Source organism: Rhinatrema bivittatum, chromosome 4 (assembly GCF_901001135.1).
Source record: "Rhinatrema bivittatum chromosome 4, aRhiBiv1.1, whole genome shotgun sequence".
In the NCBI taxonomy this organism is placed as follows: domain Eukaryota; kingdom Metazoa; phylum Chordata; class Amphibia; order Gymnophiona; family Rhinatrematidae; genus Rhinatrema; species Rhinatrema bivittatum.
Window position 1 is genome coordinate 22,748,291 of NC_042618.1, and position 72,089 is coordinate 22,820,379.

At 43.6% G+C, this 72,089-nt stretch overlaps 1 protein-coding gene and 1 long non-coding RNA gene across 11 annotated transcripts in view; both read right to left on the reverse strand.

Moving 5' to 3' along the window:
- SPC25 (SPC25 component of NDC80 kinetochore complex) overlaps positions 1-1,636 on the reverse strand; it is a 21,888-nt gene extending 20,252 nt beyond the window's left edge. Inside the window, exon 1 of one of the 5 annotated variants that reach the window (XM_029597845.1) lies at positions 1,582-1,636. Coding sequence is in view for 2 of the 5 variants with exons in the window: in XM_029597842.1 (XP_029453702.1) it covers positions 464-519 (56 nt within the window). In the remaining 3 variants the exon portion in view is untranslated. The other 4 variants (XM_029597846.1, XM_029597842.1, XM_029597843.1 and 1 more) reach the window with 4 other exon arrangements.
- Positions 1,637-11,224: 9,588 nt separating this feature from the next.
- Positions 11,225-56,136, reverse strand: LOC115089670. Of its 6 annotated transcripts, none has more exons than XR_003856199.1 (7): positions 55,980-56,136; positions 55,675-55,733; positions 41,929-42,020; positions 39,531-39,643; positions 20,801-20,859; positions 12,612-12,670; positions 11,225-11,869 (listed from the first exon to the last, which is right to left on the reverse strand). It is a non-coding gene; the product is annotated as an uncharacterized LOC115089670 (long non-coding RNA). The 6 variants fall into 6 exon arrangements; XR_003856197.1 differs by having other exon boundaries at positions 41,908-42,020; positions 55,980-56,135; XR_003856198.1 differs by having other exon boundaries at positions 39,552-39,643; positions 55,980-56,127.
- Positions 56,137-72,089: the final 15,953 nt, after the last annotated feature.

Sequence of the window (72,089 nt, forward strand, 5' to 3'; positions counted from 1 at the left end):
CTCTAAATCAGGTATAGGGGCTACATGCAAAACGAAAGGAGCAATATGGTGTTGTCCTTTGGTCTGCAGGCAAATGCAAACATGTTCTAACTGAAAGCATTATTATTAACCATCTAGACATATAAATGGATCAAATGCTGAGTGCCATTGCCAGTACAGTAAAGTGACAGTATGCAGGGGTTTGGCTCCCGAGAACCGCTTAACAGACCTCAGAGCCAAAAGGCGTGTGGCTATCGGCTTCAACAGGAGAGGTGCCAGCAGCACCAAACATTAACTTACAGCAGTATGCAGAAACATCACGCAAGTGGCTCCAGGCTTACCCGACAGGTTTCCTATCAGTCCTGGGTTTACCCCATTGCATGCAGGGACTTGTAGTCTTACTTTCCCAGGCCTCAAGGAATAATAATAATATCCACAAGAAGCAGGACCACAATAAACTACGGGCAAGAAAGAGGCCAGTTACCTCATTAGGCCTGCTGCTGCTGCTTGAGAGTTATAAGCTCTTCGGGGGAGGTGCATGTAAGCAGACGGTTTGCCTTGTGCAGTGCTGCGAACCCGGGCGGCTCTTAAAAAAAAAAAAAAAAAGTCCGTGCCGAGGAGGCCAGGCCTCCGAGCGCAATCCACCCGGGCAGTAGCCTGGCTCCGAGCGCAATCCACCCGTTACTCCTGGCCAGGCCTCCGAGCGCAATCCACCCGGGCAGTAGCCTGGCTCCGAGCGCAATCCACCCGTTACTCCTGGCCAGGCCTCCGAGCGCAATCCACCCGGGCAGTAGCCTGGCTCCGAGCGCTCCTTCACTCTGCTACGGCGCCTCTCCCCCACCCGTCAAGGCGATAATGCCACTCCCCGCCAACACGGCCGCCGCCACCGTTTATCCGCCCGCCTCGCAATTTGAATTTCGGCTCCGAGCAGTCGCAGCTCAGGCATCACGCGGCAGCGCCTATCTGCGCGATCGCTCGCCGAGTCACGGAGCTGGAGGAGGAGCCATCGGTCAGATAGGCGCTCTCGCTCTCGCCTGACGCTGGCCGGGGAGCAAGGCTGCTGCTGCTGCTGACACGCCTAATAAACTAGCTGACGTCTGAGATAACTATTAGCATAAAAGTGGGTTATCATTTGTAATTTTTATAGCCATAAATGTCAGCTTTGCAAAACAAATTGCGAGAGTTAAACTCAACACGTTATTCCCCCCCCAAAAAAGAAAATCCTGAGCTCACCTTCACCCGTTCTTCCTCAGTCGCAGTTCATGCACACAACCCTCTTTCTATCTCCTCCCCAGCCTCTAATCTGGCCCATCCATACATTTTCCCTCTTCCCCAATTCAGGGCCGGATTTAGGCATAGCAACACACATCATCATCTTAAATCTGGCCCTGCTCCAACCCCTTCCTGTCATATTCTAGTCCCCTCTTCCCCTCCAGTTTGTTCCCTCTCCTCTTCTTCCTGACTATTCCTACTTAAGTTACATAGAAACGACAGCAGAAGAGCAAACGGCCCATCCATTCTGCCCAGCAAGCTTTCACACTTATTTTTTCTCATACTTATGTTACTCTTGGCCCTTATAAGTAACTTTTTGGTTCTAGTTACCTTCCACCCCCACCATTGATGTAGAGAGCAGTGCTGGAGCTGCATCTAAGTGAAGTATCTAGCTGAGGCCTGGATTTATCAAAATGCAGTAAGTACTGCATGCGATTGCAAAAGGGGCGTGGTTTATGCAAAAATTCAGTTTATCACAATTTGCACTAAGTTAGTGCACATTGCGATAACATTATCAGAATTTGCGATAGGTGTCAGACCTAGCTTGATGGACTCTCTACCTGGGTAACATCAAGCTAGGTGGAGAGAACATTGCCCAAATCTCATCTTGGAGTGAGTTTCCTCACTCCGAAGGTCATCAAATCTTCACAAGAGACCACTGTTCTGTTTGTATGTGTAGAATGTCAAGGTGGCCCCTAACCCCCTACACTCATACCTAAACCCCACCTCGAGTTACTAGGTGGGCCTACCTAGGGGAATGACATTATGGCCAGTGTCTCTCTCTCTCTCTCTCTCTCAAATAGGCCTTATGTTTTCACATGCGTTAAGGGCCTATCGCATTTTGATAAATGACCCCCTTAATTGGTTAAGGGTAGTAGCCACCACAAAAAGCAAGTTACTCCCACACTTATTTGTTTACCCAGACTATGTAATTCAGTCCTTGTTGGTTGTTGTCTGAATATAAATCCTCTTTTCTTCATTCCCCTCTGTTGAAGCAGAGAGCTATGCTGGATATGCATTGAAAGTGAAGTATTAGGCTTATTTGGTTTGGGGTAGTAACCACCGCAACAAGTAAGCTACTCCCCTGCTTTTTTGTGAATGCAAATCCTTTTTTTCCACATTTCTTCTTGCCGTTGAAGCATAGAGCAATGTTCGAGTCGCATTAACCATGTGTATGTTTATTGAATAAGGGTATTAATCTCCAGGTAGTAGCTGCCATTCCTGCAAGCCACCCCCATGCCTCTTCTCTTCATTCACATCCTCTAGACTTTATGGATCCACAGTGTTTATCCCATGCCCCTTTGAAATCCTTCACAGTTTTGGTCTTCACCACTTCCTCCGGAAGTGCATTCCAGGCATCCACCACCCTCTCTGTGAAGAAATACTTCCTGACATTGGTTCTGAGTCTTCCTCCCTGGAGCTTCAAAGCGTGACCCCTGGTTCTTCCCCCCTCCCTTTCCCTGCTCCCCGTGATCTCATCCTTCAGCCTTTCACAGGATGCTAGGTTCCCCTATTTTTGATTCCCCCTCCCTCATAGGCTTGGATTATCAACCTGCACTGCCCTTCAAGAACTCCAGCATATTTTCTTTCTGGGGCTGCTCCTTCTTCCCTATATTCATAGATTCCACTGCAGCAGTTCCATGGCTGTAAGATTCATACAAGCCCCTACCAGCACCTGCATACGCATCTCCCCCTGAGGAGGCTGCAACTGCATGCAGTGCTTCCTCCTTTTGGCTCCCAAACCCTAGGAAGCACGTGCTGAGCTGGATATGTGCCAGCGGACATGGATATGGGAGCATTTATTTTCACCAGCCTGTTGCATACCAGTCTACATCCTTGAGGTAGCTCCAATGAGCAGGGAGTGAGTGATCTACCCAAAGAACCACATCAAGAGCTGGGAGGGTAGCCACAGAGCCATGCCAGGAGCAAAAGGAGCCAGGATTGTGTAAGCCAAGCCAGGCAACCTGTGCACCACCTTAAACTGTGTTCTACCATCACTTCTTGTTTGTAACATGCGACTCCCACCAGGCCTCGCCACTATCACGTCTTATGGGATAAAACAGGGGGAATGTTTTTTGTTTTTTTAATTTTTGTGAATAGCATTTCTTTTGATTCTCCCTCAATCTGAACCCCAATAACAATTCCTTTCAATATTGGGAATGCTCAAGTATCTACAGACCTGGCACTTATGTCTATAATGTTGCTAGATTTATACAGCACACTATAGATAAACATGGGAGGCAGTCCTGTGCTTGGTGGGGCTTTTTAATTTCCAACTATATTATTAATTATAGTCTATCCTGTAAATGCAGTGTGATTCCATATGCTTTGAAAGGCAGAATATAAATCAAATAAATAAAAATATGGACCTGCAATGATGCCACTCTTGGAATGTGGTATAAGAATATAAGAATTGCCATACTGGGTCAGATCAAGGGTCCATCAAGCCCAGTATCCTGTTTCCAACAGTGGCCAATCCAAGTCACAAGTACCCGGCCAGTACTCAAACATTAAATGCATTTCAAGCTACTACCGCTTATTAATTAATAGCACTTTATGAATTTTTCCTCTAGGAAATTATCCAAACTTTTTTTAAACCCAGTTACACTAACTGCTGTAACCACATCCTCGAAGATCTTAACTATGTGCTGAGTGAAAAAGAATTTTCTTTGATTTGTTTTAAATGAGCTACTTGCTAACTTCATGGAGTGCCCCTTACTCCTATCATCTGAGACAGTAAAAAACCAATTTACATTAACTTTCAAGTCCTTTCATGATTTTGTAGACCTCTATCATATCCCCCTGCCTTAGCCTTACCTCATAGGACAGCCATTCTATGCCACTTATTTTGGTCACCCATCTCTGCACTTTCTCCAGTGAAACTCTCTCTTTTTTGAGATGTGGCGACCAGAACTGCACACAGTATTCAAGATGTAGTCTCACCATCGACCGACAGAGAGGCATTCTGACATCCATTATTTTATTTATCATTCCCATCTTAATAATTCCTAACATTGCTTTTTTGATCGCCACAGCACACTTAGCCGACAGTTTCAATGTATTATCCACTATGATGCCTAGATCTCTTTCCTGGGTGGTAACTCCTTAGATGGAACCTAACATTGTGTAACTACAGCAAGGGTTATTTTTCCCTATATGCATCACTTTGCACTTGTCCACATTAAATTTCACCTGCCATTTGGAAGCCCAGTCTTCCAGTCTCTGTTGGGCAGAATCTTCAACAACCGAGGAAGTACGCCTCGTTCCTCACACAAGTCTCATACATACTTCAAACTCTAAAGTAAGCTAAAGAAGTGGAAAACTTCCACGCTTGAAGCAAGGTGGAAAACAAAATCCATACTTCAGCAACCGAGCCCTTTCAAGGGCCATACCATAAGACAAAATCAAGCCTGATCTTTGTGAAGAACAGGTCTCTGTCACAGCAGGTCCCTGTGGATCATAAACCGGAAGGAGACTTCACCAGTGTATACCACGGCCTCCCAGGCCAACCTGGAGCCACCAGAAGCACCAATCCCATGTGACTTTTGATCTTTCGAATCACTTTGCCCAACATGGGCCACAGGGAAAAGGCATACAGAAGTTTGCCTTCCGGCCACTCCTGCCTTTGCATTGAGCGATATTGCCAGAAATCTAAAAACTAGAACCCAGAGGGCCACTATGATCTGGCACACCTCATCTGACATCTCCCAGTCTCTCAATTCAGACTCTGCCTGCTAAGAAAATCAGCTTTTACACTGTCCTTTCCCGGCATCTGTAAAATAGAGATCTCCTGAAGAAATACCTTCACCCAGTCCCTGAGCTGGTCTATGTCCTGCGACACTTGCTGGCCTTTAGCGTTTCCCTTGGCAATTGACATAAACCACTGTCATCCTATAGTCTGACCTTACTCGGTCCACTTGATCCTGCAAGCGGTCGATGAACTGCAAGCATACCAGTCAATGATTTAGATTTATATTCCACTTTTTTCAGCACTTCAAAGTGGATTACATTCAGGTACTGCACATTATCATCTCCTGACAGTGAACCCCTTAATCTCAGAGGCTCAAATCCGTCATATCCAGCAGTCTGGATCCTATCATCATAAGAAATTGCCATACTGGGTCAGACCAAGGTTCCATCAGGCCCAGCATCCTGTCTCCAACAGTGGCCAATCCAGGCTACAAGTACCTGGCAAGTACCCAAAAACTAAGTCTATCCCATTCTACGATTGCCAGTAATAGCAGTGGCTATTTTCTAAGTCAACTTGATTAATAGCAGGTAATGGACTTCTCCTCCAAGAACTTATCCAAACCTTTTTTAAACCCAGCTACACTATCTACAAATTCCAGAGTTTAATTGTGCGTTGAGTGAAAAAGAATTATCTCCAATAAGTTTTAAATGTGCTACATGCTAACTTCATGGAGCGCCCCCTAGTCCTATTATCCGAAAGAGTAAATAACTGATTCACATTTACCATTCTAGACCTCTCATGATTTTAAAGACCTCTAACATATCCCCCCTCAGCCGTCTCTTCTCCAAGCTGAAAAGTCCTAACCTCTTCAGCCTTTCCTAATAGGGGAGCAGTTCCATCCCCTTTATCATTTTGGTTGCCCTTCTCTGTACCTTCTCCATCGCAACTATATCTTTCTTGTGATGCGGCGACCAGAATTGTACACATTATTCAAGGTGCGGGCTCACCATGGAGCGATACAGAGGCATTATGATATCCTCCGTTTTATTCACCATTCCCTTCCTAATAATTCCTAACATTGTTTGCTTTTTTGATCTGTAGGGAATGCTCTACCTTAGATCATCTGCTTTCAGCCACTACTGCAATTGGATGCAAAAGGCCGCTCAACCCACCAAAATTGCTGTGATGCCCTATCCCCTCACGGAGGCAGAGGCAAACATTGGATCGGCCCACCAAAGCTCGGAGACCAGAATAGAAAAGAGGGTGAGAGGAATCCGAAACATTATCTCTCTCTCATTTCCTTCTACTTCTCTTTCATTTTTTAAATCCTTACTTAAATTCAGCCTGTCTCAGCTGAGTAGAGTCGGTCTCTGGCTGTGGGGGGAGAGGGCTAATGCCTTCACCACCACACTTGGCTTCCTGCATCCGCTGGCCTTTCAGCTGTTCTCTCCAGCTAAGTCCACGCCGGAAAACAGACTACTGGACCAAGGCACTCGACTGAGGGAAGGATCATGAGATATCACCTCAGGAGAACGCGACTGAGGGAGGGATCATAAGGTATCACCTCAGGAGAAACTGTATGTACACAATCTCCCTTCCTCTTTTTTTTTTTTTTTTTTAACAAACAATCCCCTGTAGGGAAATGCACGCCCACCATCTGCTGGAGATGGAGAATACTGGCGGGCTGATGTCAGAGCAGGGGTATATATACCGTGACGTCAGCTTTGCTCCATCTCCATCTGCTGGTAGAAGTGCATAATCCACTGGTGTGGATTAACCTGTCTGAATGCTAAGAAAGGATGTCTCTGCCGACACACTGCGACTCCTAGTTTTCCCCTGTTGATTTACAAATGCCACAGAAGTGACGTTGATCAAGAGGACCCGCATGGCCCTCCCCTAGATCAGTGGGAGGAAATGGAGAAGCACCAGGTTAATAGCCCTGGTTTCCAGTTAGTTGTTGGACCAAAGGCCTTCTCCGGAGACAAACTCTCCTGGGCCACCTGATCCTGACAATGAGCTCCCCAGTCCATGATGCTTGCATCCATCTTGACCAAAATCCAGGACGGCGTGACCAGACTAACTCCTCTCAACACATTTGAGGGAACCATCCACCAGCGAAGTGACTGATATACTGACTGACTCAAAAGCAGTCAAACTCTGGAAACTTTATATTCCACTGAGATTTGTGAATCAGTGAAATACAAATTATTAAATAAGAACATAAGAAATTGCCATGCTAGGTCAGACCAAGGGTCCCATCAAGCCCAGCATCCTGTTTCCAACAGAGGCCAAAACCAGGCCACAAGAACCTGGCAATTATCCAAACACTAAGAAGATCCCATGCTACTGATGCAATTAATAGCAGGGGCCATTCCCTAAGTCAACTTGATTAATAGTCGTTAATGGACTTCTCCTCCAAGAACTTATCCAAACCTTTTTTAAACCCAGCTACACTAACTGCACTAACCACATCCTCTGGCAATATTCAAAGATATAATAAACAAATGAAAGACCAGAATACCTCTATTCCCGCCACAAATATTCAAAGGACATTGATGATTTTTTTAGTCTTAATAAATGACCTCATATAGGCAATTTTGAACGAAGCCTTAATATAAGTGAGTGTGCTGAATAGCAAGTAGTTTGTATTTCACTACCACTCAATGTATAATCATTGGTCATTCAAAGGTTTTTTTTTAATCTTTTTTGTATGTGTCAGTTCACCTTAGTGAGATTCATGAGTCCTTCAATGAATTCTTGGATCTATAAATATATTAGTAGTATTTTGCAATTTTATCATCGCTACTTAGCTTGTTAAAGTGAAGAAACTGCTCGACTCTGTGCCATGAGGTTAGTGAAATACAAACTACTTGCTATTCAGCACACTCACTTATATTAAGGGTTCGTTCAAAATTGCCTATATGAGGTCATTTATTAAGACTAAAAAAATCATCAATGTCCTTTGAATATTTATGGAGGGAATAGAGGTATTCTGGTCTTTCATTTGTTTATTGCTTTTAGTTGACTGAATCCTCGCAACAAAAAAGTTAGAGAAGTTTTGCTACCTGTAATATTCAAAGATATACAGTTATCTAAGTTAACTGGATAACTTAGAAGGGATATTCAGCATAACCAGATATGTTCTAATTAGCCAGATAAGTTACATCCAGATAACTTTAGACATGCTATTGATCAGGTCTAACTTGTTTAACTTTACCAGGATAAGGCTTAAGATAACTGGATAACTTGCTCTGCTTCAATCTGCCAACAGCCCACTCCCAAGATATCTGGCTAAGTGGTGGCTGCTGAACATAGCCAGAGATTCAGCAGCCGCCACTTAGCTGCCAAGTCCCTATTTATCTATCTAGCAAGTAGCGTTAGAAATTGGCCTCCAAGAAATTCGTTTGAAATAATTCATTTCATCTATCAAGGTCCCGCAGTAAAAAAAATCCCACATTTATTTTAATGCAAACAAAAAGAATCTGTGAGCATTAGAAGCCTTTTTAGTGTTACTGCTCCATGTTTTGCAACATGAGACAAACCCAAGTCTACTTCAATTGTCTCAATCTCTTTTGGGAAGACAATTAGTATTCTCTCAGCCTTGCTAATGTATAAGTCTGAGCTGCACAAGACAGTAGAAGTTCTAATTGTTTTAATGTCTATTAGTGCAATAAAAAAACCCGCAAACCTCAGCTATTTAAGTATACTACCAACTACTTTCTAGTCATAGCTTTGTCACTAACTGGCAATCCATGTGTGGTACAGCATCTGTTGAGCATAAATTACAGCATATGGGTAATTTACAGGTATTGGTCATATATGAATCATACAATATATACCTTTTTTCTATTTCCAACAATATTTATTCCTTTATTACAAACATATCATTAAAAACATTTACATAATTTCACATCCACTCATACCACCAATAACAATATAATACAATAATACTTATTGCACATATCCCTTACAGTCTAAAAATACAATGTTCATTTCTTGTAAACACTCACATGTCTTGTCACTTTCCTACTACTGTACAAAATGTATCTTGTTTTTCTAAATTGACCCTGTTTTTCAAAGCCCCCCCCCCAAATATTTCCTTGTACTTCTCAAAAACTCCTGGCAAGAGACTCCTGTTTCACCCGATGGTTTCCTCAGGGGATCACTATATAACTATTATTTTTTCTTTACACTTTCAGGGAACATCCAACTTCACTTCTTAATTGAACTGTCAGTCTTCACCAACCTATTCTTTGCAATATAAACATAATCACTATTATACCCCTTCAAAACATTTTACAAACTCATATTTATTCATACTTATATTGATGTTCATTTTTCAAACACACAATTGACCTAGTCACCACTATTTATAATATTGCTACATCACGTTTCCAATATTTTTTCCAAAGCGAACATGACTATATAAGAAATCATCACACTCCCCTCTTTTAACTTCTGTTATCTTTTATATACATCCATTTCAGCTCCTCCATTGCATGTTTTTAACTAACACCAGTTCACCGCCTGTATTCTTCCATCACCAAACCACGGTTCCGTCGACCATAATAGTTCTTCAAACCAACACCATAACTACTCAAAATATTTGCACAACCACATGTATCATCAATAAACACATTCTTCTGTCAACTACTTGCTCTTTTCTTTAAAAATTTCATACTAACCTTGATGATTTTAGCACAAACTTCCACCAAAGCCCAACTGCTTTACCTTTCCACAATGCCGCGACTGCGCATTCAATACTTCCTTTCTCTTTATAAATCTCGTTTAAATGCCCTTTTCACAATTTTCCGCTTATATCCCTGGGCTAAAAATCTCTGAGTTAATTCGTGTGCTTTAATTTTAAATTCATTAATGGTGGTACATAAGCGCCGAAGGCGCAAAAATTGACTGACTGGGATGTTTTCTTTCAGTTGCTTAGGATGAAAACTAGAGAATTCTAATGTAGTGATCCTATCTGTAAATCATCGTATGTAATTTACCTGAATTCTTATATACATACATGTCCAAAAAAGACATTCGCTGTTGACTTATTGAATTCAAATTTTAAATTTTCATCCAACGAATTAATCCATTCCTTACGTTCTTCCAATCTTTTCTGTGTGCCAGTGAATATGAAAAAAATGTAGTCTATAAACCTCTTCCATTTTATTATCTCACCCCAAATCGTGATGGATATATCAATTTATTCTCAAATGCTGCCACATATAGGCAAGGCTACTGATGGGGCCATAGATGACCCCATCAGAATCTCCTTGATCTGATGATAATATTTCCCTTCAAACTGAAAAAAACCTTTCTTTAATACTATAGCAGACAACTGATTCAACAGACATTTGTTTCTTATCCAACATCTCTGTTCTATTCAACACTTCCTGCCCAATTCCTATAGCCTAATTCTGTGGTATGTTTATATAAAGCGAATAAATATCAGCAGTAACCAGCCACCAGTCTTTTTCAATCCCTTCCAATTGATCTAACATCTTTATGAAATCTACTGAATCCTTAACATATGAATCAATCTGTTGTACACTGGATTGCAATAAATGATCTACATATTTAGAAATGGGCTCAAAAAGAGAACCTATTCCGGAGACAATGGGTCTTCCTGGTGGAGATAAATTCTTATGTATTTTAAGTACTATATAGAATGCTGGGTTTACTAGAAAATTTTCATAAAGGTAATCACCCAACTTCCCTGAGGAAACCATCGGGTGAAACAGGAGTCTCTTCTTGGGAGTTTTTGAGAAGTACAAGGAAATATTTGGGGGGGGGGGGGGGGAACTTTGAAAAAAGGGTAAATTTAGAAAAACAAGATAAATTTTGTACAGTAGTAGGAAAGTTTTTGACAAGACTTGTGAGTGTTTACAAGAACTGAATATTGTATTTTTAGACTGTAAGGAATATGTGCGATAAGTATTATTGTATTGTTATTGGTGGATGAATGTGGTATGAGTGGATGTGAAATTATGTAAATGTTTTTAATGATATGTTTATAATAAAGGAATAAATATTGTTGGAAATAGAAACAGGTATACCTTGTATGATGATACAACATCTGTTGAACCATTTTCCATTCAAATTCTTCCTTTGCTTTTGCGCTATGATTTTTTGTATCTGAATCTTATGACACAATGCAGCTGAGTTCTGCTGCTAAGTCTGGTTGATAGCTGCTGCCCGATAACAATTTTATAGAAGCACAGCCACCCATAGCCATGCAATACAAAGCTCCAAGGATAATGACAGTGAGAGAGAAGTGTGTGCGTTTTTTAAAATTTTTTTATTAGCATTGGAAAAAAAAGACCATGACAACGTGGGATTGAGAAAAATGCAAACCAAAGAAAGATATTGTATTTCAGTTTGGTAAATGTATATCTATGTCTAATCTAGCTCTATCTATGTAATGCTAATCTTCTTCTACCTATAGTATATTTAATACAAACAAGTAGACAAACGATCATAGTTTGCAAAAACAATCATTTTCTAATATCTCTAGCAGCTAAAAACATGGGTTCTGTCATAACATTTTTACGCTATCAAAGGAAAATTACTACTACAATGAAGTAAAACACATACATTTTTACTTTCTATGTAGACAAAAGCTGCAAGGGTTTCTTATCCGATGAATACATCACCCACATTGGTCATGTTATAAAACAATCCACTGGGCTCTGAAATCATCCGATTTCCTTTAGAAATAGCAAGCCTGCGCAATATGACCTCTGCTCGTTAGGCACAATGAAACGGTAAGCCACTGCGCTCCGCCCAGAAAGTTATTTCCTTGCTCAGTGCTGAACAAGTGTTTATAAGCCATTTCTCTCTTGGTTCTGCTCCCATGGTCGCTTGCTGGTTGTACTGGTGAGTAGGGGAAATGCACTCCATTTTCTGCAGTCCTCCGAGAGGTTTCTGTGGATCAAACATGGGGAAATGTTCAAGAGAAAAACCTCATTTCTGCTCAGTGCTATAAGAAAATTCTGTTCACATACTGGAGTTCATGTGTAAGGAGCCAGTAGCGTAGTGGTTACGGTACAACGATTAGAATCAGAGCTATGAATCCTGCAATCTCAAATTTAAATACCATAAAAACATGGCGGCAGAAAAAGAGTGTACGGCCCATCCAGTCTGCTCATCTGTCCCAATTAATTTAGCATTTATCCAAGGCTTTCTTGAATTCAGTTAATGCTTTTGTCTCCTACCACCTCCACTGGGAGGCTGTTCTTTGCATCCACCGCCTTTCTCTGTAAAGAAATATTTCCTAAGATTACTCCCAAGTCTTCCCCCTTTCAACCTCATCTCATGACCCCTTTTGTTCTATAGCCTCCTTTCCTAATTCAATCTTCTTTAACTGAAAGGTAAACTCTTTGTGGCATGACCCTTTGTATCTGGCATAGCACTATATATACTAATAGTGCTACCTAAATAATACATTATAAATCAACTATACCAAATCTGATCCAACTCACAAAACTAGAAGGAGCTTCCAAAGAAGTTAACAGGTTAAAGATCCTTCGGAGAATCCCCACTGAATCATGGGTTATTAACCACTCAAGGAAGACATGAAAGCTGAACTGGGAATCTCAGTAACTAGGTGCTCTCTCTACATCACAAGTCAACACATTCATTTTCCCAAGCAGCTCAAGGTACTCACCAGCACTAACATTCCGTTTCTCATGCTAAAAACAATTCTCCGACAAGGTCCCCATGTCCCTGCAAAAGGAAAAATACAAGAGACATTCTCAGAATGTCTTCAATATGCAAATAAATAGGAAATTAAAAAAGAAAATTTGGGCTACATTTCGATTGTAATACTGGGAAGTAAAAAAAAAAAAAACAACCCAAAAAACAAACTTAAACCTCCTCCCCGCCCATGACTAAGGCACTAAGGCTGAACAATAATGGGTCTGCATGCTACCATGCTCTCATGTACATACCTCAGAGAAAGGAGGACCCAATGCTTACAAAAAATCTGTAAGGAACACGTTGGGCAATCTGCAGCCTGTCGTCTGTCCTAAGACGCCGAGCGGCCACACAAGGGGCCCTGCTGCAAAGCACTACAGCAGGAAGCTGTCAAAGCGACTTAACGCACAAATTCCAAGCGCCGTACGCCGAAGGATCACGCCTTGAACTGCAGCACAAATCGTCCGACAGATACAACTTTGCTGTATCGTTTCAAGAGCAGCGTTGGTTAAGCTGTCTGAGGCAGCAGTACTGGCGTATTCCAGTTTGTGCTGTAAACCATAACTTTTTCCACATGCCATTTGAAGAGCTATTTATAGAAATACTTCCAAAATTTACTGGCTATTCTACTTCATCTATGGAAAATAAAGATACTAATACTACTAACTGAATTTAAAAGCAATCTCAAATATTGGCTATATTGAAATGTATAATGCAAAACATGCACACAAAACATGCACACCTGATAATTTTTTTTTCCTCTACAAAAGGCAGGCCAATCTACACAAGTGGGTTATGTACCTCTACCAGCAGATGGAGACGGAGTAAATCAGACCCGCTGCCCTGACATCAGCCTGCCAGTATTCTCTGGAAAAACCAAACTGTGGACAAACTGATCTTGAACATGACTATTAACAGACAACCACTCATGCTTCCAACCAAATGGAAAATTGAGCTCAGCTAAAAGAATTAACATGCACAAAACTTAGGGGCTGGTTATTTCACTTACCAGCCCTTCAAACGAACAGATAGAAATAACACTCTTCATCATCCATATAAAGGAACGAACTAAAAGAAAGTAGGCAGCCCAGGGCAGGTTATGGATTGGCCTGCCTTCCCCTTAGGGGAAAGGAAATCATCAGGTAAGCAGTAATTTCTCCTTCCTCTGCATTTAGGCAGGCCCAATCCACATCAGTGGGATGTATCAAAGCTACTCCTGAAAAGGGCGCGATCCTGTCAACACCGCATGTGTGAAGGCCAGATCCTCTTGGGCCCGAATGTCAAAGAGGTAATACTTGGAGAAAGTATGTAAGGAAGACCATGTCACTGCTTGGCAAATCTCGACAGGAGGCTCCGCCCACGATACCGCCTGAGCCCTAGTGGAATGTGCCCTAACCTGTCTAGGCAATGGGACATCAGCATCTACATAGGTGAGCGTGATGACTTCTTTTACTCAACGGGCTATAGTTGCCCGCGTCGCCGGTTCATCCTGTTTACATCCACCATGGAGCACAAACAGTCGATCAGACTTCCTGAAAGATTTAGTAATCTTCAAATACCTCATTAGATGCTGCTTGTCATCCAAGACATACAACAGACGATAATCATGCTCATCTCTATCCCTGTCCAGCATAGGTAGGGAAATAGACTGATTCAAATGAAACTCCAAAACCACTTTTGGCAAAAAGGAAGGTACAGTTCTAAGCTGTAACGCCCCCGGAACCACTAGTAGAAACAGCTCAGGGCAAAAAGAGCTTGCAGCTTGGAAACTCATGGTGCTGAAAAAATTACTATGAGAAAAACTGTTTTCAAGGTGAGCAGCTGAAAAGAGAGAATACGCAGTGGCTGAAAAGCAGGACATGCCAAAAAACTCAAGACCAGATTCAGGTCGCAAAAAGGCACCAGAAGCTGCAAGGGAGGACATAGATGCTTAACTCACTTCAAAAACCTGGACACATCTGGATGAGAAGACAATGTTCCACCACTGACATATCCCTATAATGAGCAAGAGCTGCTATCTGCATCTTCAGAGTGTTAAGGGCCAAGTCTTCAAGCACTCCTTCTTGTAAAAATTCCAGTATCATTGGAACATAAGAACATGCCATACTGGGTCAGATCAAGGGTCCATCAAGCCCAGCATCCTATTTCCAACAGTGGCCAATCCAGGCCATAAGAACCTGGCAAGTACTCAAAAACTAAGTCTATTCCATGTTACTGTTGCTAGTAATAGTAGTGGCTATTTTCTAAGTCAACTTAATTAATAGCAGGTAATGGACTTCTCCTCAAAGAACTTATCCAATCCTTTTTTAAACACAGTTATACTAACTGCACTAACCACATCCTCTGGCAACAAATTCCAGAGTTTAATTGCACGTTGAGTAAAAAAGAACTTTCTCCAATTAGTTTTAAATGTGCCACATGCTAACTTCATGGAGTGCCCCCTAGTCTTTCTACTATCCAAAAGAGTAAATAACTGATTCACATCTACCCGTTCTAGACCTCTCATGATTTTAAACAGCTCTATCATATCCCCCCCTCAGCCGTCTTCTCCAGGCTGAAAAGTCCTAACCTCTTTAGTCTTTCCTCATAGGGGAGCTGTTCCATTCCACTTATCATTTTGGTAGCCCTTCTCTGTACCTTCTCCATCGCAATTATATCTTTTTTGAGATGCGGCGACCAGAATTGTACACAGTATTCAAGGTGCGGTCTCACCATGGAGCGAGATACAGAGGCATTATGATATTTTCCGTTTTATTAACCATTCCCTTTCTAATAATTCCCAACATTCTGTTTGCTTTTTTGACTGCCGGAGCACACTGAACTGACGATTTCAATGTGTTATCCACTATGACGCCTAGATCTCTTTCTTGGGTTATTGCAACTAATATGGAACCTAACATTGTGTAACTTTAGCATGGGCTATTTTTCTCTATATGCATCACCTTGCACTTATCCACATTAAATTTCATCTGCCATTTTGATGCCCAATTTTCCGGTCTCACAAGGTCTTCCTGCAATTTATCACAATCTGCTTGTGATTTAACTACTCTGAACAATTTTGTATCATCTGCAAATTTGATTATCTCACTCGTATTTCTTTCCAGATCATTTATAAATATATTGAAAAGTAAGGGTCCCAATACAGATCCCTGAGGCACTCCACTGCCCACTCCCTTCCACTGAGAAAATTGTCCATTTAATCCTTCTCTGTTTCCTGTCTTTTAGCCAGGTTGCAATCCATGAAAGGACATCGCCACCTATCCCATGACTTTTTACTTTTCCTAGAAACCTCTCATGAGGAGCTTTGTCAAACGCCTTCTGAAAATCCAATTATACTACATCTACCGGTTCACCTTTATCCACATGTTTATTAACTCCTTCAAAAAAGTTAAGCAGATTTGTGAGGCAAGACTTGCCGTGGGTAAAGACATGCTGATTTTGTTCCATTAAACCATGTCTTTCTATATGTTCTGTGATTTTGATATTTAGAACACGTTCCACTATTTTTCCTGGCACTGAAGTCAGGCTAACCGGTCTGTAGTTTCCCGGATCGCCCCTGGAGCCCTTTTTAAATATTGGGGTTACATTAGCTATCCTCCAGTCTTCAGGTACAATGGATGATTTTAATGATAGGTTACAAATTTTTACCAATAGGTCTGAAATTTCATTTTTTAGTTCCTTCAGAACTCTGGGGTGTATACCATCCGGTCCAGGTGATTTACTACTCTTCAGTTTGTCAATCAGGTCTACCACATCTTCTAGGTTCACCGTGATTTGATTCAGTCCATCTGAATCATTACCCATGAAAGCCTTCTCCAGTACGGGTACCTCCCCAACATCCTCTTCAGTAAACACCGAAGCAAAGAAATCATTTAATCTTTCCGTGATGCCTTATCTTCTCTAAGTGCTCCTTTAACCCTTCGATCACCTAATGATCCAACTGACTCCCTCACACGCTTTCTGCTTCGGATATATTTAAAAAAGTTTTTACTTTGAGTTTTTGCCTCTACGGCCAACTTCTTTTCAAATTCTCTCTTAGCCTGTCTTATCAATGTCTTACATTTAACTTGCCAGCGTTTATGCATTATCCTATTTTCTTCTGTTGGATCCTTCTTCCAATTTTTGAATGAAGATCTTTTGGCTAAAATAGCTTCTTTCACCTCCCCCTTTAACCATGCCGGTAATCATTTTGCCTTCTTTCCACCTTTCTTAATGTGTGGAATACATCTGGACTGTGCTTCTAGAATGGTATTCTTTTTAACAATGACCACGCCTCTTGCACACTTTTTACTTTTGTAGCTGCTCCTTTCAGTTTTTTCCTAACAATGGAATTTCAACTCTGAGAGGCTGAGCACTACACTGCTCACACCAGCTCTCAAAAACTTTCCAAACTCTAACATAAGCTATAAATGAAGAATATTTCCTGCCCAAAGCAAAGTGGAAATCACCGATGAAGAATAACCACACTTCAGCAACCGAGCCCTCTCAAGGGCCAATCCATAAGACAAAATCAACCCAGAACTTCTTGCACTATGGGCCCCTGATGCAACAGATCCTCCCTGAGTGGCAATCTGAAAGGACTGTACACCAGTAGTCTCTGAAGATCAGCATACTATGGCCTCTAGGGCCAATCTAGAGCCACAAGAAGGATAGTTTCATTTTGACTCGCAATCTAACGAATGACCCTGCCTATCAACAGCCTTGGTGGGAAGGTATACAACATCCCACTCCACAGCCACACCTGAACAAGAGCATCAATTATCTATTGCTCTTGGATTCCTTCTGCAACTGAAAACCATGGTACCTTCGCGTTGTTGGAGGTCACCAGCAATACAGATATGGACGACCCCAGAACGTCACTGAGTTGAAAGGCTTTGCCCACCAATTCCCCCTCTCCTGGGTCCAAGGCCTGCCCGCTGAGGAATTCAGCCCAACATTGTCTTTTTCGGCAGTGTGGGAGGTGGATATGTCCTGGAGATGTTCTGCACACACCATGAGCGCATCTATCTCCACCAACACCTGTTGGCTTCTGGTTCCGCCTTGATGATTGATGTAGGCCACCGTCGTGGCATTGTCCAACATTATCCTCAACGATTGAGCTTCCAAGTCGCTCAGCGAACCACAAGCATGCCAGACGAACCACACTTGCTTCTGACTGATGGTCCACTGCCGCTCCTTGGTACTCCAGCAATCTTGCGCCACCAACTCTTGACAGTGAGCCCCCCAACCCAGAAGACTTGCATTTCATGAGCACCATCTAGTCCGGTGTCTCTAAGGAAACCTCCTTCCTGAGATGATCCACTTGTAACCACCACTGCAACTGGACCCTCACCTCCAATGGCAAGTGGAGTCTCACCGGTTACTCCTGTGACTGCAGATTCCATTGGGAGAGCAACTTGAGTTCTCGCCCAGAGGTCAACATCCAATGTGGTTGCCATAGACCCCAAGACTTACTGATGAGACTATAACGTTAGGGCAAATAGCCCTTCTCAGGGCCTAAAACTTGAGTAATTTCTGAATACGACTGTCTGGCAGAAACTCTGCTCTTCTCCGTATTGAATCAAATGCAGAGATACTCTAGTGTCTGAGATGGCTGAAAACTGCTCTTGACCAAGTTCACTACCCAGCCTAGCTCCTGCACCAAGGAGATCACCTTGCGAGAAGCCAAGCGACTCTCTTCTGCACTTCTGGCCTGAATCAACCAGTCGTCCTGATACAGATGGACTAGAATGCCCTCCTTGCATAGACACTGCTACCACTACCATGACCTTGGAGAAGGTCCTTGGTGCCGTAGCCAGTCCAAAGGGCAGGGCCTGAAATTGATTATGACATTCCAGCATGGCAAAGTGCAGGAAATGCTGATGTTTCTGGCGAATGAGAATATGTAGATATGCTTCCGTCAGTTCGAGAGACAAGAGAAATTCCCCTGCTTGTTTTGCCATAATTACGGAATATAGAGATTCCATTCAGAAATGAGTCACACACATGTTGATTGAATCCTTGGGCCGAAAAGATCCCTCCTCTTTCTTGGGAATGGAATAGTGCCCCGTATTTCCTGCGATCTGGGAACAGGAATTACGACCGTCAAATCTAACAGCCTCCTTAATATAGTTTCCACTACCACTCTTCTGCAGAGAGTTGTACGGAGAGACCATAAAGGCATTTGGAGGAATTTGGCAAAATTTCAGCGCATATCCGCCCCTCACTACATCCACCATAATCTGGACCCACCTCTGATAAAAGAGAGACAGATGCCCGTCTATCTCTTGAACCAGTAGGTGAGTCCTTACACCTTCATTGTGAAGATCAAGGTGCTTCGGTCCCGGAACCCGCATCCTTACCAGGCTTTCTAGGCCGAAAGGACTGAGATCTTCCCGTAGGGACAAGACCTTTGAGTAGATGGCTCTCTGTAAGAACGAAACCGACAGGAAACCCCGGAATGGCCCTTTGCCACAAAAGGATGCAATGCTGCCTTCTTGACCTTGGGTAAACAAGGAACCTTTAATTCCCCCCCATCCCCCCAGCTATTTGCCATTTTCTCCAACTCACTGTCAAATATAAGGGAACCCTTAAAGGATAACCTTGTGAGACTGGACTTGGAAATAGTGTTTGCCAACCAATTTTGCAGCCAAAACTGGCATCTAGCTGCTATCACAGAAGTCACCCCTCTAGGAGCGACACACACCAAGTCACAATCCACATCGGCTAAGAATGCAGCCCCCAGTTCCATAACCGATCCACCACTGGACTCTGCTCCTTGTGTCTCCTGAGAGAGACGCAAACCAGCCCGAGGCAGCAGCAAGATGCAATTTGCAAATTCGTTGCCATTGCCTCAAAGAGGCCTGCTTAAGGATAGCCTCAATCCTTCTATTTATTTATTATTTTTATATACAGACATTCGATCTGAGATATCACATCGGTTTACATTCAGGTACTGTAGGTATCCTCAACATCTTTTAGAGCTTCCCCTCCCTTCCACTGGAATAGTGGTTTGCTTGGTAACAGTGCATACCAATGCATCCACCTTCAGAAATGACAACTGATCCCTTGCCTTTGGATCCAAGGGGTACAAACCCGCCAAAGTGCACCTCCCTTTTAAAATCTGCCTCTGGAGTGCTCCATTCAAGGTCAATCAACTCCTGAATTGTATCCAGAAGGAGAAAGAAACATGATGCTTTGTGTAAGGTGACTAATATGGGATCTTTCATTTGCAAGCCCGCAGTGTCACCCACATCCACACGAAGTGTCTTCAAAATCGCCATCATGGTCTACCATGCAGCCTGAGAAGCAGCCAAAAGCTGCTCAACCCGCCGGGCCCAAGCCACTTCCGCTCTACATTAACTCCCCAGAGAAGCGAAAGGGGGTAAGAAACGCTAAGGGAAGAAGACCTGGTAAGGAAAAAGAGGGGAACTAAAACTTCCCAATTTTTTTTAAACCTGAGCTCAATCCTCCCTGGTTGAGAGCACGAACGGGTCACCAACTACTGGGGGAGAGGGCACACGCCTTCACCACAAACTACTCCCTTGTCCTCAAACCTCTTTTCTTTCTTTCTTTTTTTTAAAGTCTACGCCTGCCAGGCTCCCAGACTTAAAATGCTCGACTGAGGGAGGGACCAAATTGGGGGTCACCTCAGGCGCTCAAATGGTATCTTCTCCAATTTCTTCTTCTTCTTTTTTTTTTTTTTTACTGCAAACAATCCCCCTTAGGGAGATGCATGTCCATCATCTGCTGGTGACAGAGAATACAGGCAGGCTGATGTCAGGACAGGGCTATACGTCTGTGATGTTAGAGAGTCCGCTTTACTCCATCTCCATCTGCTGGCAGAGGTGCAGAACCCACTGGTGTGGCTTGGCATGCCTTGTCTGCAGAGGAATCAGTGACTTTGCTCCATATATCTGCGACCTATTTTGGGCACTGTGTTCCAAGCAGGCCCCTATCCAGGGCTGTGGATAAAGCAGTGTACTTCTGTTGGAGTTAGCGTATGCCGAGCAGCTCACCAAAATAGTCTACTCAGCCGTAGGTATCATCCACTCACTCTGCCCTCTATGCCATAACCACTTGTCAATGATAGAACAAGCGTAATGTGGAGTTAGAGGGTTTCTATTTGTACCTACAGGAGATCACAAAATTAACTGGACATTACTATAATCCATAACTTACTTTTTAATTGTGCCCATGCTGGATGAGGTTTATAGGTGGTTCAGTGACTGTGCAAGCATCTACAAATGAAAAAGAAAAAAAAATACAAATGTGAGAACCACAGGGATGGAAAAATCCTGGTAACCCAGGCAACTAAACTTTTATTCCTGGCATCTGCCAGCAGTCTCTCAGCAGCAGAAAGCAGGAAGAGCATCTGTAAAGCAGAGATGCTTACCTGTAACATGTATTCTCCAAGGACAGCAGGATGTTAGCCTCACATGTGGGTGACATCAGATGCAGCCTGGCAAGGAAAACTTCTGTCAACATTTCTACAACTTTGCCTAGGCACACTGAGCATGCCCAGCATGCCGCTAACCATGTGGGGGTCCCTCTTCAGTCTTATAACATAGAATTTGCAAAAAATAAAATAACAAACCGAAAAAAACCCAACTCCATGGGGTGATGGGTGGATTTTATGAGGACTGTCCTGCTGTCCTTGGAGAACACCTATTACAGGTAAGCAACTCTGCTTTCTCCAAGGACAACAGGATGGTAGTCCTCACACATGGGTGAATATGTAGCTACAGGTTGCTCCCAACAAAGGCAGCATTTAACAGGTGCAAAAGTGCACAACAACTCGAGCTGCTAGATCATAGGGAGCAAGCCTGCACCCAAAGAAGGGTCCAAGGCAGGAAGAGTTGGGTTTTCATGGCTGAAATAGATTACGGAGGACCGACTGGCCGAAATGACTGTCATGCCGCTCATCTTTGTCCAGACAATGAGAGGCGAATATGTGGAGGGAACTCCAGGTCACCACCCTGCATATCTCATGAATGGGTACTGCATGCAAGTGAGTCACCGAAATAGACAGGGACCAAACCAAATGAGCCTTGATGTGACCTTCAATTTGCAGGCCTGCTTGAGCAAGGCAGAAGGAAATACAGACTGCTAGCCAATGAGACAAGGTCTGCTTGGACACTGCTACTCCCAACCTGTTTTTGACGAAGGAGACAGAGTTGAGTGGACAAGTGGTGAGGTGCTGTCTGTTCCAGGTAAAAGGCCAGGGCCATTTTACAATCCAGAGTATGGTGAGCGTGCGGTCTTGGAAAAAAGGTAGACAATATAATAGATTGATTGAGATGGAACACAGTGACCACCTTGGGAAGGAACTTCTGGTGTGTATGCAAGACCTCCTCTTCATGACAAAATTTTGTATTAAGGGGGGTATGACACCAAAGCCTGAAGCTTACTGACTGCCACCAAGAACATGACCTTCCAGGATAGGTACTTCAGATTGCAAGACTGCAGGGGCTCAAATGGAGGCTTCATGAGATGGGTCAGGACCACACTGAGGTCCCAAGAGACTGCTGGGGGCTGCATCGGAGGCTTAAGCCTCAACAAGCCTCGCATGAACCGCCCTATGAGTAGATGAGTAAAAATGGAAGCGCCATCCATCCCTTGATGGTATGCCCCTAAGGTGAACTCTCACTGAAGTTATTCTCAAAAGCCAGAGTCGGAGAGGTGCAATAGGTAGTCTAAAAGACTCAGTGGAGAACATGAGAATGGGTCTAGACCGAGCCCGTCACACCAAATTGAGAACCTCTGCCACTTGAAATTGTAAGATCTCCTCGTGGAAGGTTTCCTGGATCCCAAGAGAACCCGAGACATGCCTTCCAAAAGGCCCAGGGTCTGAATGGTCACCCAGTCAACATCCAAGCCATGAGGGACAAGGTTCGGAGATTGGGGTGGCGTAGTTTGCCCTGGTCTTGAGTGATCAGGTCGGGAGCAGCCCCCAGCCAGATCGGAGGGCGTGAGGCCAGTTCTTGTAGAACCACCAGATCTGGCATGGCCAAAAGGGCGCAACCAGGATCATGGTGTCTCGGTCCTGTTGGAGCTTTTGAAGTGTCTGAGAACAGCTGAAGGGAGGATAAGTGTACAGACTGGTGCCCTAGTGATGTGCAAAGGCAATTGATACCAATCTCCTGCCTGCCTGTCCCAGAGAGCAGAAGCAATCCACCTTCTTGTTCTCTAGGGACGCGAACAGATCTATGTCCGGGGTCTCCAATAGGTGATGGTTCAGGGATCATTCGTGGGGACAGAAGGCCTGACTTAAGGAGTTCGCCAGGATGTTTTCCACCCCTGGAGATACACGGCTCGAAGGAAGATGCCATTCTTGAGAGCCCAGGACCAAATCTGGACTGCTCCTGGCAGAGGAGGTATGATCCCATCCCTCCTTGCTTGTTTCAAGTACTACATTGCCACCTGATTGTCAGTCTGGACCAGAACCACTTTGTTGAGAAAGTGCTCCCTGAACGCCCTCAGGGCTTAACGGATCGCTCGTAACTCCAGAACATTTATCTGAAAATACCGCTCTTGCACAGACTAAAGGCCCTGAGGGTTGAGACCTGCAACATGGGCCCCCCAACCTGAGAGATGAGCCTGTGGTAAGGACAATCTGGGGACTGAGGGATCCAGAAGGGCATCTCCTTTTCCAGATTTGATAGGGTTGACCTCTACACGAGGGACTGCCAAAGGGGAGCAGTGATCAGGACACGAGCCTGAAGGTCCTGAGAGGATTGGCACTACTGGGAATGCAACGTCCACTGTGCCCTGCGCATGTGCAGTTGAGCAAACAGAGTGATGTGAACTGTTGCCTGGTGCCCCAAAAGCTGCAGAAACTGGTGCACCGAGACATGAGGGCAACAGGAGACTACCCGTGCCAGGGAAGCAAGGGTCAGTGCTCGGCCTCGGGGCAAGAAGGCCTTCTTCTGGATAGTGTCCAGCCTGGCCCCAATGAAGTCCAACTGCAGTTGATGGCTGGAGATGGGATTTCTGGTAGTTGATTAGAAATCCTAGTTCCTCCAGGGCACGTATGGTGGACTATAGGGAACGCAGCACCCCCCTGCCTGGAATCGCTCTTGATTAGCCAATCATTGAGGTAAGGGAAGATATGTATTCTTTGTCTCCAGAGATAGGTCCCCACTACCGCCAGGCATTTTGTGAAGACGCGGGGTGCCAACGCCAGGCCGAAAGTTAGTACGTGATACTGGTAGTGCTCTTCCTCTACCAGGAACCGCAGATACCTCTGATTTATGGGAGAAATGAGGATATGGGCGTATGCGTCCTTGAGATCAAGGGAGCAGAGCCAGTCCCCAGCCCAGATGAGAGGGATCAGAGTTCCCAAAGAGACCATCTTGAATTTTTCTCTGACAAGAAAACTGTTCAATACCCTCAGATCCAGTATGGGGTGAAGGCCACCAGTTTTTTTGGGAATCTGGAAATACCTGGAGTAGAACCCGTCTCCCTGTTGGCCTGGCAGGACTGGTTCGACCGCTCGAGCAATTAAGAGGATGGAGAGCTATATTTGAAATATCTGCTGGTTCTCTATGCTTCTCCACTGAGGACATGGAAGACGAGTAGGAGTTCATTGGAAATGCAATCTGTACCCCTGCCTTACAATGGAGAGGACCCAGTGGTCCGAGGTAACTGAAATCCATCGGTCGATTGTCGTGCCCTCAGCCTAGCTGGCACCCACACTGGGGACTTGCTCTGGACGCTGGCAGATAATACTTGCGTGGCCGGTAAAATGGCCATCTTGAGTATAGCCTGGCAGGTTTCTTGCCCGAGGGCTAGGTGTCCGAAATGCTGGCTGACAACTGTCGAAGGGTTTCGTGATAGTCCTTTAGTTGTGCTACCACCTATAATTTTGTCCCCGAACAGGTTCTCCCCCATATAAGGAAGATCTGCTAGACAGTACTGCACTTCTGGATGGAGGTCGGATGCACGCAGCCAGGCCACGTGACGAGCCCCCATGCCCGATGCTGCAACCCTCATAGCTGTCTCAAACACGTCATATGTAGAGCGGGCCTCGTGTTGATCACAGTCCAGGCCCTGTTGAACTATCCTCTGAAACTCATCCTAAAATTTTTGCAAGAGGCATTCCCCCAATTCTTGAACTTGTTTCCAGACGTTTCTGGGGTACTGGCCTATATAAAGTTGATAGCAGGCAATCCTGGCTGCCAACACTGAGCCTTGGAATACCTGCTGTCCAAGAGCATCCAGAGCTCTGTGCTTCCGACCCGGGGAGGCCAAAACATGAGTCCAGAGCCTCTTTGCCTTCTTTAGGGCCGATTCCACCACCACCGACTGCTGTGGAAACTATCAGCATTCAAAACTGGTGTGGGCTGGACTAGATAGACTGCATCCGTCTTGCAGTTTGCTGGAGGGATGAAGATGGGATGGACCCAGAGCCGGATGACTAGCTCCTTAAAAATGTCATGTACAGTTGCAGCCACCACTTCTTTAGGAGCATCAAGAAATTGCAGGATCCATAACAACTTGGGACGAGAATTCTGTTCTGTTAAGAGCTGGAAAGGCACAGACTCCACCATGGCCTTGACAAACCCAGCAAAGACTGATCCTCTGGAGGGGATTTCCGCTTTTCCTCTGGCAGAGAAGGTTCGGAAGGCAAGTCCTCGGGTTCCTCCGTGGAGGAAAAGGATACCTCTCCCTCCCAAAGATCATACGGGGCTTCCCCTTCATTTTGAACACCCAGAGAAGCAGGAGGTAGAACCCCCACCGGAGCCCAAGGCCGCAACCCGGAAGGCTGTGGGGGCACCAATGAGATCTTGAACCGCATCAGGAACACCAGGGGCATCAAAGGCACTAAGGACATCGGTTCCAATGGCTCCTGGTGTGCTAGAGCCTGCTGGGGAGACTTGTGCGGCCTGGGTACAGTCGACCCCGATGGACCTTTCTCGTCTAATAACTCACCGGAATGGGCCTGGTGGAGGCAGCAGCGATGCTCCCTTCGACAGTGAAGGAGTTTGAGGCATTGGAGCTGGCTGTGTCGATAAAACACTGAGCAGCAGGTCCAGCCGCTCCAGAGGCGCAAGCACCAATGGAGTTGGCTCTTGCGGCAGTCCCAGTGGAATCGAAGGCTCCCTCCCCTCCAGTCACTCCCCCCTCCCTCCCTCCAGTCACTCTCTCCTCCCTCCCCCCAGTCACTCTCTCCTCCCTCCCCCCAGTCACTCTCTCCTCCCTCCCCTCAGTTATTCTCTCCTCCCTCCCCCCTCCACTCAGTCACTCCCCACCGCCGCTACTGCTCCTTGCCGCCGCCCCTTGCCGCCACCGCCCCTACTACTCCTCGCCGCGCCATTTTTTTTGCAGGCACGCTCAGCTCTGACCGACGTGCTCACCCACGCATGCGCCGTAGAGCTGCTCTCTACGGCGCATTTGCGGGCCGTCGGTCAGAACCCAGATGGAGCAGGCAGAAGATCTCGGGGGGGGGGGGGGGGGTTCCCTTCCTTCCCTCCCTCCCTCACCGCCGCCACTACTGCTCCTCTCCGCCCCAGAGAGGAACCCGATCTGGACCACGAGGAAAATGAGCTCGCACAGTCCCCTGACCCTACCTCAGAATCGAGGGTTGGTAGCGGAGGAGATACTGAGGGGTTTAAGGCCGAGACTCCCTTTCCTTGAGGTGTAGAAGTCCCGGACGCCGATGAAGGTTCTGATTTTTTGCGCCAAACAGCTTCTCCATTTTGTCCAGGTGTGCTCGGTGACTTTTTGGGGTCATCTGAGCACAAAGATCGCAGACACGGACATCATGCGATGCCCCCAGGCAAAGGACTCGTAGGGGTCTGTGATCTACACGGTCCGGGGGCACTGGGGGCAGCGGCGAAAACCGAATGATGCCATGTCAAAATGAACGCAGCACGCGGTTGATGGCTGATGGCCACCGGGAGGTGACACTGTTCACTGTTGGTAATCAACTGCAAAGTACCACAAAAAACTTACCAATACCAAGACTCGGGAGTGACTCGGGAAGGAAGATTTCTCAAGAAAAAAGCACGAACTCCACAACCGTGATGGTTCAGCTTCGCGGAAAAAGAGAGATTGAAGAGGAACCCTGCATGGACATGTGATTAACGGCATGTTGGGCATGCTCAGTGTGCCTAGTCAAAGTTCTAGAAACTCTGACAGAAATTTTTCATGAAGGGCTCCATCTGATGATGTCACCCATGTGTGAGGACCAACATCCTGCTTGTCCTTTGAGAACTGCTGGACCACACAGAGCAGGAATTGCATCTGCTGATAGGTCAAGAGAGGAAGGGCAGCTGTAACCTGTTGAAGTCTCAGCTGCCAGACCACAGAGAGCAGGAGGTGCAGCTGCTGGCCAATGGAGTCTGAGGCAGCAGAGTGCAAGATGAAGCTGTGGCCCCATGAAGGTTGAAAGGAGAGATAAGCTGGCAAGGGAAGCAGGGATTTGGAAGCAGAAGCTGAAGGGGAAAAGGGAGGTAGAGGCTGGGGGAGAGAAGGCATAAAAGGAAGTGACTGGTGAAATGGAAAAAACAAAGAAAAAAAAACTCCTTCCCCCCTACAAAAAAAAAAGTAATAAAGAAAGAACAAAAAACAGAGCAAGCAAAAAGGGGAAAAAAAACAGAAGCAGAAAAGGCAACCCCCCCCCCCCCAATCCATAAGTATCACACATTTTTCATTCTATATAAGAAAATGCCATACTGGGTCAGACCAAGGGTCCATCAAACCCATCATCCTGTTTCCAACAGTGGTCAATCCAGGCCACAAGAACCTGGCGAGTACCCAAAAACTAAGTCTATTCCATGTTACCATTACTAATGGCAGTGTCTATTCTCTAAGTCAGAGCTTTCCAAACTGTGTGTCGGGACACGTTAGTGTGTCGCCTGCAGTGTGCAGGTGTGTCGCGCAAGCCCGGTCAACTCTGATGCGAGTTTGGGCTTTTTTTTTTCTAGAGATTCACTTTTTTTTTTCAGTTTATGGGTTGCTTATTATTGGGTGATTTTTGCTGTCAATCGCGTTTTTTGGGGGGGCTTGGTGGGTGGAACGAGCCCAGCCATCCTTGCATTGGCTGCTGCTGCCAATGAGGCCTGGCCATGAGGAGTACTGACTGCAAGCAGCAGTGTCTGGTGATCATGGAAGGGAGTGAAGCACTTAACTGGCAACAATCAAAAAGACGAGGTACATGAGTGTGGGGGCCAGACATGTGCTGGGGAGAGAGAGATGAGTGAGTGGGGGGCAAACGTGCTGGGGGGACAGACATGTGCTTGAGGGGGAGAGATATGAGTGTGTGGGGGCCAGACATGTGCTGGGGGGAGGAGAGAGATGAGGGTGTGGGGGACAGACAATTTGTTTTATTATTGTTTCTCAAATTATAACAATAACATGAATCTTGGAATATATATTTTTAATATAAATTTAAGGTTTTCATGAGATAGGTTGTGTTGTGAAACATTTTATTTATGTATATATTTAAGGAAACATACATAAATTGTCGAAATATGTTTCGTTCGTTTAACCTTTAACCTCTGGTTTACTAGTAGACTGAATTACCGTGTCGTGAAATTATGTTTGTCTAAAAAGTGTGTCACCAACATGAAAAGTTTGGAAAGCTCTGCTCCAGAAACACATACAATATTTTCTCCATTCCCAGAAGCAAAAGAAAGGGAGGTGGCCTACTATTCCTAGCACACAAAAAACTTAAATTCTCTTCCCACTCCCTTAACTTACCACCTCCTATCGACACCAACCTATTCAAATCAAAACATCTCCAAATACTCCTCCTATATGCCCCACCTGGTTGCCTACAACATAACCTTTCCCCCCTGATTGAATCCATCACAACCCACATAAACTTACAAGAGCCAGCCATCATACTAGGAGACTTCAATCTCCATATCGACACCCACCCTCCCTCCCCCACAAGCGAACTACTCCTTTCCACCATGTCTGCCATTGGATTCACCCAAATCATCAACACGCCCACTCAAAAATCGGGCCATACCCTGGACTTAATATTCATAAACAACAAAATATCTGCAACTGGACCACCCTCTACAACCCCCACCCCATGGTCCGACCACAGCCTCATCCAAGCCAAGCTTCAACTCCAATCCAACCCAATACAAACAAACAACCGAATCATCGAATTCACCAAACCATGCTCCAGCGAAGACATCGCCGAAGTGCTACCTGAGGCACTAAAAACAATCAACTTAAATGATGCCAACACAGCCACAAACTCCTGGATAACCATCAACACAGACATAGCCAATACACTATGTCCCACGATAAGGAAGGAAATCAAGCAATCTACAAAGCAAAGAGCTCCATGGTACACCCCAGAACTGAAAACCTCAAAGCGAACACTGAGACAAACTGAAAAACAATGGAGACGAACCCCCACCTCAAACCTGAAAGACAAATTCAGAACACTGCTACATAACTATACAACAGACCTCAACACAGCAAAGCGCAATTTCTACACATCAAGAATTCATGATTACCAATATAACCCGAGGACCCTCTTCGCCTATGTCAAAGACCTAACCAACCCCATCCAAAATGACAATAAGCCAAACTCCAGCAACATCTCAAGTGAAAAACTAGCACAATTCTTCAAGGACAAAGTTAACAACATCATCGCCAAAATTCCCCAAAACTACAACGACCCAGTTGACATCCCCCCTCCCATCCACACATGGTCACAATTCACACCCGTTGCTTCCACAGAAATCGAACCTATCATCAGAAAAACCAACCCTGCATCACACCCTCTAGACCCCATCCCCATCAAAACCCTAAAACTCATCAGAGAGATTATTGTCAAACCAATAACCTACATCATCAACTTATCCCTAGAACAAGGAATCTTCCCAGAAAAACTCCCAGAAAAACTCAAAAACTAGACCCCATCCCCATCAAAACCCTAAAACTCAGAGAGATTATTGTCAAACCAATAACCTACATCATCAACTTATCCCTAGAACAAGGAATCTTCCCAGAAAAACTCAAAAACGCCATCATCAAACCAATCATCAAAAAACCTCAACTCGACAAATCCGACCCAGCAAATTACAGACCAGTCTCCAACCTCCCATTCCTAGCAAAAATCATCGAAAAAACAGTCAACAATCAACTCACAGAACACCTTGCAACCTATAATGTTCTACAGCCCGCACAACATGGTTTCAGAAAATTCTTCAGCACTGAAACCCTCCTCCTCTCTCTCACTGATACCATCCTTAGAGGACGCGACAAAGGCAAATCTTTCCTCCTGATACTTCTTGATATATCCGCCGCCTTTGACACCATCAATCACAGAACTCTCCTCACTAGACTTAAAGAAATTGGTCTCCAAGACACCACAATCAAATGGTTCAACTCCTACCTCTCAAACAGATCCTACATCGTCAAGACAAACTCATCTGAATCCTCTCAAGTGCCCCTCACTCATGGAGTCCCTCAAGGTTCTTCCCTATCCTCAACCCTATTTAACATTTACCTCATCCCACTATGCAAATACCTTTCAGAGGCAAACCTCACCTACTTCATCTATGCAGACGACATACAAATATTACTCCCCATAAACAAGTCCATCCAACTAACCATGGAAAAATGGAACAAACTCAGCTCAAATCTATCCCACTTGCTATCTCAATTATCTCTATGCCTCAACCAAGCCAAAACAGAAATCATTCACATCCACGATGACCGACCCTCTCTTCCACTCAAGTGCACCCCCTCCGACCACCCAGGAAGCTCAACCAACCCGGGAGTGCCCCAAATCTCACCCACGCCGTCCACAAGAAACCTAGGCGTAACAATCGACAGCCATCTCAACTTTAAACGACACATCTCCAATACAATCAAGGATGGATTCTTCAAACTCCAGACACTAAAAAAACTCAAACCCCTTCTCCAAGAGCACGATTTCCGAACAGTCCTTCAATCAATTATCTTCGCAAAACTTGATTACTGCAACTCCCTCCTCCTTGGCCTACCAGAAATTCACATCAAACCCCTCCAAGTGCTACAGAACGCTGCCGCCAGAATCATCACTAACAACAAAAAATCCTCACACATCACACCCACTCTCAAAGAACTCCACTGGCTACCCATTACCCAAAGAATCCAGTATAAAACCCTCACCCTCATGCACAAAAAAATAAACAACAACAACATGAACTGGCTAAACAACGGAATACAACCTTACCCTACTCAAAGAACTCTCAGATCCACCAACACTGGCCTCCTAGCCGTACCCAATCTCAAATCTGCACACCTCAACGTCACCCGCAAACGAGCCATAACAATTGCGGGCCCCTCCTTATGGAACTCCCTCCCCACCTGTCTCAGAAATGAACCTTCATTGCAAATCTTCAAAAAACACCTCAAAACATGGCTGTTCCTAAAAGCATTCCCACCTGACACGTAACCTACCCAAATTCAACTGCAACACACCACGCCCCCCTACACAAGCATCTCGCATCACCACCTTCCCTCCCTTGCACCACCTTCCCCCCTCCTATCCCCCCCATTCCCCCCTTCAACCCTCCCTGCCAACCTAACCTTAATATATCCTCATCAACAAGTCATTTATGTACATATGTTATATACTACATCAAATGTTCAACGTAATCCTGTTATTCCTGTTATAATTTGTATAATTTGTTATATTTATTACAATGTTACAATTTATTATTTTTATTACAATGTTATAATGTAAAATAGGGCTGTTACTACCCTATTCTTTGAGTTATCTGGAAACCGATGTGATATCTCGATCGAACGTCGGTATATAAAAGAAATAAATAAATAAATAAATAAATAAATAAACTTAATAGCAGGTAATGGACTTCTACTCCAAGAACTTATCCAATCCTTTTTTAAACACAGCTATACTAACTGCACTAACCACATCCTCTGGCAACAAATTCCAGAGTTTAATTGTGTGTTGAGTGAAAAAGAACTTTCTCCAATTAATTTTAAATGTGCTACACGCTAACTTCATGGAATGCCCCCTAGTCCTTCTATTATCCGAAAGAGTAAATAACCGATTCACATTTACCCGTTCTACACCTCTCATGATTTTAAAGACCTCTATCATATCCCCCCTCAGCCGTCTCTTCTCCAAGCTGAAAAGTCCTAACCTCTTCAGCCTTTCCTCATAGGGGAGCTGTTCCATCCCCTTTATCATTTTGGTTGCCCTTCTCTCTTCCTTCTCCATTGCAACTGTATCTTTTGCACTACTCTAAATACAAAGAAAAATATAGCATATTTTTGCCATAACATCAGATACATTCAAATATCTCAAACAAAATGTTATGTTGTATGTGTTTTTCCATTTTCTTCTCCCTCTTGCTCTCTCCTCACATACCTCCTCACTCCCTTGCCCCTCAAACCCTACACCCCTTCTGCTAATCACACCTGTTTCACTGCCTTATCAACTAACTCATCTCTGCTAGTGCCTTACATTTCTCCTCAGGTAGCAATTCAGAGAAAACCTTCCATGCTGACACAGTCGTCATCAAGTTTCCAATTTTCCAACTCTACCTCTAATCTATGACATAAGAAGTGCCATACTGAGTCAGTCCAAGGTCTATGAAGCCCAGCATCCTATCTCTGACAGTGGCCAGAGTCCAGGTCATAAGTACCTATCAGATCCCCAATAGCTGATCTATTTCTTGTCTATCACTCTCAGGGCAAAGCGATGGCTTTCCCAAGTCTACCTGGCTAATAACAGTTTAAGGACTTTTCCTTCAGGAACCTGTCCAGTCCTCTTTTGAACCCCATTATGTCAGTTGCCTTGACCACATCCTCTGGCAATAGATTCCATAGCTTGATTGTGCACCGAATGAAAAGCTACATCCCATCATGTTTTAAATCTGCTGGTTGCTAGTTTCATAGAGTATCCGCTAGTCCTAGAGTGGCCTAAAAGAGTAAATAACCATTCTCTATTTACCATTCCACCACACTCTTGAGTTTATAAATCTTAAGCACGTCCCTTCTCAGTTGTCTCTTTTCCAACTCTAATCTGTTTAGCCTTTCTCCATAAAGGAGCTTTTCCATCTCCTTTATCATTTTTGTCACCCTTCTCTGTACGGTTTCTATGTCTGCTTTGTCTTTTTTGAGAGGGGGCAAACAGATCTGCACATAATACTCAAGGTGTAGTCACACCATGGATCTAATACAAAGGTATTATGATATTTTCAGCTTTTTTCTCTATTTTTTTGCCAAATAATTCTTAAAATTTTATTTGCCTTTTTAACTGCTACCGCACACTAGGCCGAAGATTTCAAGTATTGTCCATAAAGACTTTGAGGTCCTTTTCCTGGGTGGATACTCCTAAAATGGAACCCTGCATTGTGCACCAGTAATTGGGATTATTTTTCCCTATGCATTAACTTTGCACTTGTCCACATTACATAGAATTTGCCCAGTCTCCTAGTTTCACAAGGTGCTTCTGCAGTTACTTGCAATCTTCTGCTGTTTCAATGACTCAAAACAATTTTGTGTCATCTGCAAATCTGGTCACTTCACTCACTATTCCTTTCTCCAGAGGATGTGGCTACAGCAGTTAGTGAAAAGGGCTTAAAAAAGGTTTGGATAAGTTCCTAGAGGAAAAATCCATAAACTGCCACTAATTAATAAGTAATAGTAGCTTGTGATTTATTTAATGTTTAGGTACTTGAGACTTGGATTGGCCACTGTTGGAAACAGGATGCTGGGCTTGATGGACCTTTGATCTGATCCAGCATGGCATGTTCTTATGTACTTATGTTATTTATGCATTTGCTAAATCTCTCCTCCGGCATCAAGTCTATCATCTTATCCTGCCAAGTATGTATGGATGGTGGGCATGCTTCTACAGAACACATTTGCATGCCTTGATAGAGGCATATCTGCACATAGCCATCAAGCTGGAGACCACAGATTCTGAGGTTCATGGACCTAAGAGAACATTTTCAGTTTCGAACTCTTCCCTTCAGCTGGCAATGGTTCCACATACCTTCACCAAGGAGATGGTGGTGGGGCGGCCACATTGCAAAAAGAGGATGTGTTGGTGCATCCGTGTCTGGATAACTGGTTCATGCATGCAAAATCAGAGGACCTTTGTCGACAATCAGTATGAAAGGTACCAATGTGCATGAGGTTTCTAGGATGGGTGGTGAACTTAGTAACGAGCCATTTAGTCCTCTTTCAAACTTTGGAGTATCTGGGAACTCAGTTTGACATACTGGCGGAGATAGTTTCTCTCATGGAGAGAAACTGCTGAAACTGCAGAGTCAGATTAGGCTTCTGCTAGAGCTTTTGGTGCCCAGGATCTGGGACTATTGATAAGTCCTGGGTTCTATGGCATTGACATTGGAATGAATGCTTTGGGCGTTCTTGCTTATGTGGCCTCTGTAGGGGGCTCTTCTCTCTCACTGGGATCTGTTATTGGAAGAGTTTCATTGTCCTCCTCCATTTGAGGGGGAAGCCAGGGACAGTCTTTCATGATGGCTTACTTGCACCAGTCTTGGGCGTGGGATGGAATTAGAGGTTCCAAATTAGGTAATAGTCACCACCGATGCAAGCCTCTCCAGATGGAGGGCGATATGGCAAGATCAGCTGGCGCATGGCCAGTGGTCGAAAAGGAGGCCTCATGGTCTATCAATCGGTTAGAGATGAGAGTAGTGCATTTCGCATTGCTTGCCTGTCTGCCAAGGTTACACAGCCATCCAGTATAGATCCTATCAGACAACGTGACAACTTTCAAGGCAGAATCAAGGGGGTGCTTAGGCTCTTAGATGGGAGGCATACATTATTGAGGTATCAACCTTCAAGGCAGAATCAAGAAATCAGGCAGTGGCTTGAGAGGCCCGGGAGTTGATTCTCTGGGCAGAGCAGCACTTGGAGCAGCTGGCAGCGTCTCACATCTCCAGAGTGAAAAATGTTCAGGCGGATTTTCTCAGATGGAGAAAGTTAGATCCCTAAGGAATGGGAGGTATCAGAGGCAGCAATATGTCTCATTCACAGAAGATGGAGGTATCCTGACGAAAGAGAACACAAAGGCGTTGCAGTTTTACAGCCATTGAACAGAAAACAGTACAGAAGGAATTGGAGCTCTGATGCTGCCGTGGGCTTGAGGAATTCTTCTTTATCTTCCCTCTGTGGTCTCTGGTCAACAAGGGATTACAGTGGATACAGAAACATCTAGGCAACATGATCCTGGTAACTCCAGAGTGGCCACATCGACTATGTTTCCCAGATCTGATCAAAATGGCCATAGACGGACCCTGAAGTTTGGACATTGGTCAACTCTTTTCCACCAGGGCTCAATATTTTCGGATCAGATGACTTCTGTCTCGTGGCTTTGCTTCTGAGAGGAGACAACTGAGATAGAGGGGATATTCCGAAGTGGTTATTTCCATCTTACTGCAGGCTAGGCCTTTCTTCTTCCCGTGTGCCCGGTAAACACTTCCTCTTCCAGGCCACAGGGGCGGGAAGAAGAAAAGGTCATGTTCCTGTTGCTGGCTTCCACAAACATTGCTGCCGTTCCCCTCAGGGCTTGAATGTGCTGATAGCCCGGGCAGGAACGGCAGCAGTGTTCGTCTCGCCGAGGTGAAAGGGGGGGGGGGGGGGAGAAGAGCAGCGAGTGCGAAGCACACTTACCTGTGCTTCGCGACCCACCGGTTGAAAACCACTGCTCTAAGGACTAGATTCAGATTCCAAGAAGGACAAATGTTCTGCACCTGAGGACGCAAGTTCTTAACTCCCCAAAGGAACCATATAGCATCTGGATGTACGGATAGAGGATACCCTTTCACCTTACCCCAGAGACAACCCATGTTGCTATCTAGTCTATCAGAGAGTTAAAGGCCAGTCCATTGACCAGAACCTTTCTGTAGAAAAGCCAAAATAGGCAAAACTATAGCTTGAATAGGCAGAGGCTGCACTCCGTCAACGACAGACCAGGGACTCAAAGATCCTCCAGATTCACACACTTGACTCAAAGTGGTTTTCTTGGTGGTTTTCTGTTCAGCCAGAAGAAGTTTTCCAGGCGATGTCATGTTGAGATACCTTCCTATGGATGTCAGATTCGGGTGCCTTCTTTTCTTCCTGGGGTAGTCTCGGTGTTTCATCTTAGACAGCGGAGCTTCCAGTTTTTCTGGATTTGGATTCCTCTTTCTCTATGTCTCACGCGGGGGTGCTTAGGTTCTTAGATGGGAGGCATACATTATTGAGGTATCTAAAGGTCACTTATGATTTTTGTAGATCGGATCACTTTTTTGTACTGTGGAGTGGTCCAAAGAAGGGAAGTAAGGTGTCTAAGGCTACAATTGTGCAGTGGCTGAAAAAAGCAAACAAGTTAGAACATAAGAACATAAGAAATTGCCATGCTGGGTCAGACCAAGGGTCCATCAAGCCCAGCATCCTGTTTCCAACAGAGGCCAAACCAGGCCACAAGAACCTGGCAATTACCCAAACACCTAGAAGATCCCATGCTACTGATGCAATTAATAGCAGTGACTATTCCCTAAGTAAACTTGATTAATAGCAGTTAATGGACTTCTCTTCCAAGAACTTATCCAAACCTTTTTTGAACCCAGCTACACTAACTGCACTAACCACATCCTCTGGCAACAAATTCCAGAGATTTATTGTGCGTTGAGTGAAAAAGAATTTTCTCCGATTAGTCTTAAATGTGCTACTTGCTAACTTCATGGAATGCCCCCTAGTCCTTCTATTATTCGAAAGTGTAAATAACTGAGTCACATCTACTCGTTCAAGACCTCTCATGATCTTAAAGACCTCTATGATATCCCCCCTCAGCCGTCTCTTCTCCAAGCTGAACAGCCCTAACCTCTTCAGCCTTTCCTCATAGGGGAGCTGTTCCATTCCCCTTATCATTTTGGTTGCCCTTCTCTGTACCTTCTCCATTGCAACTATATCTTTTTTGAGATACGGCGACCAGAATTGTACACAGTATTCAAGGTGTGGTCTCACCATGGAGCGATATAGAGGCATTATGACATTTTCCGTTTTATTAACCATTCCCTTCCTAATAATTCCTAACATTTTATTTGCTTTTTTGACTGCTGCAGCACACTGAGCTGACGATTTCAATGTATTATCTACTATGACGCCTAGATCTCTTTCTTGGTTGGTAGCTCCTAATATGGAACCTAACATCGTGTAACTACAGCTAGGGTTATTTTTCCCTATATGCAACACCTTGCACTTGTCCACATTAAATTTCATCTGCCATTTGGATGCCCAATCTTCCAGTCTTGCAAGGTCCTCCTGTAATGTATCACAGTCTGCTTGTGATTTAACTACTCTGAATAATTTTGTATCATCCGCAAATTTGATAACGTCACTCATCGTATTCCTTTCCAGATCATTGATATATATATTGAAAAGCACCGGTCCAAGTACAGATCCCTGAGGCACTCCACTGTTTACCCTTTTCCACTGAGAAAATTGACCACTTAGTCCTACTCTCTGTTTCCTGTCTTTTAACCAGTTTGTAATCCACGAAAGGACATCGCCTCCTATCCCATGACTTTTTAGTTTTCGTAGAAGCCTCTTTTTTTTCTCATTTAAAGTTTTTATTGAAACTTTCACAGTGTCAAAATCACAATGCAACTAACATAAGAACAGGGATATAACAAAGCAATGATAACAGTGTATACAACACCACAAGAAGAAAGGTATTCCCAAGCACAACACATAAAACCTAAGCATGCACTGTGTAGCAGAGCATAAATCCTCCATTTTTTCCCTCTCCCTATCCCCCCCTCCCCCCGTCTCCATATATGCAGCCAAAATAAAGAAATGGGTCAAAGTGAAAACTAAAATCAACCACCCTAGCCTCCTCAAAGATGACTTACATTTCTAAAGGGCGCCAGTTACCAGGGGGTTTAGGGGCGCACTAGACTTGTTCTCAGGCGACTTCCTGGGCTGAGTCACAACAGGTGTCTCTGCATGAAATTTGCTGGGCAGCTACTGAGAAGTAGTTGCACAATTTTGCTAGGCATTATCGCTTGGATGTCAGTGCTCCAGCTTCCATGTGCTTTGGTGGAGTGCTCTACAAGCTGAACTCTCCAGGTTCCACTCGAGTTAAGGGGAGCTTAGGTACATCCCAGGAATCTGGACTTAAGAGTACAGGGAAAGGAAAATTGGTTCTTATCTGCTAATTTTTGTTCCTGTAGTACCCCAGATCAGTCCAGAGACCCGCCCATTTACTGGGGGGGGGGGGGGGGGGTAAGTCTCGTACTGTTGCTTTCTATGTAGTGCAGAGCTGTTGGAGGTTTTCAATGCTGATCGCTTATGTTAAATTTGGCAAATGAGTTTTCCATTGTCTTTTTGGGCAACTTCACCTTCTTCTGACTCATTGGAGGGGAGGGAGTTTGCTTAGAAATGTATGGTTATTGCTGTCATCTTGGTTTGGGTACAGGTCGATACTGAGGGACTGCATGTGGTACACTGGGTTATGTACAGTGTCGGTGAAACTTTCTCTATCTACATCTGCTGGCAGGGAGGCAAAACCCAGGAGTCTGGACTGATCTGTGTTACTACATGAACGAAAATTAGCAGATAAGATCCAATTTTCCTTGTTGTTCATGGGTGCTTGTGCAATGTGGTTTAAGCTTTTTTGACCAAATTCAGGAATTTATTGAAGTATAAAATTATGTAGGTGGGTGGCATCCGGAGCCCCAAAAGCACAAATCCTCTAAAGCTCACCACATGTGACAACCCCCACCCCCCCTGTAATTTTTTATATCTTTTGCCCTCATTTCTCCTGCCAAAAGCCAGTCAAATCGTCCAAAACCTCGTCACCCTTTCTTTACACTGAATTTTTCCCCTCTCCTGCTATCTGCATCTTGCCTGTTACTTTTTCCTTCTGCACTCAGTTTCCCATTTCACCAGGCACCTGGAAAAATGCATAAAACTGTGAATGAGGAATACTATATTTATCTTGGATCTGTGCAAATTCCTCATCTCTATTTTTCAGCCTGATCTCTGTCCAATCCTGAAATGCACCATGCTCCAGCCTCAAGAGTACGACTCACATTGCTTCCTATAGATATATAATGATGCGTCAAAGTCTAAACTTCACCATCCACAGAGCACGCTCCATGCCAGCACCTGTGATCCTAGGAAGACATTTTGTCATGCCATAACCAGCATTTTAGCATCTGCTGGACATCGGAGGTATGGGGGGGGGGGGGGGGGGGTGTCATACCCTCCATCAAACCCGGCCTACAAAACTTTAATTCCCCCCCTATTCCATTCAGTTTGGAGTTTCCAACAGAACTTGGAAAGACAAACTTGACTGCAGGGAAGGCCAAAACACACTTTCTCTTCTGGCCAGAGCAATAATTAATAGAAAGGGACCTCACCATTATTTATTCATTTTGATTTCTTAGTTTCTTTGGAAGTTTTTTTTATTATTTTTTTTTTTAAAGAAGTTCTGAGCAATTGTTTTTGTAAAACTAATTCCATTTTTCCTCCCTCGCTTTTTTCTTATTTGCTTCTCTGACAAATCTGTCATCACCTGATTCAAATTCCTACAGTTTGCTACTCACCAACCATTCCTTCATCTCCCCTGTGTCCTCCTCTGGTACCTCTCTCCCCACCCCCTGCAATGTGCCTTAATACTTCACTATATATCTCACAGTAACTGCAAAGCATTTGGTGAAAGGATCATATAAATGAAAATGATTTAAAGTGCATCTGCACTATGAATGTCTGAATAAAGATGTGTCCAGACTCCCCAGAGCACAGCAGCCCCGGTACAGCGCTTCATTCACACTGCTCTCCCTCCTGTTCTTACGCGCCTGTAAACAAGTATACAAGCACGCCTTTGTGGGAGGGTATCTGTTATAGCAAAGGGACACCACTATAAAAATAAATCCTCCTTTCAAATACATAAAATGTAAATAACCTTTAAATGCTGGCACCATACCCAGTATCTCCTGATACGTGGAAACTTTATCCAGGCAAGTCCAGCTGCCATCCCTTGGAAACTGCAACATCTGGCCAAAGCCTTGGAGGTTTCTGTAGAGAAAATTACAGGCTACTGAAATCTGCTTTCAATGCTTACAAGCCATTTGAAATAAATATAAATATATCTTCACCCTTTTCTAATGGCACAAGTTTCAGAAGCAGCACAAGGAGGTTTAGAGCTGGATCTTCCTTTGGCGTTTATTAGCCTGTGTGATATCCAAGGTTTCCCAGCAGCACCAGCTTCCGCACTTTGTACGCATGGCACACATCCCATTTCTTTCCGTGACAAGAGAAATCAAAACTTTCCCTACTGATTGCTGAAATCCACTGTGTGTGTGACCCAACTGTGAATTCTGTACCTGCATCTGTGACTTAACTTGGAAATCCAAGGGGGGGAGGGCAGGGTTTAAAGCAGTGAATGTGCTCTTATTATTCCTCTTTAGTTAACTAGGTGAAAGTTGTTCTGTGTTGCTGGAATTCTTTGGATGATGTTTTACTGTTTTAAAAATGACAATAATAAAAAGATTTGAACTTTACTGTGAAACTCATTCTGAGAGCATAATCTCTCAGAGAGTCTGTGTCTTACGTTATACTCATAGGTCACACAGAATCAAACAAACACTTTGGTAAACATTTTTTACGTCATATTTTTTATATATTTATATATTTCTGAGCCAGAGCTGTCTCCTGGCCGCCACCGCCGATGATACTCCTTCTGGCCGCTGTGCGTCCGTTAGAAAGGATAGCGCTGGGTCCAGGATATCTCCCGGGGTGCCGTTCCTGGCCTGGGATAAGCAAGCACATGTCACCACGGTGCAGCAGGCCGCAATCTGAAGAGACATAGCGGCCACGTCAAATGACTGTTTAAGCATGGCTTCTAGCCGCTGGTCATGCGTGTCCTTGAGTGCTGCTCCTCCCTCTACCGGAATGGTGGTGCGCTTGGAGACTGCGCAGACCATGGCATCCACTCTAGGGCAAGCGAGCATGTCTTTGGTTGCTGGATCCAGGGGGTTCAAGCTGGCCAAGGCCCGCCCCCCTTTAAAGGCAGACTCTGGGGTGTTCCATTCCAGGTCAATTAGCTGTTGAGCGGCTCGCAAGAGCGGGAAATGACGGCAGGTCTGTCGAAGGCCTTCCAGAAATGGGTTCTCCTCGGGATCCCCCTGGGTTTCTGAATCCGGAATCGCCAGTTCCGCCAAGCATTGGGAGACCAGATCCGGGAGCTCCTCCCTTGTGAAGAACCGTCTCATGGTTCGGTGGGGTTCTGTCCCCGGGGGGACTTCTCCTTCTTCTAGGGGTTCGACTTCTTCTTCTGAGATGTCCGTACCCCCGAAGGTGGGACTACTTGGCGGTAAAAGCCTATGCCTAGGTCTTGAGGGGCCTGGAGCATAGGGTCCTCCTGCGACGTATGTGGTTGGTCCACCCGGGAATCCGTTTGCATTTGGACAAAGGCGTGAATCCCCTTGAAGAGTTCCACCCAAGAAATAGACGAGGGGTCCACATTGAGTGGCGCTGCTTCCCTGGGAGCCTCCGGCTGAGAGGGAGTCTTACTGGGGGTTGCTAGCTCCAGGGAGCCCCCTGAAGAGCTAGTCCCCGGCCCTGGGCGAGACTGAGCCTGTGGTGGATCTCCCAGGGCCTCCTCTCATTGGGTGCATAAGGCATCAGCTTCCTGGCTCTGGGCAGGCCCTGAGGTGGCATGCTGAGCAGAGGCCTAGGGATTTTACTTCCGTTATTGGGGGTGTCGAGGTTGCCTGCGCGTACATGTTTCACCATTATTTATTCATTTTGATTTCTTAGTTTCTTTGGAAGTTTTTTTTATTTATTTATTTTTTTAAAGAGGTTACCAGCAATAGTTTTACAAAAACAGAAATTCCATTTTTCCTCCCTCGCTTTTTTCTTATTTGCTTTTCTGACAAATCTGTCATCACCTGATTGAAATTCCTACAGTTTGCTACTCACCAACCATTCCTTCATCTCCCCTGTGTCCTCCTCTGGTACCTCTCTCCCCACCCCCTGCAATGTGCCTTAATATTTCACTATATATCTCACAGTACCTGCAAAGCATTTGGTGAAAGGATCATATAAATGAAAATGATTTAAAGTGCATCTGCACTATGAATGTCTGAATAAAGATGTGTCCAGACTCCCCAGAGCACAGCAGCCCCAGTACAGCGCTTCATTCACACTGCTCTCCCTCCTGTTCTTACGCGCCTGTAAACAAGTATACAAGCACGCCTTTGTGGGAGGGTATCTGTTATAGCAAAGGGACACCACTATAAAAATAAATCCTCCTTTCAAATACATAAAATGTAAATAACCTTTAAATGCTGGCACCATACCCAGTATCTCCTGATACGTGGAAGCTTTATCCAGGCAAGTCCAGCTGCCATCTCTTGGAAACTGCAACATCTGGCCAAAGCCTTGGAGGTTTCTGTAGAGAAAATTACAGGCTACTGAAATCTGCTTTCAATGCTTACAAGCCATTTGAAATAAATATAAATATATCTTCACCCTTTTCTAATGGCACAAGTTTCAGAAGCAGCACAAGGAGGTTTAGAGCTGGATCTTCCTTTGGCGTTTATTAGCCTGTGTGATATCCAAGGTTTCCCAGCAGCACCAGCTTCCGCACTTTGTACGCATGGCACACATCCCATTTCTTTCCGTGACAAGAGAAATCAAAACTTTCCCTACTGATTGCTGAAATCCACCTGTGTGTGTGACCCAACTGTGAATTCTGTACCTGCATCTGTGACTTAACTTGGAAATCCAAGGGGGGGAGGGCAGGGTTTAAAGCTGTGAATGTGATCTTATTATTCCTCTTTAGTTAACTAGGTGAAAGTTGTTCTGTGGATGTTTTACTGTTTTAAAAATGTCAATAATAAAAAGATTTGAACTTTACTGTGAAACTCATTCTGAGAGCATAATCTCTCAGAGAGTCTGTGTCTTACGTTATACTCATAGGTCATACAGAATCAAAAAACACACTTTGGTAAACATTTTTTAGGTCATATTTTTTATGCATATAAAAATCTCTTATCCTGAAGCGAAAGCATATCTTCTTGTTAGCAAGAGGTCCGCACAACACTGCTTCAGTGTTTCGGTATCTGCCATTTATGACAAGTGTTAAGAAATGGGGATGGTAGTTTCTGCAACTTCAACGAACTCACCCTTTATTCCATTTTTTTATTGGAGATCAGGCTGTAAGAAGATTGGCTTGCCCCGTGTGCACTCAGAAAGAGTGAATGTTAGTGACTCGAGATATTTATTTATTTATTTAACATTTTTTATATACCGAGGTTCTGGTAACAATGTTACCAATCACTCCGGTTTACATATAACTTAGGGATGACATAACACAAGTGTCTTACATATAACAAGGAAAAGAAGAACTGGGATAAATAATTAAATAAATTAGATTAAATTGCTTAAAGCATTAAGAGAAACAACATTTTAACTTAATGAAATCTAACATACTAGCGATTAGGATCGGTAGAGTGACAAGTAGTCAGTCTTAGGCAGGAGGAGATTGTATTTGTTTCTGGGGATATTAGGTGGTAGGATACATGATGTGTTGCCCAAGACGGGAGAGTGATAGTGAAGTCGAAATCAGTCGTATGCTTGGGTGAAAAGCCAAGTCTTGAGTCTTTTTTTGAAGTTTATTGGGCATTGTTCGAGCCTAAGGTCTCAAGCTTGACCCTGTCCAACTGGAATGCAATGTCTCCCAGTGAAATAGTTCTCAATTCCTCTCGCAGGTGCTCTAATTGGGCTGCTACATCAGAGCCTCCCTGTCTTTTATGTCGAATTTCTAATTTACTAAGTTGGACCATGATCTCTGTGCGCCTCTTATTTCTAAGTTTCTGGACATAAGATGCTCGAGCAATTAGTTTGCCTCTGGCTACCGCTTTAAAACAGTCCCAAAGAGTGTTAGCCGAAATCTCCCCTGTATCATTTTCTTTTAAAAAAGCCTCCATTTCACTTCTGAATGCCGTACAATACTCAGTGTCTGTGAGTAAATTTTCATTGAGTCTCCAATACCTGTCTCCAGACTGGATGCCCAGCTTATATAATGTGAGGGAAATGGCCGCATGATCTGACCATGTTATTGGCAGTATCTCTGCACTTTTAGTTTTATTGGTCAGATCCCTGTCCACTAAGAAATAGTCTATCCTTGTATATGTCTTATGCATCCTGGAGTAAAAAGTGTAGTTATGCTTGGAGGGATGGTGAAGTCTCCATACATCAATTAGGTCCCAATCCCGCATAAGGGAATGAGATATGACAGTCATACCTATAAAATCCTTGGTAGTTGGAGTTGTGATGTTGCTTCTATGGTGAATTAAGACTACTATTGGATATTGGCTATGTTCATCTAGTGGATTCTTTTATTCCAAATATTGTTATAATATAAGCTATAAAATAATTGAGGAAAAAAAAAATTTGGCATTGTGATTTGTCAGAGGGCATCCAATGACTGTGCATCAAAATCCTTTTCATGCACAATCTAACACAGGGACATCAATCAACGGCAGGGCAGCTTTAACCATGCTTATAAAATCCAAGCAACTGAAATGCAAGGAATGTGGGAGAAGAAAGCAGCATTATGAGCTGTCCTAAAAAAAAAGATGGTGCCTCCATATACAAGGGTGTGGTCTACAGGCCTCCAACTCAGACAGAAGAGCTGGATCGAGAGCTGGTGAAAGAAATCCCACAGGTGGGAAAGAAGGGAGAAGTGTTGCTTGTTGGAAATTTTTAATCTGCTGGATGTGGATTGGAGGATCCCTTCTGCTCAAACAAATGGTAATGGAGGGTGTGATACACAACCTAGTGCTCACAAATGGGGATAATGTCTCTAATGTGCGGATAGGGGCCCACCTGAGCATTACTGATTATCAGACGGTATGGTCTGATATAGCAAATAAGATACAGAGAAGTCACACGAACACCAAAGTTTTGAATTTCAAAAATACGTTTGTCAAAACGGGGATGTACCTGGAGGAAGAACTAAGAAGGATGGGAGAAAATGGGTGAGGTGGAACAACAGCGGGCCAAACTAAAAGGAGCAATTACAAAGGCAACAATTCTATATGTTAGATAAGTAAGCAAAATTAACAGGAAAAAGAAACCAATCTGGTTCTCAAAGGAATTAGCTGAAAAATAAAGGCAAAAAGAACAGCATTCAAGAAGAATAAAGGATCCCAAAAGGAGGAAAACAGGGAGGAATATCTGGTGAACTGAGAGAGACAAAGAAAGAAATCAAGAAAGCAAAAGGTCAGGCAGAAGAAAGGATTGCCAAAGACGTAAAGAGAGGTGACAAAACATTTTTCAGATACATCAGAGAAAGAAGGCCCAAAGTAGTATGGTGAAATTGAAAGATGATGGGGAGCAATGTATAGAGAGAGATGAAGAAATGGCAGAAATATTAAACATTGCTGGTTGTCAAGATTTTAGATGGGGGTGGGGAAGACAAAACTCCATTTACAGAAGAGAATGTATGGGAAGAGCTAGGAAAGCTGAAAGTGGACAAGGCCATGGGGTCGGATGAGGTGCATCCCAGGATAATGAGGAAGCACACAGATGTGCTGGTGGATTCACTGAAGGACCTGTTTAATAGATCCCTGGAAATGGGAGTGGTACTGCGTGATTGGAGAAGAATGGAGATGATCCCGCTTCACAACAGTAGTAGCAGAGAGGAGGCTGAAAACTACAGGCCAGTTAGCCTCACCTCGGTGGTGGGAAAATTAATGGAGAAACTAATGAAGGAAAGGATAGTAAACTATCTACAAGCAAGACGATTGCTGGACCCAAGGCAGCATGGATTCACCAGGGAAGGTCATGTAAGACAAATAGGATTGATTTTTTTTGATTGGGTGACTAGAGAATTGGATCAACAAAGAGCGCTCGATGTGATCTCCTTGGATTTCAGCAAAGCTTTTGATACGGTCCTGCATAAGAGGCTTGTGAATAAAATAAGAAACTTGGGTGTAGGCGCCAAGGTGGTGGTGTGGATTATAAACTGGTTGACTGACAGGAGAATGGTAAATGGAACCTACTCTGAAGAGAGCACAGTGTTAAATGGAGTCCCACAACGATCGGGTTTCTCGACCAGTTCTGTTCAATATCTTTGTGAGCAACACGGAGGAAGGGATAGAAGGTAAAGTTTGTCTATTTGCAGATGATACTAAGATCTGTAACAGAGTGGACCACTCCTGAAAGTGAAGAGAGAATTAAAAGTGATTTAAGAAAGCCTGAAGAGTGGTTGAAGATTTGGCAGCTGGGATTCAATGCCAAGAAGTGCAGAGTCCTACATCTCAGGGTGCGGTAATCCAAAAGAGCTGTATGTGATAGGGGGTGAAAGACTAATGCGCACGGACTGGGAGAGGGACCTTGGGGTAATAGTGTCTGGCGATATGAAGGCAGTGAAGCAATGTGACAAAGCTATAGCTAAAGCTAGAAGAATGCTGGACTGCATAGAGAGGAATAACTAATAAGAAAAAGGAGATGATAATTGCCTTGTACAGGTCCTTGGTGAGGCCTCACCTGGAGTACTGTGCTCAGTTCTGGAGGCTGTATCTCAAAAAGGATATGGAAAGGATGGAGGCGATCCAGAGAAAAGCGACCAGAATGGTGTGGAATCTGTTTCGGAAGACTTATGATGAGAGTCTGAAGGATCTAAATATGTAAACCCTGGAAGAAAGGAGGTGCAGGGGAGATATGATGCAGACCTTCAGATACCTGAAAAGCCTTTTCTGTTGGAAAGCAAACAGTAGAACTAGGGCTTTCGAAATTAAACTTCAGGGGGGATGACTCAGAATCAACATCAGGAAACATTTCTTCAGGGAGATGGTGATGGATGCCTGGAAGAGGTGGCAAGGACGAAATAGTAAATAAATTGAAAAAAGCATGGGATAAACACTATGGATCCCTAAAGGCTAGAGGTCGGAAATGAAGATTAGAGTGTATGGGGGTTACCTGCACGGAGCGGCAGATACTACTCTTAACAGAAGGAATGGGGATTCCTACCCTTGACCAATTAGCTTTCACGCTTTTGACGCAACAGCAATATCACTCTCTGCTTCGGCTAGGGAGAGCAAGGGGAATTGGAATCAGCCAACGTTGGGCCCTGACTTTTACGGTCTGGCGTATTGATATGCAGACATTAAGGAAAAAGCATAGGACTGCTTCTACTGCTAATTCCAAAAGCAAAGCATGTTCAAGCAGCATTGTCTGAATTATCAAGGCGACTGATCACCCCATAAAAATGCTACTAGCAGTAATTTTATAATGGATTTGAAGTTGCTTGGTTTTAATTGTAAATATTACCCTTAACAAAAGGCTTGGGGATAGCTGGCATGGAGTGGCAGTTACTACCCATAACCGAAACATAGGGGTAACCAGCACGAAGCGGCGGTTACAACCTTTACCAGAAGGCATCGGGGTAACTTGCATGGAGCAGCAGTTACTACCCTTAACAGAAGGTATGGGGCTATCCTGAATGGATCGGCAGTTACAGAACACATAGGGGTATCCTGCACAAAGTGGCAGTTACTACCTTTAACAGAACAGATGGGGGTAACCTTATTGGAGAAGCAGTTATTACCCTTAACGTAACACATAGGGGATAACCTACATGGAACGGCAGTTCCCTTGTACGTACTCAGATCAGTCCAGACTTCCAGCTTTTGCCTCCCTGCCAGTACATGGAGACAGAGGAAGTTTTACTGATACTGCTACTTAACCGCATGTGCCACCTGCAGCTCCTCAGTATTTCTCTGTCTCCAGCAGATGGTAGACTGTGCCAAACCAGCAGTTCTGCAGTCTGTGCAATTTTTTTTTTTTTATTTTGAGCCTTCCTCCGAGGGTTTTACGGATCCTGGTGGGTTCCTCCCCGTCTAGTTGAGGACAAGCTGGGGGGGGGGGGGGTGTTTGTGACCCTTTAGTACGCTCGCTCCTTGTGCCCATTGGGTGTAAATCTGGTAGTCCAGATCCCTCCCCTTCATGAGGCCGCTTAGGCGGCGGCAGGCTTGGGGTAATTATTTCTCCTAAGGCACTCTATTTTTGGTTCCTGTTTTTGAACTTTCTTCTTCAGCCTTGGGAGAGTTTTCAATAAAGTTAAAAAAAAAAAAAAGTCTCAGGCAGCAGCACAGCTCTCCTGTGCAGGTGACTTTCTCCTCTTGCTTTGGCGGCTGAGCTGTTTGACCGGAGTGTTAGAGCATGTGTTTTTCCTGCTCTGAGGTAGATTCCCCGACTACAGTGATGGCCACGGGTCGGCATGCTGTGCGAGCGGCTCAGCTTGTGCTCTGGCTGGGTGTGCGCTAAAAAGAAACAGAGGGCTCCCGCTCCTGTTCCAGATTTGCTGCTGGATTTGCGTGGGGGGGGGGGGCCATTTTGAATTCACTTTCAGCAATTCCCACGTCATTGGGGGTGGTGGATGTTCCCCTGCGTTTTTCTCCGACATGATCAGGCTCCGGGGAGGATCAGGGAGACTCGGAGGGGGAAGAGGTTCCCATGCTGCCTCTTCCGGGTTCCTCTTTTGCTGGGGCTGGAATCTCAAAGTCGTTTTCAGCTGACTTTGTATTGCCGCTGCATGAGGCTTATCTGGCCAAGCAATAGGCAGCCTATTCTCGTTTGGATTCTCGGTCCCAGCTATCGGAGGACCCAAGCAGGACTGTTTGGTTAAAAAGTGCGTTTCCTCTGTTCAGAAATTATTGGGTCCTCCTTCCGGTTCAGGACCAGGTGGAGACAACTTGGAGGATTCTGAGGATGTCCCAGTGAGGACAGGGGAACCTGCTGGCATTGACTTGCTGGTAAGATCAGGTGGCAGGAGATAAGGGTCTGGGGGGATGATCTGGAGGGAATCCCGACCCCTGAGGGGGATGACCCGAATGTAGTCTGTCTTTTTAGAAAAGAGGAACTTGGCCCTTTAATTCCTCAGGTTATTCAGGTGCTGGGAGTTAAAGTTCCTCTCGAAGATTCTGATTTGGAAGGGGCGGATCCATTCCTGGATGGGCCGAGGGGTCCCCCAACGGCCTTCCCTTATCACAAGTCTGTGAAGAGGTTGATGGAGAGGGAGTGGGAAATTCCCGATTCAGGGTTAAAGGTGGGAAGGGCCATGGCAAAACTCTTCCCATTACCCAAGCAGCTTTTCTCCCTTCCTAAGGTTGACGCTGCGGTACCGGCAGTTACTAAAAAGACGACCATCCCAGTGGTAGGATCTGTGGCATTGAAGGACGTGCAGGATCGTAAACTGGAAGCATACCTCAAGGGGATTTTGGAAGTTTCAGCCCTGAGTTTGCGCGCTATTTGTACCTAAAAACTCTTTTCTTCCGCAAATTCTTCACTGACCCTCAGTCATCTGACCACACCAACCATCAAATGAACTCTCAACTATAATCTCCAACCAAACATGTTTATCCTCCTCATCCAACCTAAGAAGACTTATTGGACTTGATATGTTTATCTCTGTATATGCTCAAACTGCTACAATGTTTCAACACTGGTAAGAAAAAAATGTTCACTTTGTAAACCGTTATGATGGCTCTACCGAATAACAGTATATAAAACTCAAATAAATAAATAAATAGGTTTAAGCAGCGTGCTAGCCCGCGCTGGGTACAGCAGATGCAGGAAAGTCTCAGTCAGGTGAGGAGGCAGACAGGGCTGAACGTGTTGAAGCGGCAGTGGCTTACAGGGCGGATGCTCTGTACAATCTAGTTCGGATGTTGTCTTGGATTATGATGTCTGTGGTTTCTGCCAGAAGGTTGCTTTGGTTATGTAGCTGGTCGGCAGATGTATCTTTTAAATCTCAGCTAGGTTCACTTCCTTTTAAAGGACAGCTCCTGTTTGGTGAGGACATGGAGGGGTTGATGCAGACTCTAGGTGATAAGGTTCTCAGATTGCCGGAAATAAACCCAAGGATAAAAGATTTTTTTAGGTCCGTTCTCGTTTTTGGGATGTTCGGAAATCTCATCCGGCAAGCGCAGTGCCAGGTCCACAAAAGCAGTTTTCCCTTCAGGGCCAATCCTGCGTCAGCCCTTTCGGGGATCCCGGAGACCTTTCAGGGGTGCTGCTGGTGATAGCGCAGCCGGGTTAAGTCCTCACAATGAGGCGAGGCTGGTCCACTCCATCGTTCCTTTTATAGGGGGTTGACTGGCATGGTTTTAAGTGGAGTGGGCCAAGATTACTCAGGACCAGTGGGTTCTCAGTGTGGTAAGAGACAGCTACACTTTAGAATTTGCTCGTCCAGTCCGAGACTTGTTTCTAGTTTCCCCTTGCGGTTCCGTAGACAAACAAATGGCAGTTCAAGAGACGTTGGACTGACTACGAAAACTGGGGGCGGTAATTCTGGGTCCCCACAAGGAGCTAGGCCTGGGAAGGTATTCCATTTACTTCGTGATCCAAAGAAGGAAGGCACTTTCCGCCCGATTCTCGATCTGAAAAAGTTAAATGCAGCAGTCAAGGTACTGCGTTTCCGTATGGAGATACGGAAGGTCAGTGATCGCGGCAGTGCGCAAGGGAGAATTTCTGGCATTTCTGTCTCTTATTAACAGAGGCATATCTCCACATTCCCATTCAGTCAGACTCTCAGCATTTTCTGTGGTTCATGATTCTGGGTCAGCATTTTAAGTTGTAGGCCCTTCTTTCGGTTTGGCCATGGCACCACTCACATTCACCAAGGTGATGGTGGTGGTAGCAGCAACTTTGCGTTAGGAAGGGGTACTGGTGCGTCCTTATCTGGACAACTGGCTTATCAGGTTCTTTGTTGCCAGTCGGTTCAGAAGTTTGTCGGTATTTCAGTCGCTCGGCTGGGTGAAGAGTCATCTGCAACTATCACATTCCCCGGAGTATCTGAGTGCTTGGTTTGACACTCTGGAAGGCAAAGTGTTTCTCACGAAGGAGCATGTTCGGAAGCTACAGGGGCAGATGTCACTTGTTAAGGTTACTGATGCCCAAGGTCTGGGACTATTTGCAAGTTCTGGGCTCTATGACTTCAATCCTGGAATTTGTACCGTGGGCGTTTGCTCATATGAGATCCTTGCAGAGGGTTCTTTTGGCATGGTGGAGCCCGGTCTCGGAGGAGTTTCATCTTTCTTTGCCACTCGAGGGTGTCACTCGGGAGAGTCTGCCCTGGTGGTTTCTAAGCTCCAATTTCATTCGGGGGATAGACTTCGAAGTTCTGGAGTGGGTAGTGGTTACTGCTGATGCCAGTTTCTCTGGTTGGGGAGCAGTTTGTCAGCAGCAGTCGGCTCAGGGTTGCTGGTCTGTGCAAGAGTCTGCTTGGTCTATCAATTGGTTAGAGACCAGAGCGGTCCACTTTTCTGCCGTTGGTGAGAAGTCATTCGTTGTGGGTCCTGTTGGACAATGCGACGATTGTAGCTTACATAAATCGATAGGGCAGAACCAGGAGTCAAACAGTGGCTCAGGAAGTGCAGGAGTTGATTCTTTGGGTGGAACAACACCTGGAGCGGATAGCGGCTTCACACATCACCAGGGTCAAAAACGTTCAAGCGGATTATTTGAGCCGCAGAGTATTAGATCCAGGTGAGTGGGAGTTGGAGTTCGCAATGCAGCTCATTCACAAAAGGTGGGGCTCCCCCAATATGGATCTAATGGCGACTCGTCAAAATGCCAAGGCATTTTGGTTTTTCAGTTGGAGAAGAGAGCACGGGGCCAAGGGCGTTGATGCTCTAGTAGTGCCTTGGCCTCGGGAGGTTATGTTTTATTTCTTTCCTCCTTGGCTGCTTGTGGGCAAGGTGCTGGGTCACATAGAGAGGCATGCAGGCAATATAGTGTTGTTGGCTCCGGAGTGACCATGTCACCCGTGGTTCGCGGATCTGATCAACATGGCAGTGGATGACCCGATTCACTTTGGTCACATCTAGCGGACCTTCTTCGGCAGGGTCCCATACTTTCAGACCAGGCCACTCATTTTTGTCTACTGGCATGGCTTTTGAGAGGTGGCGATTGAGAAATAAGGGTTATCTTGATGCAGTCATTGCTACATTGTTACAGGCCAGGAGGAAATCTACTAATCTTTCGCATAGAAGGTTTTTGAGTGCTGGTGTTGCTCTAATGCGGTTCGGCCTCTCAAATCTTCAGTAGCTGACATTTTGTCTTTTCTGCAAGAAGGTTTGGTCAAAGGGTTGTCTCTGAGCTTGCTTAAGGTCGAGGTGGCAGCTCTGCATTGTTTTCGAAGCAAAATAGAGGGCTCTACCTTATTGACTCATCCAGATGTGGTTCGGTTCCTTAGCGGATGAAGAATTTTCATCCGCCAGTTGGAATCTTAATCTGGTCCTTAGAGGTTTATGTGAGGCTCCTTTTGAACCACTCAGAAGAGCTACTCTTAAGGACGTGATTCTTAAGGTTGTTTTCCTGGTGGCCATTTTTTTTTAATTTAGATTTTTATATTCCGCTTTCTGGCACTTCAAAGTGTTCATCAAAGTGGATTACATTCAGGTACTATAGGTATTTCCCTATCCCCATAGGGCTTACAATCTAATTTTGTACCTGAGGCAATGGAGGGAAAATGACTTGCCCAAGATCACAAGGAGCAACAGTGGGATTTGAACCCTGGTTTTTCTGGGTTGCAGCCCACTGCTCTAACCACTAGGCTACTCCTCCACCATAAGTTTGACTCAAAGAATTTCTGAGTTGCAGGCTTTATCTTACCATGATCCACGCCTTCAGATTTTGAACTCGGGGGGTGTTGTTGTGGCAGTATCTTCTTTTTTTTACCTAAGGTGGTGCCTGCGTTTCATGTGAATCAGACAGTGGAGCTTCCCACTTTTCCTGAGTTGGACACCTCCGCTCCTCATGTGAGGGAGCTCAAGTTGCTAAATGTGAGGAGAGCGTTATTGAGATATCTCGAAGTGACCAATGACTTCCGGAGGTCAGATCAACTGTTTGTTCTGTGGAGTGGGCCGAAAAGAGGTTTGAAGGTATCTAAGGTTACTATTGCATGATGGCTTAAGGAAGCTATTGGAGCCACTTACAATACTAAGGGTCGTCCAGTTCCTGACGGCTTGTGTGCTCATTGTACGCGTTCTCAGGCGGCCTCGTGGGTGGAGGCTCAACTAGTTTCTATGCAGATTTGCTGTGCAGCAACCTAGAAGTCGCTACATATCTTTGCAAGGCACTATTGGCTAGATGTGGGGGGATACAGTTTTCCCATCTTTTGGCGAATGTGTTCTGCGAGCGGGACTCTCCAGGTCCCAACCCTGAGTAGGAAGCTTTGGTACATCCCAGGAGTCTGGACAGATCTGGATATGTACAGGGTAAGGAAAATTGGTTCTTACCTGCTAATTTTTGTTCCTATAGTACCACAGATCAGTCCAGAACCCGCCTGATTGGTAGAGGGGGAGAGTCATCCACTCATTCTGTTTTTTATAGTATGGAATACAGGATTGTTTAAATAAGATTAATTAGTTGAAGAGAGTTTTGTGGCTTTGAAAGTTTTGGTTAGATTTTTGGTTGCTTGTTTTTTTCTTTTTGGCTTGGGTACAGACTAATTACTGAGGAACTGCAGGTAGCACATGTGGTTAAGTAGCAGTATCAGTAAAACTTTCTCTGTTTCCATCTGCTTGCAGGGAGGCAAAACCCAGGTGTATGGACTGATCTGTAGTACTAAGGAATGAAAATTAGCAGGTAAGAACCAAGTTTCCTTTACTACCCTTAACAGAACACAAGGGGATAACCTGCACGGAGTGGCTGTTACTACATTTAACAGAAACATGGCAGTAGCTTGCATGAGGCGGAAGTTACTACCATAAGAAACTTGCTGGGCAGACTGGATGGACCATTTGGTCTTTTTCTACCGACATTACTATTACAACGTATTCTCAATTCCCTGAAACTTCAACTGGCAACTGAACATACAGTAATAAATAAAGAATCAAAGGCTAACAAGTTTATTTTAAAAGCAAAATGTTTCTTTTATGCTTCTAGGATATGGTCCACAGTATGCTATCACATGGAAAGGATACATTTCAGAGTGAATTTTCAAAGCGATTTATGCATATAAAATCTTTTTTTTTTTTTTTTTTATAAAATAGCTTGAGGGATCAGTGCATATAAAAGCATGCTCATAACACAATTTCGTACATAATACACACTGGGAAGGAATTGGGACTTACACATATAAGGTCTGATTTTCAACAACATGCTTAAAATTGGGTTTTACATTTGTAAATGCATTTTACTTGTGTAAGTGTACTTTTGAATAAAAATAACCCATGCTGTAGCTACATGACGCTAGGTTCCATTTCAGGACTAACCACCACGGAAAAAGATCTGGGCATCATAATTGATGTGCTGTGGCAGTCAAAAAAATCAAAGGGAATGTTAGAAATTATTAGGAAGGGAATGGCAAATAAAATGGAGGATGTCATAATGCCTCTGTATAGCTCAATGGCCCTTGAATACTGTGTACAATTCTGGTCATCGCATCTCAAAAAAGATATAGTTGCACTGGAGAAAGTACAAAGAAGGGTGACCAAAATAATAAAGGACATGGAACATCTCCCCTATGAGGAAAGGGTAAAGAGGTTAGGGCTGTTCAGCTTGGAGAAGAGACGGCTGAGGGGGATATGAGAGGTCTACAAAATCATGATAGGACTTGAACGGGTAAATGTGAAACGGTTATTTACTGTTTCGGATAATACAAGTAACTAGAAGGCATGCCATGAAGTTAGCAAGTAGCACATTTAAAACAAATTGGAAAAAATTATTTTTCACTCAATGCACAACTAAGCTCTGCAATTCGTTGGCAGAGAATGTGGTTAAGCAGTTAGTGTAGTTGGGTTTAAAAATGCTTGTATAAGTTCCTGAAGAAGTCCAAAAACTGCTATTAATCACTAGGGAATAACCAATGCTTGTTGCCAGTATTAGTAGCATGTAATTTATTTAATGTTTGGGTACTTGCTAGGTACTTGTGACTTGGATTGGCCACAGTTGGAGACAGGATGCTGGGCTTTTATGGATTCTTGGTCTGACCCAGTATAGCATTTCTTATGTTCTTATAAACCTCAAAATACACATAAAAGGAACACTATTAACTTTGTGTGTGTAAAAAGAACAGGCAAGAGGCGTTCTGGGGTGGGACCAACATTTATACAAGTTGCTATTTTATAAGCAATTTATGCATGTAAATTTAACACCTTACTCATGTATATTTCCACCCTCTCTATATCTGGAGCAAGTCACAGTAAATGTCTTAAAAGTGAAATACTGACTGGGTGTAGGGGGCAGGGTCCTGGGTTAAATGGGAGGAGTTGAGGCTGAAAAGGCAGGAGGCTTGATGACCTGCAGTTGGACTGGGTGAACTGGTAAACTGGTAATTTCATTGTTGCATGTAGGTTAGAAAATCTCCCGATTTACATATGTGTATGTGTGGGAGATAAATGCACGGAAATTATGTAGTTAAAATCTCTACACATTTGCATACTACTTATCTGGATAAGTTCCAATTTAGATGGATAAGTAGAGCATTTTAGACTTATCTGGCTATGTAGCGGCTTTGCTGGATACTTAGCTAGAAAACTTGGGATTTATCCAGATAAGTACTACTACTTAGCCATATAAATCAGAACTTATTTAGATAAGTGCAATATGTATTTGTGTGTCTCTTTTTAAACATGTGCGCACATGTTGCAGGGTGTATTTACGGGTATTTTATAACCTGTGCATATCACATACACGCAGGTTGTAAAATATATTTTTGCGCATGCCCATATACATGGGCATGCATAAAAATTATATATGGCCATGTGTGCAGCTGTTTTCTTCCTTATGCATTAAGTTAACCTACCCAAGTTACACCCTAGATTTAGCAAACATAACTTTATGCGGGTGAGTTTGTGCACTCCCCAGGGCACTTAGGTGGAAATTTTCAGAGTGAAAATGTGGGGTAAAGTCTACGTAAAAATGTAGAATTTACCCCACAAATGAGCACATTTATAAAATTACCCTCTATAAAATCTTGATTCACTTCCCAGATAGGGAACGCACTAACAATAATGCATCAAAGTCCTTTAGAAAAGACGCAGACATATGTTATATAGTTCTTGTTCTATATGTAGCATGCTACTTACTTGCACGGTTTGACATCCCAAGCTGTACGTTTTTCTAAAACTTACGATGCCCATAGATCCTAAAGAAGACAAAAGATTAAAAACAGCCAGGTTAAAGAGATTTTTTTTCCCCAAGCCAAAACTGTAAACTACAAAATACCGTGGGAAGAATTTAGAAGCGACTTCACGAACAATAGCAATCCCCCTTCCCAGCAAGCAACAGCATGGTCTGGCCGCTGCACCTCCCAGAGTGGCCAAATGAGCCGCTAATGAGCCCCTCCCGCAGCCAGGCAAAAGCACCGATATCCCATAGTAACGTTCCGTACCCATCGTCCAGCCTCCGCTAAACTCCGGAAATGCGGGAGGATGGCTCCGGATTGCCCTCGGCCGGGCCCTGCGCTTCCTCCTCTCCCCGCAATCGAGCACAAAGAAAAGAACGAGCGAGCGAGCGAGCGCGCGCGCAAGCAGGAGGTTGCGCCACTTCCGTGCAGACCTCTTTCGCATCCTCCCGTTGGCTGGCTGGAAGGCTGCCTCTGATTGGTCACTAGCCCTCCTCCACTCGGCATTCCGGAGGGAGCGTGGATGTCCGAGCTCGCGTTGTTTAGGTCCCAATCCTCCTGGCTTTGACTATGCGCTTAACGGTAATTGTATGTGCGCATCTCACGGCTCTCAGTCTCAGCCGAAAAGCAGCCCTCCTGGCCCAGAGCACAGAACAGCAAGCCCTTGTTGGGCAACTCTGAGGGCTGGCTGAAGTTTTCGCAGGCATCAGTGCGAGGGAGGGGTGGGGGAGTTTGCAGGGCAAAAGAAAAGAAACTTGCAAGAGGATGGAGGCTTTTTTTTTTTTTTTTTTACCGTCGATTGTGATACTTTTTAAAGGCCCAAGAAAAAGGGAGGAGGAGGAGAAATGTCGGACCTGAACTTTTCACAAATTAAAACATCCCATCTTTAGCTCTGTGAGCGAGGGCCTGAGAGAATACAAGAACTGCCATACAGGGTCAGACCAAGGGTTCATCAAGCCCACTATTCTGTTTGCAAGTGGGCAATGCAGGTCACACATACCCAAAAAGATCTCAAACAGTAGCTCTGCTTAATAACAGTTTATAGACTTCTCCAAGAACTTGTCCAAGCCTTTTTTAAAGCCAACTATATTAACTGCCTTTACCACATCCTCCAGCAATTAATTCCAGAGCTTAATTGTACATTGAATGAAAAATAATTTTCTCCAATTTGTTTTAAATGTGCTATTTACTAACTTCATGAGGTCCCCTAGTTTTTGTATTATTTGACAGAGTAAATAACTAATTCATATTTACCTGGTCTGTTCCACACATTGTTTTATAGTCTTCTATCATAGCTCCCCTCAGCCAACACTTCTCCAAGCTGAAGAGTCCTAACCTCTTTAGCCTTGCCATTCCATTTCCTTTATGATTTTGGCTACTCTTCTCTATATCTTTTGCATCCTGTTTCTAACAGTAGCCAATCCAGGTTACAAGTACCTAAACATTAAATAGATCCCATGCTACTAATGCCAATAATGGTGGCTATTTCATATGTCAGCTTGATGAATAACAGTTTATGGACTTCTCCTCCAGGAACTTATCCAAACCCACATTCTCCAGCAACAAAGTCCAGTGCTTAATTGTGTATTGAGTGAAAAATAATTTTCTCAGATTTCTTTTAAATGTGCTATTTGCTAACTTCATGGAGTACACCCCAGTCCTATTATCTGAAAGAGTAAATAACAGATTCACATTTACCAGTTCTAGTTCTCTCCTGATTTTAAACACCTCTATCACATCCCCCTTCATCTGTCTTTTCTCGATGATGAACAGCCCTAACCTCCTTAGCCTTTCCTAAAAGGGGAGCTGTTCCATCCCCTTTATCATTTTGTTGCTCTTCTCTGTACCTTCTCCAGTGCAACTATATCTTTTTTTGAGATGCAGCGACCAGAATTGCACACAGTACTCACGGTGCAGTCTCAACATGCAGCAATATAGAGGCATTATGACATTTTCTGTTTTATTCACTCTTCCCTACCTAATAATACCTAACCTTCTGCTTGCTTTTTCGACCGCCGCAGTACACTGAGCCAACAATTTCAATGTATTATCTACTATGACGCCTAGATCTTTTTTCTGGTTCGTAACTCCTAAAGTGGAACCTAACATCATGTAGCTACAGCATGGGTTACTTTTCCCTATATGCGTCACCTTGCACTTGTCCACATTAAATTTCATCTGCCATTTGGACGCCCAATCTTCCAGTCTCACAAGGTCCTCCTATAATTTTATTTTAAAACATTTATATTCCACCTATATTAACATAAATTAGGTTAAGCGGAACACAGCACAAAAACAATATAACAAGACAATCTGAAATAAAACAAGTGTAAAATTACAATATCCAGTAATCTCATCATCACTCAAAACAGCAAATGCTGAAATGCTTCCTGGAAGAAAAACGTTTTTAAAGCCTTCCAAAAGGTTTTATAATCTGATGTTTAAAATCATGAGAGGTCTAGAACGGGTAGATGTGAATCAGTTATTTACTCTTTCGGATAATAGAAAGACTAGGGGGCACTCCATGAAGTTAGCATGGGGCACATTTAAAACTAATCGGAGAAAGTTCTTTTTTACTCAGCGCACAATTAAACTTTGGAATTTGTTGCCAGAGGATATGGTTAGTGCAGTTAGTATAGCGGTGTTTAAAAAAGAATTGGATAAGTTCTTGGAGGAGAAGTCCATTACCTGCTATTAAGTTGACTTCGAAAATAGCCACTGCTATTACTAGCAATGGTAACATGAAATAGACTTAGTGTTTGGGTACTTGCCAGGTTCTTATGGCCTGGATTGGCCACTGTTGGAAACAGGATGCTGGGCTTGATGGACCCTTGGTCTGACCCAGTATGGCATTTCTTATGTTCTTATGAAACAGCATGTAATTCTGTAGCCAAACTATTCCATAGCATTACTCCACTGATGGAAATACAGTGCTGTCGTGTCTCCTGAAAATCCACTGATTTCACTGGCGGTAACTCCAAAAACAATATTTGTCAGATCACAAGCATCTATTTGGTACATAAACTTTAAAAATATTTTTTTCAAAAACTGGTGCAGAATCTTACAATGATTTAAAAATTAAACTTTAAATTTCATCCTTTTTTCAACCAGAAGTGATAAAAAGGGAAACATGATTGCGCTGAGAAGCCTTCAGTTCAAGCTTTGTAGACGAAATTTGCAGCATCTCAGCAGTTCTCAACCTACACTTAGGTATACCCAGATAAACTGAGTTCCCCATAGTCAAGTCAAATACTTGAGCAGTAGTTCTCAAACCAGATGGATGAATTAATGCCCTTAAATGGCGCAATTGTTTCAATTTAAAATATCCAACTGACAGCACTGATTTTAATTGTTGTTTACAAGAAAGCGATGAGTCAAACCCCGCCCCCTCTGAATTCCACACATGGTCCAGGAACTGAATTTTTCTATCTCCGACTACTATATCAGCTATGTTAAATGAATGTGGAGTCCATGAAACCCATAAAGCTTTAGTCTTATTAAAATTAAGAACCAACTAAAGTTCTGTATAAGTGTTTAAAATTCAATAAAAATAAAATTAAAAAAAAAAAAAAATTAAGAACCAAAGCATTATTTATAAGCCAGCCATTCACTGCAGACAGTTCGAGATCAGATCTAAACTCGCCGTAACATTTCCTGTCACTTCAAAATACAGCTGAATATTAACAGCAAATATTTTGAAAAAGAAAAAAAAAAAGGATAGAATCCAATGGCACACAAAGTGGTTGCAAATATATATTAAAAAGAATAGGTGTTAAGATAGAAAGAGCCCTGAGGTCCCTCTACCTTATTCCTAATGTTTATCTGCTGTTCACATTCAGAAAGAAAAGATGAGAACCATTCCCAGATTTTCCCAGCAACTCCCAAATTCTTTAGTCTGGCCAACTATATTGCACCATTTAGCAAGTCAAAAGCTGAAGAAATCAAGAAATAACTACAGCTTTAGCAGAGTCAATTTTTAACAAACAATCATTAGCTGAAACAAATATGCTTTCTGTACTATAATTCTTACGAAAACCACATCATCATTCAGAATCTTATGAACTTGAAGAAAGTCCTGTAACTGAACAAAAACAGCCTTTTCCAATATCTTGCCCAGCAATACCAAATTGGAGATTGGTCTGTAACTACTAGGTTCATCTGAAGGTAAACTGGGCTTCTTCTCATAGGGCCGGACCAGAGATTTTTAAATACCTCGAGTAATCCCCCTTCTGAGAGAGACTGATTCATAATTTTTTAAAAATAATATCCAAAAACTGATCCTTTGAGAATTCAATTACCCACATTGGGCAAGGATCTAAATCGCTCTTCGAGGATTTCAACTGTGAAATCAGATTTCCGATTTCCATTTTAGAAACCACCCCAAGACTCCCAACAACCCCTACACCCAACCTTCTCTTCATCTAAAAATAGAGACTGATCTTCAGGCTGGCTTAACATTTGTAGCAGACTTAGGGCCGGATTTTAAAAACCTTTGGAAGCAGGAGCAAAAGGTAAGATAAGAAATTTGTGGGTATTTAGGATAGGGATAGGGGGAGGGGCAGAATAAGGGGAAGGGAGGTTAGGCTAGGGGGTTGGGAAGTTCCCTCCCAGTCCGCTTCTTAATTGGAGCGGACTGGGAGGGAACTGGGGAAGGCCCCGATGCGTCGCCGCACGTAATTGCAGAACTCTACCCCCCCCCTTGCGTGCGCCAACCTGAGATTTTATAACGTGTGTGCGCGCGTAAGTTCTGAAAATCTACCCCTTAATATTCCTTGTTAAACCAACATCATGCATGCAATGTTGTTAGACTGTCATAACACCCGTAAGCGTGGCGTTAATTGCTTGCTCACATACATAACACCGGGTCATATATATTCATAGATCTCTATATTTTTTTTTATCTTATGCAAATAAAAAGCGATTACTTTCCTTTTTGAATCATCCAAAAACAGCTGCAGTATTTCTTGAATCTTAAGAGACTTGAAAAAGCCACCTGACATAATGCTATGTTTCAAAGGTATTCCGCGTCGGGGTGAACCCTGTAGGAATGTCACTCATTTAGTGGCATCAAAAGCTTCCATTGTAATGAGAGAAAGAGAGAGAGACTCTATAAGGCAGGGCTTCCCAAACCTGTCCTGGGGACCCCACAACTAGTCTGGTTTTCAGGATATCCATAATGAATATGCATGAGATAAATTTGCATACACCGAGTCTCCATGGTTTTCATTCATAATGAGATGTACGAACAGCACAGTACACCTCGGTGAAGATTTGATGTCATTTGGAGTGCGGAAAGTCTCACAAAGATGACATTTCTACTATGCTCTCTTGCCCTAGCTTGATGGACTAACACGGTACCGTCAAGGTAGAATGAGATAAAATATCTTTGTGAGACTTTCTTCACTCCAAATGACATCAAGTCTTCACGGAGGTGTACTGTGCTGTTCGTATGACTCACTATGAATGAAAACCTGGCCTATAAACCACCACCAACACCTCACCTCGAGCTATTAGATGCCCCTCCTATAGGTGCATACTGTGAAGTCTTTCCCAGAGGTGCTCTCTCTCTCTCCTCCCCCTTCCCTCTCCCAAGCCCAGAAATGGCCGAAATGCAACTCGAAAAATTTATTGCGAATTCGGTTACGGCCATTTCAGTCATATCACACAGCTTAATGCCAGGAAAATAGGTGCAGTTATTTCCGGCATTAAAACCGTGCGATAGCTTAAAGAATAAATTAAAAAAAAAAACCCAAAACAAAACCGTGCGATAGCATGCGTTATTCTATCACATGGTACGATATTGCCCCTCATTTTCATAAATCTGGCCCAAACTCCTCCCTAATCCTGTCCCTTCCCAAAACTTGCATTTGCACCGTGGGCTAGTGTTATTATCTGGTGTGTGCTTAAGAAAGCAATTAACTCCACGCTTATGGGTGATATGACATCTATCATTGCATTCATGATGTTAGTTAAACAAGGAATATTAAATCTGCCACTAATGCTTTGAACTGTGTATTGCATACTGCATGCATTCTTGCATTTGACTATTTTTGGTGATTTAACATTGCCTTATTCACTTTGTCTTGCGGAAAATTAGCATACACCTACGGAGACAGTAATCTGTAGCTGATCAGTTTTCATCGGCTGTAAGAGCCTGTTCACCACCCCAAATAATTCAAAAGGCTGATTTAATGAAGATTTTAATTGAAAAGTAAAAAACTGTTTTCAAGCTGACAGAAAAAAAAGTGTCTGCATTCACGACTTATAGCTTGATAGCTCATTTGATGCTCTATAGTAGCATATTTTCTCCAAATTCAGCTTTACATAATATACTTTTTTCATCCTGAGCTCTGTGGAGACCCATGGAACTTGAACATACCTCCAAGTTTTATTAAATTTTAATGGTGCAATTTTCTCTGTCACAGCCTGTAACGTCTGCACAAATTAAACTGCTAATTCACAGAGTGAATTCTCACAAATTTGCCCTTTAATACTATCCCATTCTCTGCAGTAATCTTTTGGATCAATCAAATCCCTTTTAAATTTAGATAATACCAAACCTCTCATTTGGTGAATCAATCAAATTGGAAAAATTTGAAGGAAACTAAAAAATGGTCTGACCAGGGCACTGGTTGGATCTCCAGGTTTGCTATCAAATGGCTTAAAGACCTATGATCTGAAATAAACACCTGATCAAGTGTAAGCCAGCCCTGTGTGTTCTCAGACCTGGGAAATTTGAAGATAGGAAATTAATTCCTGAAAATCTCAAAAAATATCAATAGGATGACTACCTTCATGAATATTAAAATCCCCTAATACCAACATTTTATTTGTGCAAACTTGTAATGCCGTAATAAAATCTGCAAATAAAGACAAATCACTGGCAAGTAAAAGAGGTGGGCAGTCTACTAATGCCAACAGTCAATCAACATATTTAACTACTAAACTTTCACTATTATCACCCACATCAAGATTTATAGTTTGCAAAGGCATCATAGATTTATAGAATAAAACTACTCCCTCTCTCTTTTTTTTTAATCTCGAGCCTTATGTAAAAAAAAAAACTATATTCCTCACGACAGGCTGAGGCAGATTCCAACTCTCTGTAAGAAACATATCCAGAGATTGTTCCAGCAAAAGCTGGAATACAATCTCAAAATTACTTTTAATCTAACATATGTTAACATATGCCAGTGATAACGGAAAGCTTTTCCTATCACCCCAACTATTGTGAACCTTAAAAATGTCGTTGTTGATAGGTTAGAACATGTGTTCGGGGTTACTACATTTCTAGTACTCTGTAATTCTTGAAAGATCATATCCACCACATCCCCATATAGCAGCAATACTCCGGCCAGACAGGCACATGATAGTTGCAATAGAAAAAAAACAAACAAAAAATCTAAGCAAAGGTCTCGGCAAAGGGACAAGGCCCTTTGCTAGTGGGCCTACCTGCAATCCGCAGCTTTTTGTGACCCGTGGCACTTCTGGGGATGATGTTAGTGTCGTGGGCAGATCTACCTGACTCCAAAGCACTGGAACAGCTGAGAACTACGAATGGTCAAACAGGTAAAGGGCTTAAGTACAGATCGCACAAGCTTAGGCTGTCAGCAGCATCATTTATCATAATGCGCATGTGATTTAACTGCTCTGAATAATTTTGTATCATTAAATTTGATCACCTCACTTGTAATATCCCTTTTCCAGATCGTTTGTAAATATATTGAAAAGCACCGGTCCAAGTACAGATCCCTGAGGAGCTCCACTGTTTACTTTTTTTTTCACTGAAATAACTGACCATTTAATCCTGTTTCCTATCCCATGACTTTTTAGTTTTCTTAGAAGCCTCTCAAACGCCTTCTGAAAATCCAAATACACCACATCTACCAGTTCACCTTTATCCACCCCTTCAAAAAAATGAGATTTGTGAGGCAAGACTTGCCTTGGGTAAATCCATGCTGGCTGTGTCCTATTAAACCATAGCTTTCTATATGCTCTGTGATTTTATTCTTTATAAGTTTGTACAATTTTTCCCAGCACTGAAGTCAGGCTTAGATGTCTATAGATCACCCCTAGAGCCCTTTTTAAAGATCATAGAAACATAGAAATGATTGCAGAAAAGGACCATATGGTCCATCCAGGCTGCCCACCAAGATTATGGTAGCACCAGCCATGCCATACATGTCTCCCCCATAAAGGTATCATCAGGGGGTGGCATCTGCATTGCAACTTACCCCCCCCCCCCGCATACTTATTTTCCCAAACTGTTAACGTCAAGGCCCTTGTTGGTTTCTGTCTGAGTCCAATTCTCCTTTATTTCTACACTCCCAGCACAGATCCTCGGCTTCCTTGTTTCAAGATCTTCCTCATCTCAAATAGCATTGTATTTTCATTGTAAATACCCCTAATCCTTAAGTTACCGTTACATTCAACCTGTCTCCCATATTTATTAGAGATGTGAATCGGAACCGGAATCTGATCGGTTCCGGTTCCGATCCAAATCTTAAAATTTTTATCGCCCAGCCCGATTTGAGTTTTGATTATCGGCTGCGCCCGATCCGATAATCAAAAAACCCTCCCCCACCCTCCTGAACCCCCAAAAAAGGTTTTAAAATTACCTGGTGGTCCAGCGGGAGCGCGGGGAGCGATCTCCCGCTCTCAGGCCATCGGCTGCGTTAATAAAAATTTATTTATTTATTTATTTTATTTATTTAACAGTTTTTTATACCGACCTTCATAGTAAATAACCATATCGGATCGGTTTACATTTAACAGAGGGTATAACTGAAGTAACAATTCAGGTAAACAATAGATAACAATAGATAGGAATAAGTCAAAAAGTTACAATCAACAGGAATCAAGAACTTGGAAGCTTAAAACAAGTTGGAAAGAAGATAAAGGCAGGTAATAATTATAAAATGATACGATAGTGAGTACGGGTTAAAACTTGAAGGTGCTTTAACCTGGAGGTGCCAGAGTCCATTGTTCATGAAGATAAAATGGCACCGATGGCCCTTTGCCCTTACCATGTGACAGGGCAAAGGTAGCGCCGGCGCCATTTTGAATACTGGCAATACGGCCTGAGTGCGGGAGATCGCTCCCGGACCCCCGCTGGACTTTTGGCAAGTCTTGTGGGGGTCAGGAGGCCCCCCAAGCTGGCCAAAAGTCCAGTCGGCCCCTAGGACATAGTGAGGGCAAAGGTAGCGCCGGCGCCATTTTCAGTACTGGCAGCCGCTAGCCTTTGCCCTCACTATGTCACAGGGGCAGGCCTGTGACATAGTGAGGGCAAAGGTAGCATGGGCGCCATTTTGAATACTGGCAATTGGGCCCGAGTGCAGGAGGTTGCTCCCGGACCCCCGCTGGACTTTTGGCAAGTCTTGTGGGGGTCAGGAGGCCCTCCCCCAAGCAGGCCAAAAGTCCCTGGGGGTCCAGTGCCGGCCATCCAGTGCTCCTACCATGTGACAGGGGCCGGCCAATGGCACGGATACCCTGTCACATGGTAAGGGCAAAGGGCCATCGGCGCCATTTTTATTAGTGGCAGCCAATGGCCCGAGAGCGGGAGATCGCTCCCCGTGCCCCTGCTGGACCACCAGGTAATTTTAAAAGGTTTGGGGGGGGGGGGGGTTGGGAGGGTGGGGGAGGCTAAGGGGGTCATTTTAAAGGGTCAGGTGGGGTTTTTTTGTTTTTTTTTTTATCGGGCCATTGGTGCCATTTATATTAGTGGCAACCAAAATGGCGCCGATGGCCCGAGAACGGGAGATCGCGTCGGGACCCCCCCACTGGACCACCAGGTAATTTAAAACATTTTGGGGGGTTTGGGAGGGTGGGGGATTTGTTTTAAAGGGTTCGGGTGGGTTTAGGGGCTGTTTTGGTGTGCCGGTTTTCCCGCCCTCTCCCCCTCCCCCGATTTTTCACAATAAATCGGGGAATTTCTATTGTATCGCGACTAACGATTTTTGACGATTTAAAAAATATCTGACGATTTTTTTAAATCGTCAAAAAACGATTCACATCCCTAATATTTATCATGCATACATCTAGGCTTGTACCCCGTTAATTTGTTCTATATATACCTGTTCTCTTGTTATATGTCAAGCGCATTTCATGTGCAGTTTTTAACGTTTAATGTAAACCGATGTGATATCCCAGATGAATGTCGGTATATAAAAACCTCAAATAAATAAATAAATGCCTTGCCTTTGAAGCAGAGAGAAATGTTGGAGCTACATCATAAGTATCAGGCTTATTGGTTACGGTATTAACAGCCGCAACAGCAAGTTACCCCATGCTTATTTGTTTTCCCAGACGGTAAAATTCATGTCCTTGTTGGTTGCTGTCTGAAATTAATTCTACTTTCCCTCTTTTCCCCCTGCCGTTAAAGCAAAGAGCAATAATGAGTTGAATCAACAGTATGGAGGCTTGTTGGTTAAGGGTAGTATCCGCCACACCAGCAAGTTATCCCATGCGCTCTTTTCCTCATTTCCATCCTTCAGCCTTTAGGGATCCACAGTGTTTATTCTATACCCCTTTGAAATCTTTCACCATTTTTGTCTTCACCACCTCCTCCAGAAGGGCATTCCAGGCATCCAACATCCTCTCTGTGAAGAAATATTTCCTGACATTGGTTCTGAGTCTTTTTCCCTGGAGTTTCATTTCATGACCCCTAGTTTTACTGATTTCTTTCCAGCGAAGAAGGTTTGTCGAATGTGCATCATTAAAACCTTTCAGGTATCTGAAGGTCTGTATCCTATCCTCCCTGTACCTCCTCTCATCCAGGGTATACATATTTAGGTCCTTCAACCTCTTCTCATAAATCAATTGATGAAGACCCCCCCACCATTTTGGTTTCCCTTCTTTGGACTGCCTCCAACCTGTCTCTGTCCCTTTTGAGATACGGTCTCCAGAACTGAACACAATACTCTAGGTGAGGCCTCACCAAGGACCTGTACAAGGAGATTATCACCTCCTTTTTCTTATTGGTTATTCCTCTCTCTATGTAGCCCAGCATTCTTCTGGCTTTAGCTAACGCCTTGTCACACTACTTCGCCGCCTTTAGATTGCTAGACACTATCACCCCAAGGTCTCACTCTTGCTCCATGCACAACAGCCCTTCACCCCCCATCACATACAGCTCTTTCAGATTATCACACCCCAGATGCATGACTCTGCACTTCTTGGCATTGCATCCCGGCTGCCATATATTTGACCACTATTCAAGCTTCTTTAAATCATTTCTCATTCTCTCCACTTCTTCTGGCTTGTCTACTCTGTTGCAGATCTTAGTATAATCCACAAAAAGACAAACTTTACCTTCTATCCCTTCTGCAATGTCGCTTACAAAGATTTTGAACAGGACCTGTTCCAACACTGATCCTTGCAGCACTCCGCTTAACACTGTTCTCTCTTCAGAGTAGGTTCCATTTACCATCACAACTTGTCTTCTATCCAACAACCAGTTTGTAATCCACGCCACCACCTTAGCGCTCACTCCCAAGCTTCTCATTTTATTCACAAGCGTCCTATGTGGGACTGTATCAAAAGCTTTGCTGAAATCCAAGTAGATCACATTGAGCATTCATCCAATTCTTTAGTCACCCAAACAAAAAAATCAATAAGATTTGTCTTACATGACCTTCCCCTGGTGAATCCATGCTGCCCTGGGGTCCAGCAATCCTCTTGACTGTAGACTGATTACTAGCCTTTCCTTCAGCAGCATCCCCATTACTTTTCCCATCACTGAGGTGAGGCTAATCAGCCTGTAGTTTCCAGCCTCCTCTCTGCTCCCACTGTTGTGAAGCGGAACCACCACCGCTCTTCTCCAAGCCCTCGGTACCACTCCCATTTCCTCCCTCAGTAACCTGGGATGAATCTCATCAGGCCCCATGGCTTTGTCCACTTTCAGCTTTCCTAGCTCTTCCCATACAGACTCCTTCAAAAACGGAGTTTCGTCTACTCTACCCCCCCGCCAATGTCTTGTTAACTAGTGACGGTCCTTCTCCAGGGCCTTCTTTAGTGAACACAGAACTGAAATAATTGTTTAATATTTCCGCCTTTTCTTCGTCTCTATCCACACATTGATCCTTGTCACATTTCCCTACCAAAGCCTCACGCCTTTCCTCTACAAAAGACAGAGCTTTTTCAATAGCAGGACCAGCTATATGGAACAACATTCCTTCAGGCCTCCGATTAGAACCTTGTCTAACTACGTTCAGAAAAAAACTCAAGACGTGGCTATTTCACCAAGCATTCGATGACCCTCCAGACAATCACTAATCATATTTTATCTCTCATGGACATAGAGGATAGAGGTCCACTATCCTTTTGAACGAAGGACAATCACAGGTTAAAGCACATTATGCTCTAACCTAAATTCCTTTTGTATTATGTTTTAATTCCTCCTGCCTTTCTTTCTTCCAGCTTTAAGCTTCCAAAGTTTTTACTCCTTGTTAAATGTAACTTTGCCTTATTCTCCTCTCTTGTTAATTACTATTTTATTTATTGCTTCAGTTATACCCTTGTTCTATGTAAACCGATCCGATATGGTTATTACTATGAAGGTCGGTATAAAAAAGTGTTAAATAAATAAAATAAATAAATTTCAATTTCACTATACCACTTTGGAGCTTTCTCCTTTGATATATCTGAAAAATGTTTTGGCCCCCCCCCCCTCTCTTTACCACCTCTTTGGCAATCCTTTCTTCCACCTGACTTTTGCTTTTTTGATTACTTTCTTGGTCTTCCTCAGTTTCACCAGATATTCCTCCTCGTGTTCCTCTTTTTGGGATCCTTTATATTTCTTAAACATTGTTCTTTTTGCTTTTATTTTATCAGCCACCTCTTGAGAACCAGATAGGTTTCTTACTTCTCTTGCTTTTGTTTACTTTTCTAACACATTTTATTTTATTTATTTATTTTATTAAAAAGTATTTACATACCGCTTTTCAAATAAGGTTTTATCAAAACGGTTTACAAATGTAAATAAAAACAATGAAAATAAAATTAAGAATAAAATATACATAAAATAATAGCTAGATAGAATACTAGCGTAAACAAAATTGTTTTTATAAAATGAAAGAAAAAGAGGTGCCTGTACCGTGATTAGAATACGGAATCTGGGAATGAATGTCGGATGGAATTGTGAGAGTGAGAGAGAGATTTTTGGTAGTAGAATGTTGTGATGGAATATTAAATGCGAGTTGAAAAAGATATGTTTTTAAAGATTTTTTGAAGTGGTGAGGATTTGATATAAGGCGAAGAGGATTGGGTAAAGAGTTCCAAAGGGATAGTCCTGCTACGGAGAATGACCTCTTTCTAGTGATGTCTAATCTGGCCTGTCGTGGAGATGGTGTATCTAAAAGATTTTGGGAAAGCAATCATAAGTGTCGAGTGGGTTTGTAAATGCGGAGTAATGAGCAAAGCCAAGTGGAAGAAGGGTTATGAATTAAGCTGTGAATGATTGAAAGTACTTTATATTTTATCCTGTATTTTATGGGCAACCAGTGAAAAGAATGTAGAATGGGAGTAATGTGATTACGATGGAGATGCCTGATAATAGACGTGCTGCACTATTTTGAACTAATTGCAATGAATGTAAATGCGGAGTAATGAGCAAAGCCAAGTGGAAGAAGGGTTATGAATTAAGCTGTGAATGATTGAAAGTACTTTATATTTTATCCTGTATTTTATGGGCAACCAGTGAAAAGAATGTAGAATGGGAGTAATGTGATTACGATGGAGATGCCTGATAATAGACGTGCTGCACTATTTTGAACTAATTGCAATGAATGATAGAAGAGTCGGGCAGGCCTAAGTAAAGAGCATTACAGTTGTCTAAGCCAGAAAAAATTAAAGATTGAAGTACAGATCTGAAATCATGATGAAACAAAAGAGGGCGAAGATGCTTTAAGAGTTGAAATTTGTAGAATGATTTGTTTAAGGAAGAGATCTGCTGTTTCATGGATAAATCAGTGTTTATGATTACTCCAAGATTTGTTGCGTATTGAGTTATAGGAATTGATAAACCATTAATTGTCAAAAGTGAAGGAGGACCTATAGAAGAGTCTGTAATGGATGTTAAATGCACTACTTCAGTTTTTGATGGGTTGAGTTTCAAACGATTGTGAGATAGCCAGGAGTTGATAGTAGATAGAGTGAAACCAATGATAAAGTATCAGAACATGATGTTTTATAGGGAACAAGAAATTGAATATCGTCTGCATAGATTTTGAATTGTAGATTAAGAGAGGATAATATATGACAAAGCGGAAGGAGATCTATATTAAATAATATTGGAGATAATGATGAACCTTGAGGGACGCCGGATGGGATAACATTCAGGTACTGTAGGTATTTTCCCTATCCACAGAGGGCTTACAATCTAAGTTTGTACCTGAAGCAATGGAGGGTAAAGTGACTTGCCCAAGGTCACAAGGAGCAGCAGTGGGACTTGATCCCTAGTCTCCTGGTTCAAAGCCCACTGCTCCTCCACACATATTAGTTGCCTTAGTAATTGCTCCTTTTAGTTTGGCCCACTGTTGTTCCACCTCTCATTTTCTCCCTTTCTTCTAGTTCTACCTTCAAGAACTTCCCCATTTCAACAAAGTCTGTATTTTTGAAGTTCAAAACTCAGATCTTTGAGTGACTTTTGCATATCCTATTTGCAATATCAAACCATACCATTTGATGATCACTGGTGCTGAGGTGGGCACCCACCCCAGACTTTAGAGACATTAGCCCCGTTTGTGAGCTGTAAATAGAGTATAACTCCCTCCCTCGAGGGTTCCATTACCATTTGTTTGAACAGAGCCCCTTTGCAGGGCATCCACTATCTCTCTACTTCTGTTAGATTCCACAGAAGGGATACCGCAGATTAAAATCTCCAACAATCAGCACTTCTCCCTTCTTTCCCACTTTTGGATATCTGCAGTCAGATCTGTCTAGTTCTTCCATTTGAGTTGGAGGCCTGTAAACCACTCCAATAAAAATGGATGCACCATCTTTTTTTTTTAAGGACAGCCCATAATGTTTCTACTCTATCCCATCTTCCTTGCAGTTCAGTTGCTTGGATATTGGTTTTATTTAACACTATATGTTCAAAAAACTGCTTCACCCTTGTGTAACACCTTAATCCAGACACTCACATAACACTGGTACTATACTGGAAGAATCCAGCAAATAAAGTGAAATAAAACCATTCAACCAGACCTCATACACTTTAACCCGTGCTTAAATGCACAAGGTAAATACCACATATTTTGAAAAGCTTATGTGCAGAGTGGTTCTAATCATTGGTCGTTGGTTGTTAGGTTCAATACCATTACATATTTTTCATATTTTTTTCTTTTTGTTTTTTATAACATACTGTGGAAAGAAAAAAATATGAAAAATATGTAATGGTATTGAACCTAACAACCAACGACCAATGATTAGAACCACTCTGCACATAAGCTTTTCAAAATATGTGGTATTTACCTTGTGCATTTAAGCACGGGTTAAAGTGTATGAGGTCTGGTTGAATGGTTTTATTTCACTTTATTTGCTGGATTCTTCCAGTATAGTACCAGTGTTATGTGAGTGTCTGGATATTGGTTTTGACATACAGAGCTACTCCTCCCCCTTTTCTGTCCTCTCTGTCCTTCCTTAACAAGTTATAGCTGGGTATGGCTGTATCCCAATCATGAGAATCCGTGAACCAAGTCTCTGTAATAGCAACAATGTCCAAGTCTGCCTCTACCATTAGGGCTTGCAGGTCTCGGATTTTTTTGCCCAGACTATGAGAATTTGTGCTCATAGCTTTCCAACTTTTGTCGTTCAGGTTGTTTGTTTGTCTTTGACTTGTTTTGTGCTTTATTCATCTGACTTTTGTTATCCCCTGCACCCATTTACTTTGTATTTGAATTTGTATTTGGGGCTGATGTTCCAATGTCTTGCCACCACCATCATCTAGTTTAATTGTCTTATGGCATAGGATCTCGAGATCACCAACACAATGGCCATCCTTCAGTCTTCAGGTAAATTGGTGATCAATGATAGGTTACAAATTACTAGTAATAGATCTACAATGTCATTGTTGAGTTCTTGCAGAACTCTGGGGTTAGTTGCTTCTTTTAGATACTCTCTCTTGTCCTCTTGCACAATTCACCCTCTATTGTATGAAATCAAGCTTTCCATGCTTTACCTTACACACAAGAATTCTGCTGTTTGGGGATGTTTAGTACAGTTGCAGCTCCAAAGTCTCTCAGTGTAACTAAGGCAGTGCCAGGACCAACTTGCAGCAAATAATCTGAAATACATCATGTTTGCTTTACCAGTGGCTGCTCCGGCACAGCACTCACACTCCCTTTGGCGGTGAAGACAGAGCAGTATCTCTGGTAGAAG